Raw genomic sequence first — 72089 nt, 5'->3', positions numbered from 1 at the left:
TTACTAATGATGTTTGCAAAAGAAACGTAAATGCTTGAAGCGATCGTTTCTTGTGGAGGAGAGAATAATCTTTTCTTCTTAGAAAATATTCCTCATTAAGATCCTTTTTCGATTGCATCATGATCTGCATTGATTTGCAATCAATCTTTCCTCGTAGAAAATTTTGTAATAAACTCGTTTCCCTTTTGGTATCCAAAAATATGGATCCTTTCCTTTATGTTAGCGTCAAATAAGGAAACTTCTTCAAAGTCCAATTGTTGTATCTAGCAATATCACCTAGAGGGGGATGAATAGGTGATTTTAATAATTTTTACTGGAAAATGTGAAATTAAAATAATCGAGTCCAAATGTACATAGAATTCGAATATGAATACGAGCGGTTTTGATTCCGAACACGAGTATGCAATTTCTAGATATGCAAATTTAGAATATGAACACCAATATGCAATATTCTATCAAACACAATGATAAGAGTTTAGATAGAGAAGCACACGACGATTATAGTGGTTCGGCTTAGATCAAGCCTACGTCCACTCTTCCATACTGACTGTCGATTGGCTGGATTCTACTAGATAAATCAATGGAGGTTTACAACGAGTGATGATAGTCTCTTTGATAGATCACACTATTCTTTCTCAATCACTCGTATAAAGCCTCTTACTGATTGTCGTATAAAGCTCATGAAGATAAGTGTGAATATGAATAACTCTAACACCTTGAAATTTATGATTCTAATCCTACACCGTAGTAGCGCCATGGATCTCCTTTTATACTCATTCACCCCCAAACTAGCTGTTGGACATGTCTTCAAAGGATCACCTTTCAATCGTTGATTGGACGCTATCAATCTTGATTGAACGAGATTGTATCTAGGGAGATTTGGTGACCGTTGGTGTTGAATTTGAACCCCTCGGATTCGATCGCCCATACAATTGAATCTTCAATTTCCATAAGTGGAGTTCTTCAAGTATAAAAGTTTTCTTGTCAAATGGAAGGTAATTTCCAATCAAGGATATTCTATCAATTATGCTATAGAATAATCCTATCAATCAAAGATTACAAACTTTCATAAATACCTTAGCAGCAATGGACTTATGTCGGACGTGGGTCTTCAGATCTGGATTCAATATATTTCGCAGCTTCTGAACAATCTTTAAAAACATACTTCAAAAGTAGAAACAGTCTTCTATATCTAAATACTTTCTTGTGTCAGAATAGTCTTCATAAACAAATCAGTCTTCTAAATGCATAATTTAGATGCAATATCTTGAGCTCCATCTTTTGGTCCTTTTATTGGCAATTGCGGCTCTACCTGGTTGTTCATCTATCCAAGGTCCTTCCAAGCTTTACCGAACTTCCCTTTCTAGGCTTGTTCATCTTCTACTTAGGCACCCGAAACTTGTAGACATCTTTATGCTTAATGCCTTGTTCACCATTGATAGATAACTCATAACCTTGGGGCGTTACATTAATACCCCCATCTGCATAGCGGCTTGTACTTCTTTCACCTGGTTCTACTCAACCAATAAACACATTAGTAGCCTTTGATTATTTTGTTATCTTCAAAACATCGTAAGAGATTTTCTCTAACGGTGTCTTGACATCTAACTTGGACCTCCGATCCTTGGGAATATGAACGAAAGCTTTGCAGCTAAATACCTTTAGATGGTCAAATGAAATATCCTTTCCAAACCAAACTCGTCCTGGAACGTCACCATCCAAAGCAATAGTGGGACATATGTTGATGACATGTATCATTGTACTCAAAGCCTCACCCCAAAAGGAATTTGGTAATTTTACATCTCAAACATCTGATTCTCGCAATCAATGTTCTATTCATTCTTTCGGCTATGCCATTTAACTAAGGTATTTTAGGAGGTGTCTTTTGATGTCGAATCCCCTATTGCCTACAATATTCATTAAATGATCCAATATACTCACCATCGTTATCCGAATGAATGCTAGTCTATCTTTCAACTGAAACTTGAAACTACGTGAATGCACCTAACACTTGATCTTTTGTTTTCAAAGAATAAACCCATAATTTTCTCGAATGGTCATAATGAAAGTTACAAAGTAGGTTGCACCACCAAGTGATAGTGCTTTTATTGGACCACAAACATCTAAATGCGCCAATTCTGGATTCTTTGATTTTCTCGAAGGCGGATGAAACTCTTCATTGTTTTCCTGCTAAACAAAGTGCATGCTTCTTAAGGCTTGCACTCTTCACTCTAGAGAGTAAGCCCTTTTGAGCCAACAAACCAATACCTTTCTCACTTATATGACTAAGCCTCTTGTGCCATAATGCAGTTGTATTCTCATCTTCCATGACATTACACGTGTCCTTGGAAATCTTGGCTTGTAACAAATGTTAGGAAATTATGTTTGATTTTAAAGGAAACAAAACTATCATACTTTATTGAAAGACTTTGATTTATACTTTGAGGATTCACCATAAATATATTTCTATGCCTTTTGTTCTTAACGTCTTTATTCTGATAGAAGCAAGATTCGTGGCAAAGGTAGATTGATACGAGAATCATGACAAGATATATTTTGATCTTTGATTTATCCTCATTATTTAATCAATCTCATTCTTGCTTATCCTAGCAGATTAAATTTTCCTCACTAATGGTCAAATATCTGATTAGGATTTCTTTCCTAAATTAAATTGATTGACTAATCAATCTCGAAGATATTCTTAGGACTTTCCATTCAAAGAGTCTTGATTGATTGGCAATCACCCCTTAGACAATTATCTTTGTTAGATGCTTAGTTAAGGGGTTTTATGATTTGTTTGTATGGGCGAATAAATCTTCTCAAAATTCTGATTGATCTCACCTTAATGGCTTGTGATCTTTATTTTTCAATCAACAAACGGCTAGTTTTTGGAGATTGATCCTCGGAGTGGTTATGTCCAGAGAGAAGAGTGGAAGACGAGGAGTATAAAGAGTACCAAGTTCGAAGACTAGTGAGAGAGATCAAGAATTCATCATCCTTATTCCAAGAGAGCTTTATTTGATAAAATGGTTTACTTGAAGTCTTGTGAGAGGTGTATCACAAAGTGAAGAGTGTAGAGTGAGATAGCCTTAGTAGAGGCGGATCTCGCTACTGTTGGAAGTGCCCGTGTTCAAGCAATCACATCTATCTATAATCTCTCATTTGATTATTTAGTGAAATCCAGCAAGTAGATTGTTACTGTGGGAGAGTGGATGTAGGCTTACCAAAAGCCGAACCACTATAATATCTAGTGCATTGTCTTTTACTATCTACTTGACTATATTTACTATTTAGTAGAAGCATTGCATGATTCTGCTAATTACATTTGCTCCCATTAAACTCGATTATTTTAATTTCACATTATTTATTTGAGTTAATTTAAAAATACTTATTCACCCCTTCTAGGTGTTAGGCTTAGCCAAACAACAATTAGTATCAGAATCTAATGCTTGTTATTCGAAGTGTGTACTTCTAAGGTAACGATCTTCAATGGCTAGCATTCTTAGGGCAGGTATTATGAAAGGTCAATGCAACACCCGACCTTCATACTTTGATGGAAAAGATTACAACATTTGAAAGAACTAGATGAAAGCATTAATCAAGTCTATAGATCTACTAATGTGGGATGTTGTGCAAAATGAAGCAAACCCTACAACTTCTTTATCAAAAGAAAAAGCCTCGGAGGAACAAAAGCTCTGCTCCATCGAAATATCCAAAAGAGAAGCTTTGGATTCTAAAGCACTTTACTCATTTTACTATGCTCTATATACGGCTCAATATGACCCTGTTTGTTCTCGTGAAACACCAAAGGAAATTTGGGATAACCTTTTAGTTACTCATGAAGGAACCGATATAGTCAAGGAGATGAAAACAAATATTCTTCTTGGAAGATACGAATCTTTCAAAATAAAACCTGACGAATCCTATTTCTAACATGATAAACAGGTTCTCAAATATTGTGAATGGCTTAACCTACAATGGTAAGCAGATTTCACAAATTGAAAGTGTCAACAATATTATGAGGGGATTAACAAAGGAGTGGGGTAACAAAAATACTACAATTCGAGAAACTTCAAGAATATCACCTCTATTTGTCGATGAGCTCGTAGGAACCTTGACATCCTATGAATCCGAAAGATTGAATGATGAGGATGATTCCAAAGGCAAAAAGTAAATTGCTTTGAAAACAAAGATAAATGATTTGAACGATGTAGACTCGGAGGAGGACGAAGATGATGAAGAATTAGCCTTGATGGTCAGAAAATTCAAGAAAATGGCTAGAAGAGGAAGAAATTTCAAAAGAAGACGACAATTCGGACAACCTGAAAACTCTTGGACTCAATTATTTCTAGTTTAATACAACCCTTAAACAGTCTCAACCTCACAAAAGAAGACCTCACACAATGCACAGCCGAACGTTTTCTCATAATGGAATCGGTTATGTCTTTCAACCCTTCTCTCATAATCAAGCTCAATAAATGAGCACAACACCTTATGTAGAGTAGCTCACCTCTCAATACTAGAGGGTTTCAAAAGTCAAATCTCTTTTTCAAATACCAAATTCCTAAGTCATTTGAACTCGCATTATCTACAGTGATAGAAAAACTCTTTGAATCCCCCAATCTGTCAAGCATTTCTCAATTGTTTTTCCTATCATCTCGCTAGAATGACCCGGAATTTGACAAAATTTATAATTTTCTTATGCAACTTCCAATCGTCATTCACAAAATGAACAGTGAGACACAAATAACTCATATTTTGACAAGAAGTCCATGTGTTGGTTGTTAGACATACTCTATGAGATGTCTTGGAGAAATACCTCTACAATGTACTTCTTTTCTCCATGTATAAATCATAACATTCACGCCTCAATGTGTTGCATGTCGGGATTAAGAAGTTTGGTTGAATTTTATTCACAAATCATCGAAATCCCTCATGCTCTACAAATTTGAAAGGCAATTCACCAAGAATAAACATGGTTGCTAATTCTTTGCTACCAGCATCTTGGTCAAATTTCCATGAACTAGATGAAGTACCAACCCAATAGGTTGACCTGAGACACTTCTTTGCTTTTTCTCCATGTTTCCATATGGATATTTCTTACGTCTAGCTAGATGATGATGCATTGCATTAGTCCCATGACCACTAACACAACCAATACGAGTCCCTCAACATATACATTTAGCCTTTGGTTCATTAGGATTAAGAAGTCGTCTAAAATGTTCCCACACTACATATCTCATCATAGGAGTAGGAGTCATTTCAGACATACTTCTACCCGTGACACTTAGAACCTGCAATTTTTTATTACAATATGTTACTTTTCTATGTTAATTAAAAGATAGAAAAACCCATCGGCTCGAACAAGGTGTATGTGTTATGCTATAATTGCAAGAAACAATAGGTAAACAAGCCAGGTCGGATATAGTTCTACACTCTTTAAAGCTTTATTTCCAAGCAAAGCTTAATTGCATGCATGATCTGCACTAATTGGAAAATCATTAGGGTTTCAAAGACATGTTTAAATGGCATTCTGACAATGAAAATTCCGGCTCGATAATTTACCTTGTCTTCCTAGAAAAGAATGAGCAAAAAACCAAGCATTTCTAACTACTGAATGAGAGATATCTTAATATCCATGTTTCTATCATCAATCGGTAAGTACCCATGAAAGAATTTGTCTATGCTTGACATTTGACAACCCTCAAGGCTAATGTTTGCTGTGTGGTTTTACGACATGCCGAAGAGAAACCCTTTCATTGCCCAATCCAGAACACCAAACTATCGCGACCTAAAAATGTGGTTTTTCAATCTTAAGTTAATGGATTACTAAATTAATTAATTAGATTAATTAACTTAGCTCGAACTCTCTCAAGTTCTACCAAATTATAACTTAAGGTTCAAATGATCATTAGCCAAAAGATTTTAATTTTCGGAGCCACCACTAATCGTTTCTTGGTAGGTCGATTAGGAACCTAAGTAAATTAGTGGGAAAAACTAAATTACTTCTACGATTTTAAGTTCCGGACTTGGTTACATTAATTTTTTAAATTAATGCTCTTTCGGTACTAATTTCATAAAAAAAAATGCTCAATTTGGCAATTTTGATGAATTTTGACTGGAAGTTCAAAGGTGCTTTTGAAGAGTGTAATTTTTGGGTTTTCCTTTTGTGAATATTTTTGTATTTTTTATTATGTATTTTTGAAATTAAAAATTAAATGAAAATGAGAGAGAATTGGCTCAAGATTATCTTAAAGTTTTTGGATTTAATTTTCATTAATTCTCAAAATTTTAAGAAAATCTGTTTGACCTATGTCTATGTCTTTTAAAAAAATAGAATGGATTCAAAAGATTTTATTTATTGAACATAATCCATAAGAAAATCCTATCTTTCTAAAAAGCGATAAGACGTGGTTTTCAAGAAACCATGTCTTTCTAATCTTTTTTATTTTTATTTTTAGATTTTGTGAGATGAATTAAAGATATAAGACATGAATGATTTTTTTTATTTTCTTTATTTTGAATTTTCTGATTTTTTGTGGTTTTCAATTTTTATGGGTGGATTTAAATTCAAATTGCAAATCTTTTAATGAAGAGATAATTACTGCTAAATCTTTTGAATTAAGTTTCGCTTTAAAGCTTGATGGATCGATTCTAAAATTTGAAATACCCGCTATGAAAATAATTCTATCTAAAGCCCGATAGCTAGACTTATTTCCATATATGCGATTGCGGATTAGGAAATTTTCCTAATTGATTACGGGCCTGTTTGATTCAACTTTGGGGAAATATCTTTGAGAAAATGCAAATATCTTCGGGCTAAAGAGGATTTTCAAAATGCAAGTAATGTTTGGTAATGTGTATTTTAAAAATATATTGGAAAGGAACTTTGACGTAGATGTTGTTTAATAAAAATACACTTTGTAAAGTATTTTTACTATTAAAAAAAATTTAAACTACTTGCGTCGGCCAATGCCTGACGGCCGATGGGTGGCAGTAGGCAGCGGCAGTGGGTGGCGAAGGTGAGCGGCGGTTGGCGATGACGGGTAGCGGTCAATGGGCGACGGGCGGCGGTGGTGAGGGGCAGGTGGCGGTTGACGAGCGATGGTGGTGAGCGGCGGGTGGAGGTGGTGAACGGTGGAGGAGGTCGACCGGCCACGGTGGGCGCCGCCTACCGTGGCTAGTCGACGGGTAGTGGTGGTAAGCGGCAGGTAGCGGCCGACAGGTGACAATGAGCGGTGGTAAGCGAGAGGTACGATCGATGAGCGGCGGTTAACGGGTCATAGCGGGCAACGACGGGAGGTGGTGAGCGATGGGTGGCGGACAACGCTGGTGAGCGATGGGTAGCTAGCGACGGGTAGCGATCGAAGGTCGGAGGTAGTGAGCGGCGAGTGGCAAGCGGCGGTTGATGGGCGACGGTGGTGAGTGGCGAGGGCGGTGGATGGCGGTGGCGGGCAGCAGATGGTGGCGACAGATGGAGGTGACAAAGTTAAAAGAAAAAAATTATTTGCATTCCGAAAATGCAACTTTCCAAAGTACCTCAAGTGCTACTTTGAGCTAAAGGCCATTAGGAGCCTTTGGAAATGCAGTTACATTTTCTCATAATTGTGCAAAAAAGAACCAAATGTTATTTGCATTTGGCTAAGAGACTTTAGAGCCCCAAATGCTAAACCAAATAGTCCTTACATTTTAAATATTTTTGATATCTTGAGTATGTTTGAAAGATTTTCAAACTTGCTCCAATTAGGCTAGTGATAGATGCCTAAAATACACAAGATCTGATACCGCAATATTCCCAATACTAAATTAGGAGGGGAAGTTGTTGGCAACCACTGATGCTTTATTTAGATGGAGCAAGAAAGCTTTTAGAAATGGGCAAGAAAGAATAAACTGGCTGAAACAGGAACTCCAACACCATATGAATAGAAGTCACAGGCCTTTTGAGAGAGAGAAAGTGAAGTAGCTGCAAGGGGAAATTGATTTTTTGTGGAGGGAAGAAGATATGTATTGGGGGGTAAGATCGTGGATGCATTGGCTACGGTGGGGGGGATAAAAATACTAAATTCCTCCATGCTACCACAATCCAGCGAAGGCAAAGAAACAGAATATCAATGATTAAAGACTCATCCAACGAATGGATATCTAAACCACAACAGATTAAACAAGCTGCGGTGCAGTATTTTAAGTAACTTTACCAATTTGAGGGATGTCGTCATTTCTCCCCTATTCTGGAGCAATACCCCAAGGTCGTTACTGAGGAAATTGCTAGCTGAGGTGAATATTGAAGAAGTTCAACAGGCTATTTTTCAACTTAGGGCCACTAAAGCACCGAGACTAGATGGACTAAATGGCCTCTTCTACTAACAGAATTGGGATGTATTAAAGCCGCATATTTTCAATAAGATCAAGGAATTTTTCAGATGCTTGGACTGAACAGAACCCAGATTTTCCTGATACTAAAGCTCCCACACCCTAAGACGCTTGATCAATATCGCCCTATTAGTTTATGAAACTTTAGCTATAGAATCATTGCTAAAGTGCTAGCAAATAGACTCAACCAATTGTTGCCACATACCATAGCTGAGGAATAAAGTGCTTTTGTTGGGGGAAGACAAATTCAAGACAACATTTTTGTGGTACAGGAAGTATTACACCAAATCAGAGTTCGAAAAAGAAGGAAAAAGTTTCGGGCAGTCTTGAAGCTTGATATGAAAAGCTTATGATCGTGAGGAATGGGAGTTCTTAGAGGCATGCTTAAGTAAAGTTGGCTTTGACAAGAAATGGATCGGTTGGATAATGCATAGCGTTTAGTACAGTATCATTTAGCCTTAAAATAAATGGTGAGCCTCTTGAATATTTTGTGCCTTCTCAAGGAATTAGGCTAGGGGACCCTTTATCCCCATATCTTTTTATCTTGGTGGCTATTGTATTGACTTCACTCATGAGGAAGGAATGGAAGATGGTAGCACAAAGGATATTAAACTCAATAGGTGGTGCACTATTTCCCATCTGTTGTTTGCAGATGACTCGGTATTTTTTCTGGATGGGAAGGTGTTGGAATGCTAAAACTTAGCATCAATTCTGCATCAATGTTGCATGGCTTCAGGACAGCAGATTAATTTAAACAAATCAGGGATTTTCTTTAGTAGAGACTGCCCTCAAAACCTTAAAGAAAATATGGCCGAGGAGTTGAGAGTGCCAATTTTGGAGAAAACTGGAAAATACCTCGGGATACCTTCGGATTGGGGCGTTACAAAAAAGTAAATGTTCTCCTGGATTCTGGGATGAATTAGCAAAAAGCTGGAAGGTTGGAAGGAGAAATTAATATCAAAAGCAGGCAAAGAAATCTTGATTAAAACGGTGGTGCAAGCTCTTCGACAACATGCCATGTCAGTTTTCAAAATCCCCGTATTAGTTTGCAAGGCGATTGAGTAGAAAATAGAACAATTATGGTGGAAAATGAATGAGACAAAAGCTGGCGTTCACTGGAAAAAGTGGGAACTGCTGAAAACAAGAAAGGACGCAGGTGGCTTCGGATTTCAAGATTTGCTGGACTTCAACAAAGCAATGTTAGCAAAACTAGCTTGGCGCTTAGGCCATAACTCCAACTCCCCTTGGGGTCAATTGCTCAAAGGTCTCTACTTTCCAAATAGAGACTTTTGGCACGCGGATAGGGGGCAACGCACATCTTGGGGTTGGCAAAGTATAGAGATTCTATTTTGTCATGACTTGAACCCCACGAGCCCACTAACATCCCCTCTGGCCACGACTGTGTACAGTTCTCCAGGATCCAAAGGCCAACGAAAACAACACGTGCGGAAGCAGAAACAAATCCCCGTACAGATACCAATAGCAATACGATGACTTGGGACGGTAAAAGAAAGACTTATATACATAACTACGTATCCTTTACAAAAGTCGAACCTAAGGCTTTGGCTTTCATTATAAACAGAGATGACTTAGGATGAAGGATGGTACCACTCTTAGTATTCACCAAACTGGCTACATAGTCAAAGCAGACAATACAAAATTATCAATTTCTTAATGCTACAAAAGGTCACATCCGAATAGAGCTTAATATCTAATTCCTCTCAAAGATGGCTTCCGATGTCACTCCATGGCGATCACATGATCCATCACTTGAGACCTGAAAATGTTAATCCCACAACGGGGTGAGAATAAATCTCAATAAGAAAATCCCTAATCCTAGGTTAGGGCGCTAGTGCCTCCAGACACGTCCTAGGTGAGCAATTCCCAACAATTCCTTCTTCAATAAAAAATTTCACAAATAAATTCCAGAATATTCCATTCTTTCTCCAAAAATTACCACACATTTTCCAAAAGTTCCACGTTACTCTCATATCAGCGTTCCACGCCTTGGAATGTCATAAAAATATTCCACGTTGCTCCACAGCCCGCGTTTAACGCCTCAGGCTAACATATAAAATTCCACGTGGATCCAAAGCCCACATTTAACGCATTAGGCTAACATATAAATATTCCACGTTACTCAAATGCCTGCGTTTAACGCCTTAGGCCATTATAAATATTCTACGTGGATCCAAAGCCCGTGTTTAACGCATTAGGCTATATTATAACCGGACAGACCCGCGTAATAACACCTCAAGCTAACATATAAATATTCCACGTTACTCAAATGCCTGCGTTTAACACCTCATGCTAACATATAAATATTCCACATTACTCAAATGCCTGCGTTTAACGCCTCAAGCCATTATAAATATTCTACGTGGATCCAAAGCCCGCGTTTCACGCATCAGGCTATATTATAACCGGACGGACCCGCGTAATAACGCCTCAGGCCACTATCCTGTGTTTAACGCCTCAGGATAAAATAATAAACACAACCCCGCGTTTAACGCCTCAGGGTAAAATAATAATAACAAAGCCTACGTCATAACGCCTCGGGCAACATATGGTCTTATAAAATACGAACCCCGCGTCATCACGCCTCGGGGTAAAAATTCCACATTTCCTTTCAAATAATCCTCGTAAAGACCATATACCATAACAATTTCTCGATCGTTCGTCCGATACCACACGATCTCTTAATTTCTTCTGATCGAACAATCTTCGCTGCCCGATCCTCGCTAAATTTCTTGATTAGCGATCGGAACCATCCGGTCTCACCAATTTTTCTCCAACAAAAGATCGGGACCAAGCGATCTCTCCAATTTTCCTCAATTGCCCAATCGAGACCACTCGATTTAAATATGCTATATCAATACTCGATCGGGACCACATGATTCACTCACGTTAGAGAATTAATAAATCGGGACCACCCGATTAGGTCACACAAGACCAATGGCCAATCGGGCCACACGATTAATTCCGGCTACCACAACAATTAATCTACACCACACGATCGGAATTATACTAACATAGCAATTATTAGCCACCGTCCGATCGAAATTCCACTAACGTACAATTAATATGCACCAATTAATCAAACTATACTAACGTGGCAATTAATCTGGGTCGTTCGATCAAAATATCCCCACATGCAATAAATCTCCACCACTCAATTAATCTATACTAAGCAGGAATAAATCTTGGCCATTAGATTATTCTTCCTAAAGAAGATTCGATATGGGTTGTCGGATTAAAGCATGAAAGTCAAGATCAAATCCTAGCCCTCCATTAACAATCATGTAAAATCACTATTCATGCAAGAACACCATTTTTTCTTTCTCCTCTCCCTCTCATTCTCGGCCAAGGCATGAAAATGAGCAAAACCAACCAATTTCTCACCCAAATCTACTCAATCTCAAGTCTATTAGCATCCTAGATACCTAATCTAAGGTTAGGGACCAACTTACCACAAATTTAGCAAGTTTTCCGATGAGAAAACGAGAGAAGTTTTTATCTCAATCCGGCGGCTCCGGCAACTCCCTTTGCTCGGCTAAAAACCCACAAGATCCGGCGGTTCCCGGTAGTTCACGGCGGTAGTCGAGCTCCGGCGATCCAAGGCGAATCCGCCGAGGGCTTGGAAAATTTTTGGCAATGGAGGTGGGGGAGAGAGGGAATCTCGGCCAAGGGGAGAGAGTGAGCTAGAGAGAGAGTATTTTCTTCAATTTTTGGAGAAGAAGACCAAAATTTATTAGTATAAGGTTAGGATAATAATTGAGCTAGATATTTTTGGGGTTTCCAAGGTCAAGAAGGGAAAAAAAGTAATTTCCTGAACCCTTCGGGGCGAACCGCGAAGAAATTGTACACTGGATGAGGAAACATCCAAAAATTTAATTATTGAAACTTCTGAAGGTCCGACGTCAAATTCTGAAGCTCGATTCGCGATCAATCTCGATCAATTGAAATTTCAGCGTATCTCAAACTAACAGGCGGCTTTTAGGAGTTACGCGTATCGACCCGTGATTAATATCACGTTTAAGAATTTCTCGAGCCATGGAGACTTTGATTGTCATTCAATTGCAAGGGTCAATCATTAGTCCCGATGGACACGATTATTAGAAAATAATTTAGGGACGTTCGGAACCCATACGAGGTCAAACAGAATCACCCATGATCCGAGCGTAGGGTATTATCCAAATTGTTCCTTAATCATTCTAGGATCGGCCTATATTGGTTCGGAATATTCCCTCTACAATTTTCATGGTCAAAGAGTCAGTCCAGGATCAAGTTCTTAAGTCCACGTACTTGATTTTCCTAGGCGATCATTCCCATTTGGTTAGTCTGCTCAAGAGGAATCAATTCCGAGTGAGATTCGACTGAAATACATCAATGAGACATTTCATTCATCTAAAGCTTCAAAAGTGAGTCGGAATACAGGATGTCACATATTTCTCCTTCAGTAATGTGGGCTGTAGGGAATGGAACTGGAATTAAAGTTAGAGAAGACAAGTGATTGAAGAAAGGGGTACTAGTTAGCCCTGCGAAGAGGAATGAACCTAAATTAGTGTCGAAGAGGAATGAACCTCAATTAGTGTCGGGACTAATATCTATGGACCCAGAATATTGGAATGGAGACATGTTACAAGAACACTTTGATGAAGGCAGAAGGATACCTCAAGTGCCAATATTTGTGTACGATACTCATTTTGGTGCATTATTATTATTATTTTTTTTTATCACTTAAGTGCCATTTTTTTAAAACCATTATTTAATTGCCAACTCCGGTGAAGTTGCCGGAATTTCTCGCCGTTGGCACTAAAGTAATCGTTTTTTCTCTAATTTGGCACTAAAGTGATCGTTTTTTGATCATTTAAGCACCATTTTTTTTAAAAATAATTATTTAAGTGCCAATTCTGGTGAGATTGCCGGAATTTCTCACCGCCGACACTAAAATTATTGTTTTTTCTCCGATTTGGCATTTAAGTGATCCAAAAAAAAAAATATATTGGCACCAAAGTGAGCGCTGTACACAAATATTAGCACTTGAGATGTCCTTTTGCCCTTTGATGAACAAACGGTGCAAGAAATCCTTATAATGCCAACCGAACCCCAAATAGAGAGTGATCAGATTGTGTAGCTAAGCATACAATCGGGAAAGTACAATGTTAAAAGCGGATATTATTACATTTGTGAATCTACAACAACTCAGATAAAGAATCAAGCATCAAGTTCCTACCTTCCCCCTCGCACCCTCTGGAAAGATCATTGGAAACTAAGGGTTCCCCTAAAAATCAGATTCTTCATGTGGCGCTTGTGCCAGAATGCACTCCCCACCAAGGACAATCTCTACGGAAGGAAAATAGTACCTGACCCCGTTTGCCCCTTGTGCAAATAGAGTGCTGAAACAACCGAGCATTTATGTCTCCTTTGCCTATAGACTAAAGAGATTTGGGCAAATCCAAAGTTGAACCTGCGAATCTCAAGCAAAGGGTTATCTTGAATTGAAGAATATGTATGCAATTTTGTGAAAACTCGGAACTAATCACCAGATCTAGCCACAATTTTTGTGGTCCTTTGGAGAATTTGGAAAGCAAGGAATGAAAACATCTTCAAGAAGAAGAAGCCCGATCCCGATGCCATCGTGGAGACAGCGTTAATTACCCTACATTGCTTTTAAAAATGGAACTTTTCGGCTTGCAAATCGAAATCAAGAAGCCCCCTAAAAACCAAACTTTTAAGGTCAACATTGACGGAGCTTTCTTACCTGGTTTGAGGGAAGGTTTTGTCTCATGGCTATGTCGCGATTCAACCGGCCGACTGATAAATGGAGAGTCGAAGACGGTGGCTACATCGTTAGCTATCGTGGTCGAAGCCCACACCTTAGTTGAAGCTCTGAGGTGCAATCTTTCTCTCCAATCTGAAGAAGATGAAACCCTAGATTTTGGAGGACTGTCTTAGTTTGATGAAGTACAGATAGAGACATATTGTATGCCCCTTGGGGAAGCTCTCTCATGCCCACTCACAACCACGTGGGAAATTCACGTGCCAATTAGAAGATACAAGGATATTTTAGTCCATTTTCTCAAATGTCGGGTATCCTATGTGTCGAGAGAAGCCAACCAGATTGCGGATTGGGTAGGAAAAAATCATAGCAAAAATGTATTACCTCGGGATTGGGTTTCCTCTCCCCCTTTTGCTCTTTGGGATTTACTTTGTACTGAAGCCCACCTCTCGGTCTCTTTTGCTTTGAGTTAGGTTTTAATGAAAAGTTTATTATGACAAAAAAAATCACAAGGTTTCGAAAAAATATTCAATGATCCATTTTGAACATGCAAAACTTTGGAATCAAATATTGCAAAATCTTCCTAGATATTTAATTTTGACGAGCAAATTTTCTGTTTAGGCAACGATATATTTGCAAAATTCCAAATCAAGAAACAATATACTCAAGATATGCCAAATGTTTAACGAATTATGCAAAAACAAACAACAACTCCATCAATTGAATATCTAGTTTCGGAAATAAGGATTATACCTCAAAAAATTGCATTTCCAAAGCGAGATTGAGCAGAAAAACTTGGCGACGTAGCTTGCTAATTCGAACCAATTGACTAGCAAATCCTCTCGGCAGGGCTAAGTACGGGACCTTCGGGAAGGACCACCGCAGCTACAACGACTCAGCGGGGGCAACACAAAGCTTTGGGATCGGGCGACTTTGGTGGGATTCGGCTTGCAAACGCCTCAACCGAGCGACCAGTTGATTTCTCGGCTAAATAAGGATGACTGGCTGTGTTGTTTTCGGTTTGGATCAGCAACAGAACTTCTTTACTCTCGACCACAAAGCAGGAAATGGACAATAGCCAAAAAATAAAAAATAAAAAGACAAAAGCCAATCCACTGCAGCATAACCTTTTCTTCTATTTTGGACATGGTGGAGTGGATGGCACAGGGAACGCTAACCTTTCGCGGCTGATTGTGAACCTCCTGGAAATAGCGAGGCCGGGGCGTCTTTCTACTGGGCACCAAAGGACTATTTTATTGAGAAAGCACAGCTAGTGGGCCAGGGAAATTGGTGACAATGTTGGGATGCAAAGTTAATACAGATAACAACAAGATCAAAAATCACCAGAGGAGCTTTTTTGGCCAGAGCTTTTGCTCTACCTCCTCTCACGCATATTGCTCTCAAGAAACTCATGGTTATATTTCCGATTTTCTGAATGAGAGTTGATCCCCCTTCAACCCTAGATATAAGTATAAATTTATAGACTAAAGTGTTGTAAGCTTGGGGCTTAAAATTTTTAATTTTTCGCAAAACAAACTCTGGGCTCAAAATATGATGTCAATTAAGTCTCAAAGGGCCTAATTGCTTAAAATTACTTCAAACTTTAGGCAATTAGGGGAATAAAGGGCTGGCCGTATATGCCATGACATGTAGGCTTATTGCGCATTTTTGGGCTTAAAAAAGTTTTTTTTTTCCGATTATCAAACAATTAATTAAAAGCCTTTTCCAATTATTCAAACATGAATGGGCTAAATTAAGCTCAAGAAAGGCCTCGAAGGCCTTTGAAATCTCGGCAATTATTCACCTGCTATGGCCGAATTCTTTCATTCAATTTTGGGATCACCGCACACTTTTCAGGCTTAAACCAGGCTTTATTCACATAAATCAGCATTTTAATTAAAGCCTTTTTCTAAATTAAGAGCTCCAAAATTAGTTCAAATTTTTGGAACATATGTCCATGAATTTTACTTGCCCATCTAGGTCCGAATCCCCCGGCAAATTAAGTTCTGATGCCCCGCCGTCGGTCCAAATGAATATGTATGTGATACATGAATAAGAAAAATTAAGTATGCTATGCATGAAAACTAATTGATTATTTTTTTACGAGAACTAAAACTAATTCTCATTTTTATGCAAAATAAATTATTAAAAGAAAAATCAAAATTTAGGTGTCAACACACACTCCCTAAAATCACATATGAAATTGGAATAAAAAAAAAAGAGAAATAGAAACCAAGAAAGAAGGAGACAAATATCGAGTCAATGGCGGACCGTCAAATCAGACGAATGCCATAGGATGAAACGAAGTAGAACGAGAGCGTGATTTGTGTCGCGACATAAAAATCGGGTTTTCCAATTTTAGGTTAATGGATTCCCAAATTAATTAATTAGATTAATTAATTTAGCTTAAACTCTCCCAAGTTTTACCAAATCGTGACTTGTTGTTCAAATGATTATCTTTCAAAAGATTTTTAATTTTTTCGGAGTCGCCACTAATCATTTTTGGTAGGTCGATTAGAAACCTAAATAAAATAGTGGGAGAAAACTATTTTATTCCTACGAACCAGAAATCTTGAGTTCGGGACTTGGTTACATTAATTTATAAAATTAATGCCATTTCGGTACCAATTTCATGAAAAAAGTTCGATTTGGTGATTTTGATGAATTCCGACTTGAAACTTAAAGGTGCAAATTTTTTGGGTTTTCTTTTTATGATTCTTTTTTTTTATACTAATTTTCGAAATTAAAAATTAATGAAAAATGAGGGTGAATTGGTTCAAGATTAACTTATAATTCTTGGATTTAACTTTCATTAATTCCCAAAATTTTAAAGAAAATTTCTTAACCCCGAGCCTACATCTTTTAAAAGTTGAAATGGATTCAAAAAGATTTTATTTGCTGAATGTAATCCATAAGATAGGATTTCTAGAAAATCCTATCTTTCTAAAAATGACAAGACTTAAGTGAGATAAATTAAAGATACGAGATATGAATTTTATTTTTTGAGATTTCTGATTTTTTTGTGATTTTCTGTTTTTATGGTTGAGTTTAAATTCAAATTGCAAATCTTTTAGTAAAAAGATAATTGCCATTGAAGCTTTCAAATTAAGTTTCGATCTAAAGCCCGATAGATCGACTCTAATATTCGAAATGTCCGCTATAGAAATAATTCTATCTAAAGCCCGATAGATGGACTTATTCCCATATGTGCGGTTGTGGATTAGGAGATTTTCCTAATCGATCACATTTTAAAATATTTTGAGTATCTTGAGTATCTTCAGCAAATATTTAAATTATCACAAGAGCCCACAAAATTCTCAAAAAATATTCACATTGAATTGCAATCTTTTTGATTTGCGAACATATCAAATTTGATCGAGATCACTCCAAATAGGCAACTCACTCATGGATTTTGAAGAAATATACATACGTAGCATCTCACCGATTTTCTTGCCTGAATATACAATTATCTAGTCAATTTTGTCAAAGCAACATAAAAAAAAAAAAAAAGATCAACTAGTATAAGCAAGTTCATGATAATCTGAGCACCAGTTCTAAGACCCACAAAAATTCACATAAACACCAATGAATATGCATGTTTATCTCAAAAATTACAAAGGAAACATGAAAAAAATTTAAACATGATTGGTTTCTAACGGGGAATCGGACAAAAGCTAAATTTCTCAGCAAAAGGATTTCTTTTAGCATCAAAACGATCACCAAGCTGAGCCAACATCATTAATAACGATAACATGAGAATATCCACAGCTAGAACCATCGGTACCTGATTCGTTAAATTATGCGTCGCCGAAGTAAAGATCAAACCACGGATAGGGAGTTGATGATGAACAGGAGGCCGAACTCGTAACTAATGAGCCCCGAGCCGTGAATGTTTTGCACGAAAAAAGTGTAGTCGATGGCTCCAAAGGTTAAGCCAAAAACCTCTGGACAGCGGCTGTTGAGCAGTGAATAGTAGCTAAAGTACCCCCTGGACAGCAGCCGATTCACCCTTGAGCAATGGTTGAAACTTGGACCATGCAGCAACGACTATCGCCCCCAGCGAGGATCTCGCGGACTGCTCGTGCTAGAGGGACTATGCTATGGACCACGTCGGTGCAGTGACCTTGTCTTGGACTAGCAGAAATGGTGTCAACACTCGATCAACTGATTCATTCAATAATTGTCCACACGGGGATTGTAGGTGTGGCAAACGTCGGCACGGGGATTGAACGTTGGATGAGCCACGAGCGTGGAGCTCTTAACCCCTTTTTTTTGGCTCTGAAAATTCTCAACATCAATTCCCCAGACCTCTTCTTTTCTCTGAGTTTCTCACGTGTGTTTCTTCCGAAAGCTCTCAAGTGTTCTCAACCTTTTTTTTTCCCGGCTCCCCCTTCTTTACAGTTGCCAATGAGACCTATTTATAGACTGGTTCGTGTGCCTTCCAAGTGATGAGCTGATTGCTTTTCTCGAAAGGAAATCGTCTATAAATCATGCAAAAATCTCCTTTTTCTTTATTTCTTTCTCTTACTTGTCTTTCAATCCTTGATTGAGAAAGATACACGACACATGCTCACCAAATATGCCGAGTATAATTTGCTTGGTGTCTCGTATTTTCCTTTTCGTAAATATTGCCTGAAAATCATGCGTCAATTCTTTCCTCTTAATGTTGATGGAATTTCGCTCAATTTTTTGGCTTGATGCATTGCTTTTGTCTTTTAACGAATAAGGAAAAACACTCTCAGAATGATGGATGATCTTCTTTTTCATGTAGGAGGAGATTGGGCTTTTAAGAATTAAATTTTTGCACAATTCCCTTTATTTCCACTTTTGAGCATGAAAATATTCTCCCCACGCACAACCCAGTCATGTCCTTTTCTTGGCCTTGATAATAAAATATGGACTATGGTTAATACGAGCAAAAGCTCGATGCGATTCTCCACTATCTGCAGATATCAATTCTCAATTTACTAAGTCTAACTAACTCTATTAAACTTAGAAATCACGCGTTTAAGTCAGTCCACCATTGGTCCAACAAATAAAAAAAAAATGCAATGCATGACTTGACGAAAAATAAAATATGAATGTCAAGTTTATTTTTTGTTTAGAACTAAAATTAGTTCTAATTTTTATGCAGAACATGACTAAAGAGAAAAATCAAAATTTAGGTGTCAACACTTGCCCCTCTTTGAGTGGAGGCTTGTAGAGTTTTTGCTCAAAGACAAAAATTGAAACCTAAATTTTGACAATGCAAAAGATTTTTTTGATTTCTTTTTTATGTAATAAGAATGATGCATGATATGCAAAATGTAGACAATAAAATTAACATGTGTAGTGACTTTCCACTTCCATTCCGGCGAAGCAATGAGATACTTACACATGGATCGCATACGGAATACTAGGTTTTTATCCTAAATACTCTGTAATGCTAAGGAGCCTCTTTTATTCCCCATTCTTCATTTTGGTGAAAAATTGGGTTTTGAAGAGTTGAGTGTTTATCTCCCGGTAAGTCACCATGTGAACTATAAACCGTGAGTCGGTAGGGATGTGAAAAGTGGTGTGACATCCAAGCTAATCGGTACGAACACTATGTCTCTCGGCAAGTCACCATGTGGACTATAAACCGAGAGTGGTAAAGATGAATGTGAAACCCGAGCTAATCGGTGTAAACACAAAAGGGAAGTGACACCCGAGTTGATCAGAACGAACACAAAGGGGTGTAACGCCCGAGTTAATCAGAAGGAACACAAAGGGGTATAACACCCGAGCTAATCAGAACGAACACAAAGAGGACAACTTGAGCTAATCAAGTGTCAATGTGAGGTAAGATTTTTTGAAAGGGAATCAGGGAGCATACCTAAGCTCTTCTCTTCCGGTCAAGAAACCTTGCTAACCGCATTGTATCCGACTTTCATTTCATATACAAGGCAAGTTCATGCAATATGTTTTCTTGACAAAATTAGCTCATGTTATCAAGCTTTATTGAGACAGAATATCAATCAAGGAAACCCGTATTGTCTTTTTCACAATCTAATGATATTGAATGAGAAATCTTCAGTCAAAAAGGACTTTAACTCATTCTCTCATTAAAAAGGCTATTTTACCCAACCATTGATACGGGTTCGAGAATCGCTCAAACTCATTTCATCGTGCTTGACAAGGGTTCGGGTATTCTCGAAATTAGTATAACCTGACCAATTTGAGAGATCTTTATGAGGGTTATAATGTAGGCTTGGTCAAAGGTTTAGCAATGGGGACTCTTGAGAGTCGTTTTGGCTTTGAAAGAATTGATATGATTTGCTGCTTCGAGTTTACAAGTCGGGAACCCTAGAAAATGAGATAGAAAAATCTTGCTTGCTCTTCTTTGAGCAACATTTATGAGCACTTAAAATCCTACGTTAACTCAAGTGCCCTTATCTGAAGAGACTTCTGTAAGGATTGTAACGTAGGTTCGGGTAGGCTTGAAATGAATGGCCTATTTTCACCAAAAGGGAAGCATTATCCGAGAAAATCGAGAATTGGTGTCATCCAATCATGCTTCCACCACGGATTCTTGCTCTGATTATTTTCATTGACGATCTAATGATTGTTCGAGTCTTCTGCTCCATGGCTTTTCCTTTGCAAAATTTCAAGTGATCCTTCTTTTCATGAGGGAGCGTCTTGTAGATTTTTGCTTAGGTCCTTCTCTCTTCTTCAAAATTTTTTTTGAGAGAGTTTTTTTTTTTTTAGAGATTGAGAGAGGGGACATCATTCATTGAATCTTCTATGCCCCTTCTTTGATTTTTCTAGGTTTCCACTTGCCCCAAGTCGTTTTGAACTTGCTTTGAGATGATTTCATTTGTTCACCATGGGAATGATCACCAATCGGGTTGAAATGAATTCACCCCTCAAATTGGGTATGCAAAGGGTATAGTGTGCAAGGAGATAGAAAGAAATGCTCTTCGTCATATCTAAGGCACTCAATTTAACACAAAATTTGCATGCAATAAATATGCTTGAAGATTGATGCAAGTGAAAGCAAGACAATTCTAACCATATCTGAACTTTTTTAGATGTTGCCCCAGTGTAGGGTTGTTCTCGACGGGGGTGAGAAACGAAACTTTGCTCAAAGGGGGTAAGCGAAGGATAACCTGTAGTGTTTAGATAGAGAAAATGAATGTCTTTCATCATTTTGGTCGTCATACTTTTCTCGAGATAACCCTTTACTTTGCCAACACGAAATATTTTCACCCAACTTGCACCGGGGATTATCGTTTTGGATGTATATAGAAATGGTTTGCCTTTCGTCGTCCTAATGTTTCTCATTCAGTATGATCATTTATCAAGAACTAAACAGACTTCCCGATCAAATCCTCCTCTCAATAAAGATTAGCAAGATGACAAAATCATGTACCGAATTTTTTCAATATGTGAGTGCCTTTTAAGTATGCAAAATGCAGCAATGACTTGTGCTATGAAAAGCTCATGTTAACAATACTAGTATATTCGGATCATATAAAGCCTTCAAGAGTGGGGGCTGTAGATTGCCCCAAGATATGCATGAGGCAAGTCATATGAGGGATTATGATGCTCTGATTGTTTACTGGGGACGATTGTCATGTCGGTTGCATGCCCCCGCAAGAAAAAGTGTCACCCTTAGAACCGAATAAGTTGAAAAAGAAATACTCCCTTTTATAGGCTAGGGGTTCACTTTGGGTTTGCCCCATTTTCAGTCGGGATGGATCTTACTTGAGTGGGTGACCTCTAGAATTGCCCCCCAGATTTGGCCTAGGTTGGAAGCTGGATGTCCGGTGAATTATTTCTGTGTTTGATCCCGCACAAGAAGAATGTGCATGAGTGGAGACTTGGAGAATAAAATGAAATATCCCCAATTGTTAGTCCGCTTCTGTAGTAGCAATCAAAGTCACGCTTCCTAACTTGGCATTTGCAAAGGAGAAAATAGAGGGTCATTTCTAAAAAGAATGATCAAACTCGGTAAGAGATACTTCCTTTAAGATAGGGCTGTCGTGGCTTTGCCTCGCTTTCGATTGGGCGACGCGGGACGATTGAGGGTGAAGCATGGATCGGCTTTGATTGCCCGATAAACCGAGATTAGCTAGGGATCTCTAGCTTGCTTTAAAGCTCGACATTCATGTGTGGGGCTACCCTAGGATCCATTGGGCTGATGCATAGTCAAAGTTAAGAATCTACCTCTTTACCCCTGGATTAATTCTGATATATATAGTAACTAGATTAGTAAGACAAACAGGGTTAAACTACATGCCGATCATTTATTAAAAAAAATTCTCAATTTTTTTTTTCTTTTGAAAACCTCGGGACGAGAATTCTTCGAAGCCCAACCCTCGATTACTTACCATAAATGATAAATTTTCAATCGTTGGTTATCGTCATCGAGTTGGTTTGGTATACTTCAACGAGATTCCAAAATTTATGAAGAACATTTGTAATTTTATTGATAATAAATAAATCGAATTACATCTTATTGAAATAGAGATCCTAAAGTGTAGTATGGAATAGAAAGGGAAATTCTAGAAAGCAGCAAAGGTTCCCGCACGGGGGAAAGACTCAAGAATGGTTGCTCTTGACCAGTGGCCATTTCCATTGATGACTCTTCAAATATCGCCCGAATAATCCGGTAGCGGGTTGCTCCGTACATTGGGCTTACTAGTTGGTTGAAATGCAAATGCCCTAGTCTCAAGTAGATCTTCGATGCGGTGCTTGAGCACGAGACAATCATCGACCGAATGGCCCCGTTCGTTAGAATGATAGTCACACTTCTTTGTAAGATCATACCTAGAATACTTCGCGGGATTGGGACGTTAGGGCTCAGAGGACAACAGACCCTTCTTGTGTAGGACAGCCAAGACTTGGGAAAGTGTACCGGGAAGTGGAGTAAATGTTCGGTTCTTGCGCCGATTCGTCCTCTAATTCTATTGACTATAGCCGGATGTACGTTGAGGAGCAAATTGCATCTTCTGGACCTCAGCTGGTACCTTCTAGACATAAGTCATATTGACTTCGGGGGCGTGATTCTTATCCTTCTTACCGATAAATCGCTTCCCAAAAGAAGTGGCTTCGCCGTACCATCCCTTCTTCAATCTAGACTCAATTTCCTCTCCCATAGAAATGAGCTCACCAAATGTTCGGACCGCCGTAACTAGCATGCATGAACGGATTGCTTGCGGGAGAGTAGATACAAATATCTTTATCAAGTCTCGCTCCGGTGGCTTAGGCATAATGTGCCCCGCCATATTTCTCCATCGAGTTGCATACTCCTTCAAGGTTTCCCCCTTTTTCAGCTCAGTCCGCTCAAGGTCTTCACGAGAGATGATGACATCTAAATTGAATTTAAAATGCTTAATGAAAGCATTTGTTGCATCCTCCCATGAATCCATGCGGTTGATTTTGTGGTTGGTATACCACTGCATGGCAGCACCCTTCAGACTAGCCCGAAACGTTTGAACCATAAGCGGACCGTTGGAGACATACTTATTCATCAAACCCCGGTACATCTCAACGTGCTAGATCGGATTAGAGGTTCCCTCATACTTTTCAAAGGTCATCATTTTAAACTTGTTTGGCACTTGGACCCTAGTAAATACCGATAAGTCGATTGGGGCGATGCTCTGAGTCCCCTCGACTTCTCGCAGCCTTTAGTCCATCTTGGCCAAAAGCTTGGCACTTTTGTCGGTCATTATCCCGACAGTAGCTCTAGGTTGAGGGATGGTCATCAAGGGTGGTGTGACGATCCGAGCTGTGGGTAAACCGGTATACCTAAAAGGTCGAGTTGTGCCCCGAACTCCGTGTGGGATAATATTCACGGGAGGTGGGACGGCGTTTGTAACTCTAGGCAAAACAACATTTTCAAGGGGAGGCATGCCATCATAGGTCCCATCGCCCGGAGCGATTATCTAGGGATCCAAGCTCATCTACGCTTGAAACGTAAGTGCTTTTGGGGTAGCCGGCGATTGTCACCGATCGGTTATGAGTTCAGCCATCATTAATCTCATTTGGGCCATCTGGTCGTTGACCACCTTCATTTGCTCCTCCATTTGTTGCTTTATTCTTTGCTCCATCCGGGCCAACAGTTCAGCTTGCTCGACCATTTGTATTGTCCTAGAGCGAGTGTTGTAAGGGTGTGGAGGATCCGTGTTATGTTACCCAAAAAAGTAACCATCAAAATGAGCATAATGTATGAGAAAAACGAGTCGATCCATGACACCTATCTAGACCTCAAAACACGAAGTAGTGATTACTAAGACCGAATCAGGCAAAATTCCAATTTCGTCCCCTTTTAAGGAAACATTCGTGTTAATTTACAAATTGATCGAAACATTACCAAAATTTATGGACACATAGTTGAATTTTTGAGGTGATGGATTAGGATCTTGGAAATGTTTTTTTTTTTTGTTATGCAGACTTTGTAGGCCAATTGTAATCACAGAATTTAGTAAATATTGAGGGAGACCAAAAGATCAATTTGAACAACATCAAGAATACTCCAATAATCAATAAATAAATCAACCTAGATCATGGACCGACCCAAAAGAAGATAAGGAAAAAAATGGGAGATAAGGTTCAAGAAATTACCAGCTTTAAGGAGAAAATGCCAATCACAAAGAAATGCACATAAGTCATGGATTCAATTTTAGTTCATTTAGCAAAGTGAAATGAAGGATGGAACGACATGTCCCGGTCTTGCGCACGTTCATCATGACTAGTTGCCGCCTCGCATATATAGTCATGACTAGTCATGTCCAACCATTTCGGCTTGGTTCGGTCAACAAGGGCAACCCTCATGCATCATAGCCTTACGTGCATGAGAACGATCCTTGAGCCATTTTTTGGAAGATTTTGGGATCCAAGTGGGATAACCTTTAACGAAGCCTTACCGCCAAGGTTAAAGAACCACTTAAATACCATCCTAAAACTATCGGGTGATCCGGGTTCGGTCACAAATTGATGTGGTCTAGTGCAATTACATTAAGGCATGCATGACATTTAAAAGCAATTAGCGCTCCGATAGTTCAAATTAATAACAAAATTCTCCATTTCACCAAACCGGCAAAACAAAGGGTTTGCCACAGACTCCACCCCTTATAACTCTCATTCCGTAAAACTATTTAACACCTAAAGAATAGAATTCAATCAAGATCACCAAACCAAGTGCATTTTTCCACAAAAAATCTTGGCCTAAGTCCTCCTTAAATTTTTTCAAAAAATTCAAATGTTCCCCAGTGGAATCGCCAGGCTGTCGCGACCTAAAAGTTGGGTTTTCCAATTTTAGGTTAATGGATTGCCAAATTAATTAATTAGATTAATTAATTTAACTAGAACTCTCCCAAGATCTACCAAATCGTGACTTGTAGTTCAAATGATTATCTTTCAAAAAAATTTTAATTTTTTCGGACCCGCCACTAATCATTTTTTGTAGGTCGATTAGAAACCTAAATAAAATAGTGGGAGAAAACTATTTTATTCCTACGAACCGTAAATCTTGAGTTTGGGACTTGGTTATATTAATTTATAAAATTAATACCCTTTCGGTACCAATTTCATGAAAAAGTTCGATTTGGCGATTTTGATGAATTCCAACTTGAAACATAAAGGTGCAAATTTTTTGGGTTTTCTTTTTATGATTTTTTTTTTTGTATTTTCGATTAATTTTCGAAATTAAAAATTAATGAAAAATGAGGGTGAATTGGTTTAAGATTAACTTATAATTCTCGGATTTAACTTTCATTAATTCCCAAAATTTTAAAGAAAATCTTTTAACCCTAAGTCTACTTCTTTTAAAAGTTGAAATGGATTCAAAAAGATTTTATTTGCTGAATGTAATCCATAAGATAGGATTTCTAGAAAATCCTATCTTTCTAAAAATGACAAGACGTGGTTTTTAAGAAACCATATCTTCCTAATTTTTATTTTCAAAGACTTAGTGAGATAAATTAAAGATATGAGATATGAATTTTATTTTTTGAGATTTCTGATTTTTTTGTGATTTTCTGCTTTTATGGTTGAGTTTAAATTCAAATTGCAAATCTTTTAGTTAAAAGATAATTACCGTTGAATCTTTCGAATTAAGTTTCGATCTAAAGCCCGATAGATCGACTCTAAAGTTCGAAATGCCTGCTATAGAAATAATTCTATCTAAAGCCTAATAGATAGACTTATTCCCATATGTGCGGTTGCGGATTAGGAGATTTTCCTAATCGATCACATTTTAAAATATTTTGACTATCTTTATTATCTTCAGCAAATATTGAAATTATCATAAGATTCCACAAAATTCTCAAAAAAGATTCACATTGAATTGCAATCTTTTTTATTTTCGAACATATCAAATTTGATCGAGATCACTCCAAATAGGCAACTCACTCATGGATTTCAAAGAAATATACATACGTAGCATCTCACCGATTATCTTGCCCAAATATACAATTATCTAGTCAATTTTGTCAACAAAAAAAAAAAGATCAACTAGTATAAGCAAGTTCATGATAATCTGAGCACCAGTTCTACGACCCACGAAAATTCACATGACCACCAACGAATATGCATGTTTATCTCAAAAATTACAAAGGAAACATGAGGAAAATTTAAACATGATTGGTTTCTAATGGGGAATTGGACAAAAGCTAAATTTCTCAGCAAAAAGATTTCTTTTAGCATCAAAACCGATCACCAAGCTGAGCCAACATCATTAATAACGATAACATGAGAATATCCACAGCTAGAACCATCGTTACCTGATTCGTCAAATTATGCGTCTCCGAAGTAAAGATCAAACCACGGATAGGGAGTTGATGATGATTAGGAGGCCGAACTCGTAACTAATCAGCCCCGAGCAGTGAATGTTTTGCACAAAAAAAGTGTAGTTGATGGCTCCAAACGTCAAGCCAAAAACCTCTGGACAGCGGCTGTTTGAGCAGCGAATAGTAGCTAAAGTACCCCCTGGACAGCAGCCGATTCACCCTTGAACAATGGCTGAAACTTGGACCAGTCAGCAACGACTATCGCCCCCAGCGAGGATCTCACGGACTGCTCGTGCTAGAGGGACTATGCTATGGACCACGTCGATGTAGTGACCTTGTCTTGGACTAGCAGAAACGATGTCGGTATTGGGAGCTCGTAGGTGTGGCAAACGTCGGCACGGGGATTGAACGTTGGATGAGCCACGAGCGTGGAGCTCTTAACCCCTTTTTTTTTGGCTCTGAAAATTCTCAACATCAATTCCCCAGACCTCTTCTTTTCTCTAAGTTTCTCACGTGTGTTTCTTCTGAAAGCTCTCAAGTGTTCTCAACCTTTTTTTTTTCCCTGCCCCCCCTTCTTTACAGTTGCCAATGAGACCTATTTATAAATTGGTTCGTGTGCCTTCCAAGTGATGAGCTGATTGCTTTTCTCAGAAGGAAATCGTCTATAAATCATGCAAAAATCTCCTTTTTCTTTATTTCGTTCTCTTACTTGTCTTTCAATCCTTGATTGAGAAAGATACACGACATATGCTCACCAAATATGCCGAGTATAATTTGCTTGGTGTCTCGTATTTTCCTTTTCATAAATATTGCCCAAAAATCATGCGTCAATTCTTTCCTCTTAATGTTGATGGAATTTCGCTCAATTTTTTGGCTCGATGCATTGCTTTTGTCTTTTAACGAATAAGGAAAAACACTCTCAGTATGATGGCTGATCTTCTTCGTTTTCATGTAGGAGGAGATTAGGCTTTAAGAATTAAATTTTTGCACAATTCCCTTTGTTTCCACTTTTGAGCATGAAAATATTCTCCCCACGCACAACCCAGTCATGTCCTTTTCTTGGCCTTGATAATAAAATATGGACTATGGTTAATACGAGCAAAAGCTCGATGCGATTCTCCACTATCTGCGGATATCAATTCTCAATTTACTAAGTCTAACTCTATCAAACTTAGAAATCGCGCGTTTAAGTTAGTCCACCATTGGTCCAATAAATAAAGAAAATGCAATGCATGACTTGACGAAAAATAAAATATGAATGTTAAGTTTATTTTTTGTTTAGAACTAAAATTAGTTCTAATTTTTATGCAGAATATGACTAAAGAGAAAAATTAAAATTTAGGTGTCAACAATTCGACATGGAAATCAATTTGGCAGCTTGGAAAGAGAGCGCAACACAAGCCTCGGAGAAACATGAATCATCACCTTTTTAGAGTTTGTGCTGTATGTGGGGCAAATGGAGAAGACTCGCCACTGATACAACCCTCCTAATTGAAGATGGAGACTGTTTACCACATAAACCTGGCGTCGACTCCACCCCAGTGTACGAGAGCATAGCAGGCATGAAAATCTAGCCACGAACTCACCAGCCAATGCCGATCCGATGCCGGAATCCGATAGAAGGACGATCAGGTCGATAATCTAGCAAGCAATCGGCTCGTCGTAGGAGGTTGAGAGCACATGTACTAGAGGGGAGACAAGGAGGTGGGTGTGAAAGGCGAGGAGAGATCGTAGAAATGGAGGGTCCGAGAGGGGCTTAAAGAAATCGTTAGGACTATTGGGTAGGGTTGATAGGGTATCGGCCCATCGGTTGGGGTAATGGGCTAGGGCCAGGGCCAGGATTATAAGCCTACCCTACCCTACCCAAAATCACTAAAATGCCTTTTGTAACCCAAACATGTTCTTTACCTTACCTTGAAATACCCAAAAATAAAGTCGGGTAGGGTAGGGCAAGGTAGGGTGGGGCATAATAGATATGCAATCACACAAAATCAAGTAACGAATTTGAAAAGTATGATGAGGATGAGAATCGTTACTTAATTTGGCTGATCACCAAATTCGAATCTTGGACTAGCTTGTGGATCAAACTTGCGGATGGACTGGCTTGGCAAGGACGGTGATGACGTTGGCAACTTCGCGGTTGAGTACGATCAATGAGCTTGTTTAACGGGTGTAGCTCGGTGGGCTTATTTCATTGAGCTAATTTCACTGAAACTTAGCAAACTTGGTGTCATGTGAGAAAGTTGAAGGCAAGAACTCTTTCTAGTGCCTGCAATTCAATTAAAGGGCATGCAAGTATGTGCAAAAAGCAAATAAAAAAAATAAAAAATAAAAACAACCCCAGGGAGATCATGGTGCGCTCGAAATCTTCCTCCACGAAATTACCAACTCTTCTAGTACGTCCTTGGACTTTTCGAAAGAAGACTTTGATCAAAGAATAAGACTTTGACCAGAACCTGCACTTTATCAAACACGTTAATTGACCCCTAAACATGCATGAACTTCACCGGATTTTGTGGGAACTCATGAGGATTCGTTGTCTTCATGGGGCAACTGGTCTGAGATCACGTCTATTCGAAGAGCAACACGCTGCTAATGATGGAGCAACCAGCTTCATCGTCGTCGGGGTAAGTGTTGGAATTTAACATCAAGAAATTCTACTAACCTCTATCGATGTTTCGTTGCGGAATTGTCCAAGAACGTTGTTGAATCACCGACGCGATCCCACTGAATCTTCAAACTCACGACGATCCGAATACAATCACATGCGGAAAGTATTCTTGTTTCACGACGTAAGTGCCGATCGATTCACAAAGTAACGAAGCTTTGCCCTTTAGTGTTTGTTTTATTATTCTTGAGAGAAGGAGAGAGGGAAGAAGAGAAAGAACGTACGTTCGTTTTGTACCTTTCTATTCATTATCTCTCGTGCCCTTTCAAAGTTATCTATCCCTATTATAGATAAGAATGTTGCCATTCGAAAAGCACCTCTTCGTGGGGTCCTCTCAAACACACCTCTTCATGTACATATCAAACACACCTCTTCAAGGACGTATTATTACATCTCCCACTTGGACATGAGGGGCTTGATAATACTCTATCAAGAATATAAGGCAATTAACATCGTCTACTTTAGAATCAATTCATACTTGCAAATACGTTGTGCGACCAGTGAGTACACCCGCACTTGGGAGCTTAGTTATGCACCCGTTAGGAATACATAACAGCTACAACCCTAAAAAAAAATATAACGTCTCACAGTACCCCATACATAGTTTGTTACATCAGTCCAAGTATACCTATCCCTTAAAAAAGGCTATACTTGACTATTCTTAATCCACCATGTATTTACAATCATATTCGCACACACAATTGGCGATATAATTGGTCGACCTGTAAATACATGTGATAGATGAAAAACAACAATAGTTTTCCTTCGTACTCATGTCTCTCTCCATTTCGAACAACTCGCTTTCCTAAACACGTCTCATAAAGCCATATTAATTTTCATGATTGCCGATAACATACTAAAGCAGTATCATTGATCCGTTACTTTGAGAACATAGTCAGAAGTAACATAGGGTACAAATTAAGGTAATCAATTAATAAATTACCTAAAGGACTCACACGATGAGTAAGTAGGGATAATTATACTCACCTTCCTTATTGATCAAATAAAGCACATATAGTATGACTTACATGCTATAGTGGATTTCGCTTTTCACAAGAGCATATGTCATTTATCAAATATATCCACTACACGGATCTTAGCCTAAACATAGTCACATGCTTTTCATCTACGTATGTTTAGCTCGAATGCTATATAAGTTTGCTCTCTACAGCGCCCAATTAATTACTCGCATCCGGCTTCCATCAAGCATACATGATTGTGGGAGTATCATGTTCGGTCTCATCATATATAAATCATAGACCTCATCTTGATTCCAATCAAGGCGACATAATTATATTATGTACTGAATTTGCTCTTCCAGCATCTTTCGTACATACCGTCTCATCTCAACTCGCTTACTACAGCGCTTGAGGTGATTGCTCGTGTGAGTGAGCCAATCATTGCTTGGTGACATACCTTTCAACAATATATGTGTGCTTGTGCTAGTCTTATAATGAATTGTACTTGAGAATGAAACATCAATTCATTTAATAATAAGTACAGTACATAAATAGTAGATATACATAATGTAACAATCCTCAATAATATTACATATTATATTCTACGCAACCCTAGAGACATCATGTGCGTCAAGAACACGTCTCTAGGAATAGCCTTAGTGAATGAATCGGCAGCCATCTTGTTCCTAGAAATATATTGTAGGACTACTACCTTATGCGCTATTACATCTCCGATGAAGTTATTCTTTATGTCAATATGCTTTGTCCTACCATGATACTTGGGATCTTTCACATAAGTAATGATTGCTTGACTATCACAATAAACCGTCACCGGTTTTTGAACATCAGTAACTATAACTAAATTTTCAAATAACAATTTTATCCATACTGCTTCTTGCACTGAAAGAGAACATGCAATAAATTCAGCATCCATTGTAGATACAGCTGTGCATGTTTTTTTCTTGCTACTCCAAGAAACCACACCTTCATTAAGCAAGAACACATATCCATATGTCAACTTGCGCTCATCAAAGTCTCCTCCCCAATCAGCATCGGAGTAACCCATTAAGCATAAATCATCCCCTTGATAACAAAGTCAATAGTACATTATGCCTTTTAAGTATCTTAGGATCCTCTTGATCGCTTTGCGGTGTTCTTGGCCAGGATTTGACCGGTAGCGACTCACTATCCCCACGGCATGACATATGTCGGGTCGAGTACACATCATAGTATACATTAAACTCCCGATAGCACTAGAGTAAAGAACAATTTCCATTTCTTTCTTTTCTTTTGGAGTCTTAGGACACATCTTAGAACTCGGGCATTCGCCTTGCATGATGAGGGTATCAATGGAATTACAATGCTGAATATTGAATCGTTCAAGAATCTTTTTAAAATAAGACTCTTGAGATAGAGCAAGAACGTGTCCCGAACGATCTCTTTCTATCTTAACTTCCAAAATATAAGCAGCTTCTCCCATGTCCTTCATTTCAAAAATGGAGGACAACCATTCTTTTATGGTGATAACTAGACCCTTATCATTCACAACTAACAGAATATCATACACATAGAGTGATAAAATCACAAATTTATCCTCAAATCGTTTGGCATACACACAGTGATCTTTTTCGATCATCATAAAACCAAAACAAGTTATAACTTGATGAAAACATAGGTACCACTGTCTAGATGATTGCTTAAGGCCATATATCGAACGATGAAGCTTGCAAACTTTTCGCTCTTGGCCTTTAGCTATGAAACCTATCGGTTCCTTCATATAGATTTCTTCATCTAGTTCTCCATTGAGAAATGATGTCTTTACATCCATTTGATGTAATTCTAAGTGTTGCAACTATAGCTAGGATAAGGCGTATAGAGGCAAACCTTACAACCGGTGAAAAGTTTCCTCATAGTCTATACCTTCTTGTTGAGTATAGCCTTTCGCCACAAAGTGAGCCTTATACTTTTCAATGGATCCATTCGCCCTATGCTTGATCTAGAAAATCCATTTATTTCCAATTGCTTTGCGTGTGAGTGGTAGATCAACCAAGTCCCAGACATGGTTTGCTCTCATAGACTCCATTTCATCTTTCAAAGCATTTTTCCATTCTTCCTTGTCAAGAGATGACAAAGCCTCTTCAACTGTCTTATGCTCTGCATCGTCTTGTGAAGCAACCACAAATACTTCCCCTTCAATCTCAAAATGATGACGAGGAATGCTTGTACGATTACTTTTACATAATTGAAGTCCTTGTGAGTTCAATTCACTAGACGATGCAACAATCCCACTAGGTCCAATATATTGAGGTAAATTATTATTTTCTTCATCAACATTAATGGGTGTGTTATCGGGATTTTCCATCTCATATAATCGTAAATCCGTATCGATTTCACATCTACAACGAAAATCGTTCTCTAAGAATGTGACATCTCGTGATTCCATTGTAGTTACACTTCCATCAGCATGTTCACCTATGAACACATACCTTTTGGAGTGCTCGGAGTATCTAATAAAGATACATTTCTTCCCTCTAGGACCTAATTTTTCATATTTATGGGAAGAGTCATGAACATATCTTGCGCACCCCCAAGATCGCAGTCCGGCTAAATTTGGTTTTCTACTAGTCCATAATTCATAAGGAGTGGAAGTGATCGACTTAGAAGGCACACGGTTAAGTATATATGTGGCGCTTAAGCAACCCCATTTTGTTGTGGGGTATAAGGAATAGTCAATTGCCTTTTGATACCCTTTTCATCATAAAGAGCCTTGAATTGCTCAGATAGATACTCACGTCCGCGATCAATTCTTATTGTTTTTATTGTTTTGTTTAACTGATTCTCTACTAAACTCATATATCGTCTAAAGCAATATAATGCTTCTGACTTATGGGAGATCATAAAAACATAACTGAAGATCGTGAAGTCATCTATAAATGTGATGAAATATGAGGCTCTATGCCTCGCCCTCACAATCAATGGACCAGAAATATCATAATGTACTAATTGCAATGGAAATTCAACCCTAGTTCCTTTACCGAATGGTTTTCTAGTTGTTTTTCTTGCTAAATAGTATTCACATGTGGGTAAGTCGATATTAGCGAGTGACCCTAAAAGGATTTCTTTAACTAATCTTTTCATTCTATCTAACCCAATGTGACCCAGTCTAGCATGCCAAACATTTGCATCAATATTCACATTTTAAAAAGATGCAATTAAAGAAAAACAATCATTTACATTAACATTGTACATATTATTGTTAATGTCTAAAACCATAAAATCATTTAGTACATAACTAGAACCATAATAAGCTATTCCAAACTTAATGTCAACGCAATCACCATGAAAATTTAAAACATAACCTAAGCCTAGAAGAACAACTACAAAGATCAAATTTCACTGAATCTCGGGAGCATAAAGGACATCATGTAGGAACAGAGTTCGACCACCACGTAAATTTAATTTACATGTGCTAACACCCTTCACTCCAATTTTGAAGTTATTTCCAACATATATCCACTTGTTTCTGGCGGTATCCGACGATACTCCACAAATGCTCCTCGGTCTCTAGCTACATGGTCTGTGACTCTTGAGTCTATAGTCCACATAGGATGTGATTTAGCAAGCATTACAGTGCTAGAAACAAAAGCATTACTTAAAGTAATGGAGTAATCTATTACCTTCTTTGGCTCAATGCATTCACGAGTGAAATGACCCATCTTGCCACAATTGTAACATATCATTTTGGCCTTATCCTTCTTCCCACAACGCTTCTTGCCTCGGAGGGTTTTGGCTCTTTTGGATGCCCGATCAATCTATTTCCCTTTGTTGTTGAACGTATAATTCCTTTTCCGCTTAAAACCCGAAGATTTGTGTAAACTAGTTTCAGCAACATAAGCATGCGTAGAAGATTTAGCAGCCTCTAGGCGCTCATCCTCTAACTCCAAATGATGCGCTATATCATCAAAAGTTGTGATATTCTCATTATGCGTCATGTTGATTTTCATATGCTCCCAACTTTCAAGAAGAGACCTAATAATAGCTTGAACTTGCTATTCATCGGTTAGGGTATGACCTACTGTCTTAAACTCTAGTATCATGTTTGACATTTCCCAAAGGTGTTGCCTCATAGTTTGATTTTGGCGCTTTCGAAAAGTGTCAATCTTGATAGTGAGCCTCCTCAATTTAGTAGTAGACATACCCCTGAAATTTTCTTTCAGAGCAGTCCAAATTTCTTGAGCATTCTCAAGTCCTTCAAACTTACACATGAGATCATCCCGCATACAGCTTAGCAATGTAATGCAAGCAATGCTATTTTTCTTTTTCCAAGCTTGATAAGCTTCTAGATCTCTTTTATGTTGAGCAGAATTTCCTTGCTCAAGTTGATCCATGATGTGGTTGAGGGTTTCCAAAACCTCTTGCTCTTCAAGGATGTACTGAACCTTTCGGTGCCAAATGTCATAATTATCACCGTTCATTTTTTCACCCTTATTGAGGTCAGCTGCAATGGTTTTAGATGCAAAAGTCATAGTCAATGACAATTCTATATTGACAGAATAAGTGCAGAATTAATACTAGTTCATCTTTCACATTAACACATATAATTAATTTTGCAGCAAAGAGCAACTTAAATAAATGATAATTCGACAAAAGACACTGAAACGAAAGTTCACTATGTTCCCAATTAGCTTCTCTATTACGATTGTCTCACTATCATGCATTTAGTTCAATTTGCACAAAATTTAAGTTCTAGGTGAGAATTCTATCGAATTCTACCAACCTACGAACTCCCACTAGAAAAAATAATCAAGACCCATGATCCATTGATCATTTATCTCTTAATCATATAGGCACAGCATGATACATGCAATTCATGCATCTATCATAATCAAACACAGAATATAAGATAACGTAATCTCCTACCATTATTCGAGTTTGCTTTGAATTCTAATTGCAAGCACGTAAACCCTTATACATACTCTCTATGTACCATGCAATAATTTATCATAAAGTGGTCATTTACATGTAAGCAATATTCTGTATTTTCAAAACTACATGAAAATATAAATAAGACATGCAAAAATACCCAAAAGCTACGCGCGTTTAGGGTTTTATATAACTTTAAAAGTATTAAATATGTAAAATAAATATATCACAATGTAGATTTTTTCAATACGAACACGCAGGTACCAAGAACGCCCCAATCGGAGCTCATATACGCTCACACCCGCGTTTTAAAAAATTGGTGCACACGCGGTGGTCAACGGTCAACCGGGTCAAAACGGGTCGGTTCAAATAGTTTGGGTCGGAATCGGGCCAAGTCAACAGTTCGGTTCGGATCTGGGCCGGTCAAAGGAAAAATGGGTCGGGTCAGAACAATATGGGTCAACGGGTCTAGTCGGAACCGAGTCAGGCCAGAACCGAGTCGGGTCAAAATCGGGTTTGTCGTGCCATGTTGGCGCCGAGCGCGTGAATCTCATGCGTAGACGCTATCACTGCGTGTGGAGGCGCGTGCCACCACTTCCGGCAGCCGTTCAAGGCGTGCGACCACTCTTTTTCTCGTATCGATGAGATGAATCCGGTGGTATGTACAAAATTGACTTTCGTTGCTTAGAACAATCACGAAAAACTATGAACAGTGCGCTCGTGTTCAACTTTGAGACTCAATTTTATTCATCTGGTTGATATTCATCCATTGCAATTCAGCGTATCAGCCAAGCCATAACTCAAAGGAAAACAAGATAGGGATTCTAAAACCAAGGCTCTGATACCAATGTTGGAATTCAACATCGAGAAATTCTACTAACCTCTATTGATGTTCCATTGTGGAATTGTCCAAAAACGTTGTTGAATCACCGACGCGTCCCCATTAAATCTTCAAACTCATGACGATCTGAATACAATCACATGCGGAAAGTATTCTTGTTTCACGACGTAAGTGCCGATTGATTCACAAAGTAACGAAGCTTTGCCCTTTAGTGTTTGTTTTATTATTCTTGAGAGGAGGAGAGAGGGAAGAAGAGAAAGAATGTACGTTCGTTTTGTACCTTTCTATTCATTATCTCTCGTGCCCTTTCAAAGTTATCTATTCCCATTATAGATAAGAAGGTTGCCATTCGAAAAGCACCTCTTCGTGGGGTCCTCTCAAACATACCTCTTCAAGTACATGTCAAACACACCTCTTCATATACGTATCAAACACACCTCTTCATGGACGTATTATTACGGTAAGGATTCGTCGGCTCAGTGGTCTTGGTTTGCGGCTGTTGCGAGTTCGATCAGCGACAAAGGAGTTACGGCTGCATCATGAGCAGTGGACAGTATGACGGTTACGTGCGTGTCATGACCAGATCTTATTGGCACACCTGCCCAAAAATAAAAATTGCGAACAATTGTGATGTCCAGCAACGTGTTTTGTCAATCTTTACAATGCAAGCAGGGCTTGGAAAACCAATGAGAAAAAAGAAAAAAAAAAATTGCTGGTCTTATTGGTATTGCTAGTTGTTCACATCAGGTGTTCATTAGCAGAGTGGAGTCAAGCCTGATCTGGAATGGTAGAACTTCGTGTTGTCGCGTAACAGAAACATCAAGTCACGGGAATCGGGACTGGCCATCGCGATGGCAAAGAGATAACTTGGCTTCGAAGATCATGAGCATAGATTTTCTGTCATCGGTATTGTGAGATCTGCACATATACGTGTCGAACACATCAAAGTGTAAAGAAAATTCAACCAGTGATATCCCTATTTAATGAGAATCCATGAGTGAATGCGAGGAATAAAGAAAATAAGAAAAGTATGTTGAAATCTTGATTTTATCAGAGAAAGAAGTCATCTCAGAATCTTGAAGTGGAATTCCTCCATGAACAATCCCACCGACCACCTATATCTCTCCTCCTCTTAGCCATATTTTCTTTGACTGTTTTTTTTTTTTTTTTTTTTTTTTTTTGTGGCTGTGCATTCCGTTGTCAATGACCCTCGAATCTCCCCCTGACTTGTCCTCCACGTGAAAGAGCCCTCAACCTCTCTCAAAATCTGCCGTGTCTTTCAATTGTGTGGCCTGGATTATGGCCGTGTATTGCAATCTGTGGCCTTCCCGAACGTGAACCTACATATGTATTTATAATGATGAGCTAGGATTTATGCTTTTCGTTTACTTACGAAATAGTCCCAATTCTAAAACCCTTTTCAATTGAATCCTTAAATGGCTGGATTATATTCAATTAAATCCTAATTTGGCCTTATAACTTGGAATTTTCGGCCACCATGCTCTCTAATGATTTAGCATAATTTTATTTTTTCGCTCGTCGAATCCGCATGATTAATTCCGATTGCTTCACCCTGGTCCATTAAATGCATATGCAATGCATGAATGACAAAATAAAGACGAAACATGATTTAATTATTCTTGTTTAGAACTAAAAGATTAGCCCTAATTTTTTTATGAAAAAATTACTGAAAAGGGTAGTTAAAATTTAGGTGTCAATAGCACCAACTATCCAGTGTGCAATGTCGAATGGCCAGTAATAACTAGAACACGCATGGTATTCTGTGCATGCAAGCTGTTTGTTGTTGTGGTTGTTTGCCTTGGATGTTGTGGTTGTTGAGTCGTGTCAAGCATTGCATTACATGAGAACCAAGGTGAGGTATGCTTGCATGTGATTGATGATGTACTACTGGATTATGCTGCTTGTATAGGTCACCCCGAGCGAATCAACGCCCTGATCGGGCTTAGGCGTTGACTCACTAAGATTAATTTATCACTTCGTTATTATTGACCTTTTTCAAGACCAAGGTAATAGAGGTTTATCCAGTTCGATTCGGAGTCCCCTTCGACCGGTCATTCTATATCGAGTACCACCCAGTCTTGGGGATGGATCGGGTCCGGGAGCATCATGCGACGGCCATATGGGTAGATGAGGGGTTGGAGCACTTAGTGCCCCACCACTTCAAAGTCCGGTTTGTGCGCCATGGTGATGCTCTCTATGGGCCGATCCATGGATTCGAGAGGCCACCTACCGCGACCCCTAGGATCAAAACATGGGACCCGATGAACATTGATACTCCCGACGGAGAGGTAGTGGACCCCGAGTACGACCCGATCTACGACGATCCGAATTACGAGCCTTCACCTCGAGTATTTCGGTTGAGCTACCGTAGTCGTGGAGACCTTTTTGAGTGACCCGTTGTTGAGGATGACGAGGGTGACATGACCCTTCTTTTGAAGTAGATATGACTTTAACCCCGCTCCGACCCGCCTATCTTTTTGCTGGTCTTAGGGAGCCGCCCCGAAGTATGGGGCCGTATATGTATAGCTCTGTAGGGTTAAATATTATCCGTTAATGGAAATAAAATAGTCTTTTGTTGAGTTGACTATTGTTGTTGGGTGTCCTACTTTCCTATCCATGTTGTTTGAATTATCATATGGGAGTTGTACATTCCGCATGCGCTTATTAACAAGATAAAATGTATGGATCGATGACGTGCTTGAGATGTCGTCCTTAATGACCCGAGGCATATTGATAGGGATATTGTGTACCCCAGGATCGGAGCGTGACAACATCTTTGCGTGAAAATTAGCTTACAAATGGCTGAAAGCCCAAGGCTGCCTTGGCTTTCTAGCATCCTCGGTATGTTGTCGAGAATGAACAATATTTTTATTTTATTTTATTTTGCCTTTAATGTCCTCACATATTTGTTATAATTCCAAGTTTAACCTTAGATAGGAAAAAAAAAACCACAAAGCTTTAGATCATTTCACGATCTCTTCCTAGAGAACCCATCATAGAGACAGAGCAATAGAAACCCTAGATCTAGATTCCCATTTCTTTCCTATCATACCATCACCTTCGACGACGGTGGCTTTGCAAACGTCGGTCTCCATCCATTCCTTCTCTTGATCCACTACTTTAACCCTCATGACATCGCTTCGAGGCAACCACACGGCGAGTTCATTTTCTTTCATGTCTTCACCGCTTTCTTCCAACATTCGATGTAGATTCCTTCAATTTCCCGTCGCAATTGGTGAAATGCTTCCCTTTAAGGTCTTTATTAATTCTGTCTTTGCATGGAGTTGGCTAATTTTTTCGTTGTGTGTAGATAAAATTGGTCCCCATCTATGAGCTCTCCTCCTTGATCCTTTGCATGACATGTGAAACTATCTAGTTTTGTGGCATGATTATGTTCTATGGTAAACACCTCTGAAATATGTAATTGCACCAATTAACCTAGAAAAGTGATTTTTTGCGGTTTTATGGAATGGTTCGAACAAAGCTTTTGCTTTGGAGAAAAAAAAAAGTCGAAAAAAAAAGAGTCCGACTTTATTGGGTTGAATTGCAAGTTTGTGGCCATCTGGGTCTCTGGAATCCCAAAGCTCGCCTCTTGCATGCTCGCTTCTAGATCTTGAATCTTGCGTGCTCATGTCTTCTTTGCTCGTCTGCGAGTGACAATGCGGATCAAGAGAGTTTGCACTAACCTTATATCAGAAAATTAGGTTAGAAATTGAAGGAAGTGCCTTTTTTCTTCTATTGAGATCAAAACATGAAGTGTTCATTAATCAATTCTGGCATTATTCGAAGTCTTTTTCCCCTTCGTGAATGCCCATACAACTAGGGTGTTATGTGAGTTTTATTGGAGGCTTCAGATAGATTTGTGCATCGGCCTTAACATGGATGTATACTATGAAGGACTCAATCAAACTATTTACCAATTGAGATAACCTACCGAGTATTTAACCCTCTCAAAATCCAAACCAATCTATCTATAGTTCGATAGTGCAAGAAGAATAGGGGAGATGGCACTTGTGATGTCTGTTAATTGAATGCCTTTAAATCTATGAAATAGATATAGACGATCAGGTTTTGGGAACCGACAATCGTCATCTTTCTTTCTATTCTTTCTAATAGTAGTTCTTTATTCTATTTTTCACCAATCTACTGTGTTGGGTAAATCTGTTTGTACTCTTATATGCACTCTTTCCCGTTATAAGGTTACTGGTCATATATCTTAACTAGTCCATCACTTGAAGCTAGTTTTGGATGGGTTAGTTCATTCCTAAGTTTTGATATTATCTCTAAAAGAAGTAGAACAATATCTTTTTGCTTCGTGCCCGAATGTTGTATTTGATTACGAAGCACATATTTTTTTCATAATATCTTTTTCTTTTTCTTTTTGTATTCCCGTCTTTCATTTTTCAATTCCTTTTGTTTGGGTTCAAGTTGAAAGTTAAATCTTTTTTGTTGACCACCTTCTAATTTAAAAAGAAAATAGAAAATGAAGTACGCCCGTGTGTTTCTCTTTGTTGGTTTTTTGAAACTGCCTTTATCTATATAAGTTCAACTTGCAGAAAAATTGATGAGCTCGGGAAGGATGCTATGGATGCACTTTGTTTATTAAGGTAATGGTTTTGAGATTTTTTTTATCAAGGAAAATGATTGTGGACATGTTTATTGTTATTAACTCATAATCTTTTGCTTGAATGCGCACTTGGTCTAAGGAACTCCCTTCCACCTACTTTTGTTCCACTCTTTTCTTAGTAGGAGCTTGTTCCTCATTTCACCGGAGAGGTCTGTGTTTATTTCTTTTTTTCCTCTATTTCACGAAGTCCACGTTCTCGAATACCCCTGCCTAATGCACATTTAAATCGTTGCATTTGAGTGTTGGTTTTTGTGCTCATTTTTCAAAGAACAATACTAGAAATGTTGATTATGTTCTCATTCCAATTAGATGTCTATGCAAACATAAGTGATTGCCTGAGGACTTGAAGCATTGAACCCTGTGTTCCCTACTAGAAATGTTGATTATGCTCTCATTTCAATTAAAATGTTTGTATTCATTTTACTAGAAGATGGCAAGTTCATGAAAGGAAAAGGCATATTGGCGCCCATAAGATGTAGAAACTTTTTGTAAGTTGTGCATTGAACAAATTGAAATAGGCAATCGTCCCGCAAGCAACAAAAGAGATGGATTGACAGTTATAATTAACAAGTTTGGGAACCGAGGGGCAAAATGTATGATAAAAATCAAATGAATAGTAAGTGGGATAATCTTAAGGAAGAATACAAAAAATTGAGGAAATTGCTTCTAAATGAAATAGGACTGGGATGGGATGCATAGAAGAAGACCATCGGTGCAAGTGATGAATTGTGGGAGAGGAAAATTAAGGCATTTATCTCTTATTTTGCTACTTTTTTCCAAGTTCATCTTTTATGATACAACTCACAAAAATGTTCCATTATAACAGGTGGATCATAAGTTTAAGGCTTTTCGAACGAAAGGCATACATCCGAATCTTGAAGTTTTATTGGATAGAATGTTTAGGGGTACAGTTGCTACCGAAAGTGTCACATGAAATCCCGCATAAGGTTTAGTCAATAATGAGAAAATTAAGGCCCCATAAGCTGATATGGGTGATGTGTAGGATCTACTAATGATAATTTAGAGGGTAATGCATGTGAAGATGTTGTTCAACCAAGTCCAAGTAAGAGCCATAAAAGAGCAACGCAAAGGCAAGTTGGAGGAAAGAAAGGAAAAAAGTTGATGGGACTCGTTAAATTAGCATCGCAAATTGACAGACTTTGTTCAGCTATTGAAAGTAGGAGCAGTGTATCATCTCTTGCAAGAGAGTTTGATCCTTACAAGGAAATTATGCAAACATTGAAAGACATACCCGAGATTAAGCAAGACTAAAAGTTATACTTTTTTGCACTCTCACACTTTGCTGAAAAGAAAGATAATCAGTAGACCTTCATGAACTTGGATTGAGATGAAGAAAAAGTCGAGTGGCTCAAGTTTAAGGTGGAAGAGCACAATAGTCGTCACTAGGATGTTAGCTACTTGTTTGAACCCTTTCATATTCTATATTGTTGTAATATGAGACCTATTTTCAATTGGTACGATTTGCACTCTATTTGCACTATTTATGAATTCTCTTCTTTTTTATGTTCTAATGTGAGACCTGTTTTCATTTGGTATTCTTTTGATTGGGGGGAGCTTGCATATATATGATGGATGATTTTTATTTATGGATGATTTAGATTATTCATCCATTTTCCGACTGTAACTCTATATTTTGTTACTTTAACTAGTTATGGATGATTCTCCTGAAGGGGAAAATCATGACAAGGAGGAAGAAGAATATTGGCAAATTGTGGGAGTCGCTCAAGCCACGGTGGCTTATCGGGCAATATACGGTTACAAAGAACCCCGTATGACATCTTCATATAAAGGAAATGAATGGTTGGAAGAGTTGATGGGCGAAGATGATAATCCGATAAGGTGCTATCAAATGTTTAGAATGGATAGGATCATATTTAATAGTTTAATGCACGATTTAATAATAGGCTATGGTCTTCAAGGAACTAGGAATATTGATGTAACATAAATGCTTGGAATATTTCTTCTTATTTTAGGACACGGCTTGGGCAATAAGTTAGTATAAGAACGCTTTCGGTGCTCCGAGGAAACCATAAGCATGTACTTTAGCTTAGTTTTAGATAAAGTATGTGCAATGGGAAAAGATTTGATCAAACTATCTAATCGGCAATTTACGGAAGTTTTAGAGAAGATCGGGAATAATCGAAGATTTTATTTTTATTTTAAGGTACTTTTCGCTTATACAATATAAATGTAGTCCTAAACTTATATTTTGATTATACAATAATATTTTCATTTTCGTGTTAGGATTGCATTAGGGCTATTGATGGCACACATATTCCAGCAGTGGTTGTACGCATGATCAGATTCGTTTTATTGGTCAAAAAGGAACACCGACTCAAAATGTATTAGCAGTGTTTAATTTAACGTGGAATTTGGTTGGAAAGGACAAGCTCATGATACTCGTATCTTCTATGAAGTCATTGGGAAACATGATGTACAATTTCCTTATCCTCCTCTAGGTTCGTGAATTAATGATTTTGGTAGAGTAATACGTATACATGTGTCTATGTTTATTGAATTTACATTATATTTGTGTAGGTAAATATTATTCAGTAGATGTCGGATATCCAAATCGAACGGGTTATTTGGGGCCATACAAAGAAGTTAGATATCATTTGTCAGAATTTCGACAAGGTTCTATACCTACAGGTTATCGGGAGGTATTCAACCGTGATCATTCCTCTCTGCGATTAGAAATTGAGCGAGCCTTTGGTGTGTTAAAAAAGAAATGGAAGATTCCAAAGCAAATGCCAAGTTACCTGTTTGAAAAACAAGTGAAAATTATGATAGTAGCAATGACTTTGCACAATTTTATACTGACAAACGTTGTTAATGATACACATTTTGTAAGAGCTAATTTGGATCGTGATTATGGACATGCAATTAACATTAACGATGTAAATGATGGGACTAGTGTTTCAAATGATAATTTATCTTCTAACATGAAACGTTTACGTGATCAAATAACCATGAGTTTAGTAAATAGTTAAGGGTGCTTGTAATTTTCAATGATAACGTAAATCTTGTATTAGTGCATATGTGATTATGTTTCTCTTTTTAATTGCGAAAGAAGTCCACTTTGATATAGTTTTTTTATTTATAAATTTGTTAATGCATTTCTTTTATATCATTCTCAATGTAAACATATAAACATGCAGTCATTTGCTTTTTTCAATTTTAAACAAATTAAAATAAAATAAAAATCTAAATAGGTCACATTAAATGACTTTCCAAACATATATTTACTGAACAGCATTTTCTCAAACTGTTTTCCTAAGGTACTTTTTAATTACAATTTATCAAATAGTTTTTACATTCCATCAAATCTCTTCAGATAAGAGGAATTTGCATTTTCTCAAAACCTTTCCAAACGCAACCTTAACAGTTCGTAACATACTCTATTGGATGGATTATAGCCATATACATCTCGGCCCCTCTTTCTTCCCTGGACTCACGTGAAGACTCTGAATCTGAGTGATCTGATTGAGCTCGCCGAACTTCATCGAGGGACGTTCGCATCCCCATCACAGGACAAAAAGAAAAACAGAATGTCTACCGACTTCAAAACAATCCCTCTAATCGGTACTTTCTCCTTAGTTTCGATTGATCGGATGCGAACCCTGATCGACCCACTGTTCAATTCAATGCGTTTTGATCTTGTTGTTCAGATATCGGTCCCCTTTTGGCCAAGTGCGATGATCCGAAAATGGGTGAAGATCCGGGCGTGGCTGAAGTCGTCAGGCAGTTGGATCAGGCTTGCAGAGAGGCTGGTTTCTTCTACGTGGTTCGTAACTTTCTCCTCACTCTCTCCTTCGGTGGTTCAATTTCGACCCACTTGCTGAAAGTGCGAACGCGAGCTTACTGAGCTGTTTTCAAATTAATCTGAGTTCTTTGTACTGTGATTTCTGTGTTCAATGGCAGAAATTTATGCTGTCGCTGTCCATAGCAATGAGGTCCACGAATGTGTGCTAGTTATCTTGTTTTGCTGAACATGTGAACACCTGTTTGCATCTATACTTCTTCTGGCATTCAGATGTTAATTTTCCCATTATAAGCTGTACTGAATCTCTTGCCTCTGGTGGTTCTTAAGAAGTGTGTTTGATATATATTGTGAGTTAGTCTCCCAATAGACTAGCTCTTGCCACGTTAAGTTTTTTCAGTGAAAGGTCGCCTAATTAGGCCTTTTCACTGCCAATAGTACAATATCATTGCGAGAGCTTGTTTTGTTTTCTGTGAGTTTATTTGGGTTCGTAGAGTGAGGAATGGGATCTCAAAACTAAAATGGAGTTTTTGGCATGGCACTCGCAGTAATTACATAAAAAAACATGTGACTGTTAGAATATATCTTCTTTCTAGCTCAGAGGGGGAAAAAAAAAGGAACAAAGAGCACGAATGTTGTGTGCTTACTTTCATTTCTCACTGATGTGGAAGTTTGGAAACTTTGTTATTGACCAGAAGGGCCATGGTATTCCCGACTCCCTCATTAAAAAGGTTAGAACCTCGACGCATGAATTTTTCAAACTTCCTTGTGAAGAGAAGTTGAAGATCAAGATGACTCCAGCGGCAGGATACAGGTTATACTCTCCTAGCATTCTTGAAGTGTCTTCTTGACAATTGTCAATTTAAGATCGACCACTAGATGTGTTCTCTTTTCTGAAATTTGTTATGCAGTTAAATGCACATGAATTATTAATAATTTTTATTTTATGATAGAACATGGGACAGAAGCATCAAATTGAATCGTAAGCTGTGTTCTCTTCTCTAAACCTTCTGTGCAGCAAAATGTACATGAAGTGTTAGTAATTTTTAGCTTATTGTAGAACATGAACAGATATATCAAATTAAAAGGAAAACACTGACACATATAAATCAGAAAGAATATCATGTCCTATAGTGAAGCTTTAGAGAAATAAGCTCCCCACATGTTTGCCTCCCACATGTGAGTGGTGAGGAATACACAGCCTTCTTAATTTGTGAAACAAATAAGCTTCCGAAAAGGGTGCTTCGAGGAATTTAACGACCTGCCAATTGTCATTCCCAGATGATATTGCTTTCTGATGGTAAAGTAGCTTGGCCAGTATACAGAAAAGAAATGGTTATGCAAAACCTCTCTTCAGGACCATGATCTGATTCTGCTCACTAGACATCCCTATACCTGTATTTCTAGGATTTTGCCACTATTTCATTCCCATGAAAGATATAATGTTGTATTATTGCAAGTTTATATTGGTTTATAGGTGAATTGCTAATTAGCCTAAAAGTGACTTTTAACATTTCCTGCAGGGGATACCAGCGCGTTGGTGAAAACATCACCAAAGGTGTACCTGACATGCATGAGGCCATTGATGTAGGTTGGGTTCACCAATGTCCGGGTTGTTGTTTAGATATACTTGCCTTAAGTACGAGTTTAATAAATCATGCTGATCGAATGTTAGCAGTTCCCTGGTATTATATAACTTGTCCCTGTATTTTAGGGGTCTCAAATCATTATAAGCATCCATGATTTGTGAGATACCTTTTTTCTTGGATAAATTGTTAAGCTGTGTTGAAGTTGAGTGAAACTGTGATTAGCATATCTGCGGAAATTTTAGGCTATCTTTGCTTCAGCAAACAGAGTTTCTCTGCATGAAACTTGTACAAATGATGTCAATGTTATTTCACTACGGATTGCGCAGTTATATAGTCCTTTAGGTGGGGGTCTATATCACTGACTATGGAGCCTGCACAAGTATTGGCATAGATGGTACTGAGATGTTATCATAGTATTCTGCTGCGGTCCCCTGCATTAATATCTCCCTCCCACTGCAATGACTCTAAATGTGATGTATTTGGAGCAGTGTTACAGAGAAGTGAGACAAGGGATGTATGGAGATCTTGGCAAGGTCATGGAAGGATGTAACCAGTGGTATGTTGAATCAAGAACTCTAACCTAATGTATTGGCCTGTGTCTCTTGTTTTCTAGCCCCTTAAGCCGTGTCACCAGACATGTGGTCTAGTGGCCTTGTTGGCGAGGGATCAGGGGCGCGATCAGGGTTGTACCCCGACAAGAGCACCATTCCTATTAACCATTTTTCACCAGCAGCAAGTATTGACTATAAGAAACTTTAGTACTCGTCATACTTGTTTTCCTTAGCACCGAGTAGTTCATTATGTCAATGTCATCGAACTGAATTGAGCAAATGGACAGTGGCAATTGGGCAGTGGCGTTGTTTATAAACCTATAGGTCCAATGTTGATTTCTCCCTTTGCCGTTCCATGTTTCCTTATTCCAAGAGTTGGTTTAATGATGATTGTTCCAGGAAACACACATATGAGTAGTAACTATGCCTGGATTATAGTGTTTAGCATGTGAGAGTAAGTCCAAAGATGAAAATTATAGATATTATTTTTTCTATAAGCTCAGCCTTTTCATTTAAATAATTGCACATATCTTAGCACTTCTAACATTCAGTTATATGATTGCTTGTTTTGGATAGAGTTACATGTTGCTGATATACTGGATTACGTTCACGCATTTTGATTTTGTCCCCAATGCAGGCCAGTTGATCCTCCACATTTAAAACCAATCATGGAGGAATACATTAGCCTTTGCACTGGTATCAACTCTTCATTGGTGGTTCTCTGTCAATAATTTTGGTTGTTCTCTGTCAATACTTTACTTATCTGTCATCTTTGCACGTTCTTCTGATTGTTCGTAGAACTTTCAAGAAAGATCATGAGAGGTATTGCGTTAGCGTTAGGCGGATCCCCAAGTGAATTTGAAGGTCAAAGAGCTGGAGACCCATTTTGGGTATTGCGTATAATTGGTTATCCAGGTGCATCAAAAGCAAATGGCCTTGGAAGTCCTGAAAATGACATTGGATGGTGACATATTTGTCCTCTCATAGCGAGTTAATTCATTGTCAATCCTTGTACTCTACATTTCTTCGTTACCGTAGCCTTTTGATAACTCGTGCTTTTTTTTCTTTCTTTTCTTCCTTTGCATGAAACATTCAGCGGAGCGCACACTGATTATGGTAATTTTCTGAGTCTTTAGAGGATTTGATACTTGAAAGGACAGTGGGTTTATATTTTGGTCATGATGCTACATTATAGGTTTGTTGACTCTGGTGAATCAGGATGACGGCATCACTGCTCTTCAGGTACAATTGTGATTTGTTTATTTTTTTAGTTTTGATATTTTAAATCAGTTCTTAATCATGAAAGAGTAGTGACAGAACAAGTGAGACCGAGTCAAGTATTAAATTGACTTAAACTGTCCTGCTAATTCCTTAGAGAAGTCCGTTCCTGGAATTTAGACATGACATGTGAGTACATTTCTGGTTCAGGCTGTTAGTCATTCCAAATGGTGGTGTATGTTTGGTGTGTATTTGCTTTTAACTTTTGTATTTTGTCCTTTTACTTTTAGAATTTGAAATGAGCTTTTCAGTAAGGAGCACTTCACTCTTAAGAACATATAAGTAACATCTCAAGTCACCATAATGTTTTTCACTACATATTTTATTTATCCAATTTGGCAGTAAATGCAAAAGTTAGTTGTTTGGTTTGGCTTAAAGGAAATCTTGTAATGACCCCAAAACCCTCAGTCAACTTACACCATAATGTCCTAGATATGTGCAATAATTGAGTAATGACATTAGAGATTGGTGACGAGATGATAAGGCAACACATTATATCTAAGCTTGGTCTTGATTAGCCAAGTACATCAGAAATTGGGACCGGACGAGGACAATGGAAGCACGTGGACAAGCTTGGGGCCACGTGTCAACACGTGACCTAGTGTCAAGCGAGGAGACACATGGCAAGCCACGTGTCACCACGGCATGACACATGGCAAACGTAGGCCATGGGCACGTGACACGTGTAATAGCATGGTTGGACACTTGTAACAGTGTGGCAAAATGAATGCTGACTCGCCACGCCGTCTGTTTCCTATATAAACCTCCGATATCAAATCTGTTTCCTCATCGGATCGTCAGATCAAGACATCTCTTGAATCCCTACCCTCACTCTACTCTCGTCCACACTGTCGTTGTTACACCCTTGTCCTATCGCCAAATGTCCCGAGCCAATCTGTCTCATCGTTCCGTTCGTCTTAAGATCAGAGATAATAGAAATGCCACCTGTTAATGCTGCAACTCCTATTGCATGTTATAGAGTCCGTAGAGAATGTATTAGCTCGTGGGAGGATCACGTAGATCCCAACCATCCGAAGGTTAAGTTTAAAAAGTTAGTTAATACTTTGGCGGTAGAGGTAGGTCTAGCTTCTCTCCGGTCATGTATCATTTTGTAGCTTTATATATAGCCGAAGAGGACGACGAACTCCTTGGTCCTCTCCCGATGGGCCTAGATGCGGACGTCGACAATACCGGATGCGGATAGGCTTAAAAGGAAGTGATGCAATGGGAATCGGGAAGGGTATTTTTGTTTTATAGCGAAGTTGTAGTTGATTGACCGTCAACAAATTTTGGTGTAAGATTACGGTGTGATGGGTGGTTGTCGTGGTGGTCTTTTGAATCTCGCTTCCCGGTTGTTAAGCCCGTGGTAATGTGACAATAGTATGGAACTCGTGCTCATGTATGAAATGCAATAATGGGTTGAAATCTTATTGTTTTCATGCTTTTGTTAATGACATATCAATTGAACCCATAAAAGGCCATGCCCTATTAGTTCTCTATTTTAATCTTTCATTATACATTGGCGCATGCGAAAGACTAAGTAAAACAATACGGACGGCCACCCGGCTCACAAGTGCATCACAAAACATGATATGCCATTAACAAAAGCATGAATGACAGTCAGATTTCAACCCGTTATTTCATTTCATACATGAGCACGAGTTCCATACCGCTGTTACAACCGGGATGCGGGATTCAAAAGACCACCACCACGACCACCCAACACACCGTTATCTTACACCAAAATTTGTCGACGGTCAACCTACTGCAACTTCATTATAAAATGAAAACACCCATCCCGATTCCCATCCGGGACCATCGGGAGAGGACCGATGAGTTCATCGTCATCTTCGGCTATATATAAAGCTACAAAACGATACAAGATTGGGGTGGAAGCTAGACCTACCTCCATTGCCAAAGTGCTAACTAACTTTTTAAACTTGACCTCCGGATGATTGGGATCTACGTGATCATCCCACGAACTTATACATTCTCTAGGGACTCCATAACATGCAATAGGAGTTGTAGCATTAACAGGTCGCATTTCTATTATCTCCGATCTTAAGACGGACGGAACGATGATGACAGATTGGCTCGAGACCTCTAGCTGCAGGAAAAGGGCGTAACGACGGTAGAGAATGTGGACGGTGGCGTAACGAGGGTAGGGAATCAAGAGGTGTTTTGATATGATGAAACGGACTGATGCCAGAAGTTTATATAGGAAACGGACGGCACGGCGAGTTAGCGTCCATTTTGCCACATTGTGACACGTGTCATGCACCGGTGGCCTACATTTGCCACGTGTCACGCCATGGTGATACGTGGCACCAATTATGTCACGTGGTGACACGTGCTGCCAAATGTCCCCTTGCTTGACACGTGTCATTCTAGTGGTGACAGCCCTCACTAGGCCACGTGTTGACACATGGCTCACTACATGTCCACGTGTCTCCATTGTCCTCGTCCGGTCCCAATTTCTCTTGTACTTGGCTAAATCAAGACCAAGTTTAGACATAATATGTTACCCCTGTCATCTCGTCATCAATCTCTAATGTCATTATTCAATTATTGCACATATCTAGGACATTATGGCTTAAGTTGACTGAGGGTTTTGGGGTCATTACAAATCTAATGCCATGTTAATTGTTATTTGGAAAGAGGGTGGCTCATTATCGTTACTAAATCTAGCTGTCTTGTTAACCACCCACCAAGACAAAGATTACAGTCAAAAACTACGATTTTGTTAATAACAGCTGAGTGAAATTTGGAATATCCTCTTTGGACAAAAACCAGGAGGCCCTTAATAGATGATTGATGCAAAATGGATTTAGTTTTGATCATCAAAATCCATTTGGGTCTATCTATCCTGATTGCTTAAATAGTTTTTTTAATGTTCAGAGCAGCTGCACAAACGTGTTCATATATACAGCTAGTGACTCTTGTTTTGAGCCTTGTCATCATCCATAGGTTGCCACTGCAATATAAATATCTCATGTTACTCAATTTGATTGATACTCTGCTTAGTTGTTCGTTGTTGTTGATGTCGTCTGATTCCACTTGGTGTTAGATCATGCAGAATGAGTGAAAAGGTTTAAATCTTGAATGGTGTCAGATCACATTCTGTAATCTATTACGATCACTGTTATACCTTATTCAGTGAAGACCTGCTATGTGTTCGGCAAAACTTTATAGTTCCTGTATTAGGTTCAATTTGATCTTGGTGAGTTTTTGAAGGTCAAAAACCTCTCTGGTGAGTGGATCTCTGCTGTTCCTGTTCCCGGAACATTTGTTTGCAACATAGGCGACATGCTCAAGGTATAAACATGGGGAAGAAGATCCCTTGATGTTCATTTCTGACTTTGTGCTGGTATCGCACATCAACTTTTGGTCTGTACAATTGCAGATTTGGTCCAATGGCTTATATGACTCAACATTGCATCGCGTAATTAATGGTTGCCCAAGATATCGAGTCTGTGTAGCATACTTTTATGAGGTTACTTTCTTGACTGGAATCTCCTTTATGCATTTCTTTTTGTTGAACCCAGTTCTTCTCTGAACACTAAGTAATGTTTTACAAGCAGCCCAATTTCGATGTCCCAGTGGAGCCTTTAGATGTCTGTGTGAGGAGAACTGGCGGAACCAAGAAGTTCGGAAGAGCATGCTATGGAGAGCATTTAGTTAGCAAAGTCCAAACAAATTTTGTGGTGTAAAATACAAAGCCCTATCTCTTCCCTTGTCAGTTTGAACTCGACATAAATGAGTATTTGTAGTTGATTGCTCAATGTTGTACTCTGCGCTGTGGATAATGGATTTGTAACGTCATGGAATAATGGTTGTGTGTTTTCTTCCTGAAGTCATTAATAACAGGTTTGACTGTGGGTGCTACATTTATCCTGTTTTTAGTTTTTGGGCTATTGGATTTTCACTTGCAGGGTCTTGAATTTGTATAAGTGTATCATGCTTTACTTAACCATGCGGCCACTGTACTACTAGACAAAGGTCCTCCCCATTTCTATTAACTCTTCTGTTGATGACAGAGAGGTTGTGTTTTTCTTTTGTTTGACTATATCATCTTTTCATGTCTCTTGATAGTCGAGTTGATAGATCTACGAAAGTTTACTCAACTGTATGCAAATTGACAAGTTAAGCAACATTAATTAATCATACGCAAATGACACTGATTCTTGAAAACTAACATGCTTGCAGTCATAATAGATGATGCAAATACTAAAAATTAAGTACAGAAAGCTGTTGTGCCCCATTATTTTTCTGGCGGAAGCCACATTACAATTGCTTTAGCCCTATCTGATAATTTCACTTGCTATTGGTGCCTATTCAGTGCCGCATAAGCAGGTGATGGTGCTGGAGCAATCTCAGGTGTCAATGACCCTTTGGAGGTGTCTTCAGCAACTGACTGACTAATCTTGCAGGGTACATAACTCAATGACCTCTCATTCGGGCACTTTATCTGCTTGGCGAAGAAGGCAGCACATTCCGCTGGAGATCTCTGTGACGGAAGATCTGAAATGCAGTTCATCCTTACATCGAGCTTTTTCTTCTTGATCAACTTCCTGCATTTCGGCCCAACCTGTGTGAAGTAATTGTTGTTCAGTGTTAGAGCTTTCAGCTTCGGCAGCGAGCACACCGTCTCAGGTACTGGCCCATATAAATGGTTACTTGACAAGTTTAGCTGATACATCTGCTGCAGACAGCCGAAGGAAAGTGGTATTGGACCAGTCAACTGATTGATACTGGCGTCGAAAGTAGTTGTTTTCTTCAAGAGTCCTATTTCATATGGAAGGCAACCCGATAATTGGTTATTCAGGAACAGCACCTCTAGCAAGGTCTTTGAAGTTTGCCCGATGCTCCGAGGAATTGGGCCTGTGAACTTGTTGTTGGCTAGGGTGAGATAACTTACGGGTGTTTGGCCAAGATTTTTCGGAATCGTTCCTGTGAAGAAGTTGTTGTTGAGGAAGAGAACTTCGAGGTCCAAAGTGAATACTTGCGGTGGTATCGGTCCAGTCAGGGAGTTGAACCTGAGATCTAAGAAAGTGAGATTGATAGCGCCTAGAACTTGCAATGGGAATGCTCCTTTTAGCTTGTTGTTGCTCAAGTCGAGCTCGTAGAAATACTTGATCGTGGAAATGTTGAGGGGGATGCCACCGGTGACGTTATTGGAGTTTGCATGAAAGAATACCAGATCTGGTAGTTCCTCAATGAAGTTGTCGATTCTGAGCCGTCCCTTGTCATTGCAGAAACCGAAGCGATTGAAGTCGGCACCAGCGAGACCCAACTCATTGTAGCCAGGTACAATTGCACAGGCAAAGCCTGTGTACTTGCAGACGTTATCGCCTTTCCAGGTCGCAGTGACTTTCTTAGGGTCGCACCTGCCTTTGCTTATCCGCCTCTTGAACCTCTGTATTGGCTTCTTCACTAGTAGCAGCCTCGGGCTTATTGGGGGTGGAGGAGAAGGTGGTCTTGGTGGTGTTGGCTTTGGCTTTGGCTTTGGCTTTGGCGGCTGCGGCGGCGGCGGCGGCGGCGGCGGCGGTGGGGGTGGCGGTGGCGGTGGCAGTGGCGGTGGCGGTGGGGGCGGAGGCGGAGGCGGAGGTGGTGGGCATTCAGGCTCTAGAGGGGGAGGGGGAGGAGGGCAATACCCATTCTCTGGGGCAGGAGCCGGTGGGTAGCCGCCGCCGCCGCCAATTACTATTTCAAGTGCCTCTCGGCCTGTTTCTGCGGTCGAAATGCCGCCAGAAGCTTGGACAAGGCAAGAATAGAAGATGACCAAGAGCAAAAGCAGCAATGCGGAGGAGTTGGGACATGGTTTTTGGGCCATAACTACTCCGCGATTGAACCAAGGGGGGACCTGAAGCAGATGATAATGCAGACTCTACTTATGAACTACTAGAGATGGATAGTCCTCCCTCTGAAGAGGAGTACAGCTGATTGTACCGGGTTTTTAAGAGCTATATAAATAGAGAGGCTTCACAGATATGGACAAAGTGTCGGCTAAGTGCAGCTGGCGAGAGATTATCCTATTACTGATCCAAGCATCAAATCGAATTCCGACTTCATTAGCAACTTGGAAGGATTAAGGACAAGGGTGGTGCCAACTTTTACGTTGGTTCAATCATTCTAGGAATAAAAAAATTAGAAAATGTGGGTGTCTGTTACAGCTCCGTAGATGAGAGTGGGGCTGTCCTGGTGGCATCCCGTGAATGGAGAGCTAGACGTCAAAAGGAAAGCAGTGAACTTGGTGGGTCTGGCTTTTGCATGGAATTGGAATAACAGAGGACTCAATAAGTGAACGTAGTTGACTTGGGTCGTTGAAAGTCTTCGGAGTCTTACATCTGCTGGGTCTCCGTACACGAAAACCCTTTTGATCTCGGGAGAGGAGGAGAGCTATAATCCAAATAGATAGATATGACAAATTGCCAAATAAGATTTCCACAATGTATGTTCTTATAATTCGGCTCAAAAGGGTACACTATCGGTCGAGTATTGATCCTCGCGCTTCTTATGGCCAAAGATTTGTATTGTCTAACCTAGATTGTTGTTGATCAACATTCGCTAGATTTCAAAATTATGTGGAGAGGAACAATGACATAGATGACGAGTTGGGTCAATAGGTAGATCGAACTTAAATGGATATCAATTTACTTGGTTTAGTCGGTGTAATTTATTTCATGAGGAGAGCAGCACAAGATTTCATTATAAATTAAGTAATGCGACGAAGATTACAAGCCCACTTAAATTAATCAAACACTCTTAGGTTTTCCGAACCCATTCATACCTAACAACTTGAGCTGTTTTGCTCTCAAATGCCTCACGAAATAATCTTTCCAATTTTAGAAAAGAATACCGTAAGTTTATCTTTTAGATTTAATGGGCTTTAAACACTAATCAAGTCTTTTTAGGATGTAATTACATAAAGAAGCTCTGCCTAAGCTCCAAACAAACTTGCTGATGGCCACACCAATCCAAAACGACATAAAAAGTATTCCCTACAAATGCTAAGCTCATTTCACGAAAAACAACCTTCAGAAAAATGTTCTATAAATTTTCCGGCATTCGGTTCACAAAAAATAAATAAATTAAGAAAAACATTTTCTATCAATGGAAAGAAAACGCCATCAAAAGTAGAGAAAATGATTTCCTCTTTTTGAACAGAGGAAATCATTTTCCCTTATCCTTTCTCTCTACTTCTTCACATGCATTTCTTTTTAATTATTAAAAACATATATTTTTTTAAATTTTTAATGTTTTTATTTTTATTTTATTTATTTCTTTATTTATTTTTTTAGTTTTTCCTTCTTCCTCAATCGGGTGCCGGCCACGGCGACAGCCGGCGCCCGAGGTGGGCGAGCCTCGAGCTCTCCCCGCATTCATTGAGCTCGAGCTCACCACAAGCAAGCAAGCTCAAGGCTCACCCGATCCCGGCGAGCTCAAGCTTGCCTATGGCTGTCGAGGACCGATGGCAGTGGAGAAAGAAGGAAAAATAAAAAGAAAGAAAAGAAAAATAAAATAAAATAAATTATTAAAAAGATTTGATTTTTTTTTTTTTGAAAATTTATAAAAGTTGTCCATGGTAGCATTGGCCAAACCATGTAAGAAAGATAGCATCCATGTCAGCAATTTCCGACCAAAGAACGACGTGAAGAATTAAAATTGATTTTCCATACCAAACAATGGAAAATTTTTTTTAGTTCATCTATAGATCTCAACTGAACACTAAAAAAGTTGTTGTAATTTTGCTAGAAAATGACTTCTTGAAATATAATTTTTAGAAACATCATATTTTTTGCCAAACAAATGGAGCCAAAGTCTTTGTTGCACTTCCTATTCTCGGTTGTGATTCCAACAAAGAAAAAAATTCCATATTATACAGCATTCAATTTTGGACTTTCATGTGATCGGGCTTCCACACAATTCAATTCGGATCGAGTTATGTTCACGTCCTTAAACTCAAGACATATTTTTGACAAATTTCCACCTTAACATGACGTTTGAATAGTTTGGCAAGAACCTGAACTTTGCTATGATTGTCCCACGGTTTCTCTAATTTCAATTGCCACAGACATCTTCCCGAATCGGCAATTGAACTTCGCTACGATTGTGGACATTATCATAAAGCTAACTCCACTTGCTTCTTTAGCCACTCAACAAAGGTTCTCAGACACAGCCTCCTTTATTCCAGATAAAGCAAAATCAATGTTGCATCCATACTTGTAAAGAGATCGAACTCGTATATTATCAAACTCGGTAATTACAGCAACTATTGACTCTACGGGTTCCACTACGCTACACAAACACCATCCGTGTCGATTACCGCTCAAGTACCCACTACCTTAAGAGTTTCTAGTTGCATCTACACCTTGAGCTGAAGCACTTATTTCTTTTTCTTTTTCTTTTTTTTTTTCAGAATGCAAAACACTTATTTCATTACCAATTTGGATCTAGATAGTTGGGAAAACAAAAAGGAAAACTAATTAGTTACTCGTGGAATAAATGTTTTGAGCATTCTTGCACTAACACTAGCGATTGAAGATTGTGTGATTTTTTTTTTCAAGGTAATATTACATTCATATCCACAAAAAAAAAAAAAAAAGAGTAAAATATGACAGTCTAACTGGGCTTTTCTTGTATGGACACTTGATTTACCTTCTATGCAATATGTTTTCGACCAAAAACAAAACTGTTACCATTTCAAAATAAATCAAGTTTTAGATAACAAGATGAATCATCAGAACAAAGATAGGGGTCACACACTCAAAAAAATCAAATCCATGACTTCTTCAAACCAAAATCGGTGGCCAATTACCGAATCTGCCTTCGATAATGAGTACATATCGAGATCTTCATCTGTTGAAGATTTGTGTAATCGACGATGATGGTCCCGAAAATGTGGAGTGAGACCATTTGCATAATAGTATCGTTAGTTGTTAGTTATTTGTACTCACCAAGTTCCAATAGTCCTGTCAAATTATGCTTAGAAAATGGAGAAAGAAAAAGGTAAATTTTGTAAGTCTACGACTTTCCTCATAATGTATGCTTTAATTGCGTAGACTAAGTCGTTTATACGGGTTCGTGATTTCAGAGAAAAAACATCCATAAATCATCCACAAGCTACAAAAATGAAAAAGTTTCAATGAAAAGGGAAGGTTAAAGGACTGTGAAAATAAAGGTGCATAAATCCGATTGACATGCCCGATGCATCCCGGGCAAATCAGGGCCCCCATTTGATAGGAACGTTAGTGATTGTGTCGTCCCTAATCCCAAAAGTACCATCTTCCATTGCCGCTCTTATTGGGGGGTAAATCCAGATTTCTTTTCCATAATTTAATAAGAGCAATCATTATAGATTCGCCCAAAGGAGATGCCAAAGATTGACCGTCCTAACGCTCTGAGTCGTCATCTTGGAATCCTATGTCGGGTCTTGGAGAGACTGACGGGAGCAATTCCCCATCCTAAAACCGTTATATTTTGGATGTATTACCACATCTCGAAAGGTTAGGATTACTTTCTATGGGTGTCCAAATGGATTTTATCGCATTTGTTAAATATAACGTTAAAATCATCGCAATTGTTTATAAGTTTTTAATAGATGAGTGAGATTTTTTGTTCTCTTTTATGATTTGATGGTCATTGATGTTCGAGAATTTTAGGAAACTATCAAATTAGAGCCTTTTTTTTTCATTATTACAATTTCTTGCGTATATAAGTGGGAATTGGTTGTGTAAAAAATTTGGATAATGTGTTATTCGCAAGAGCTACGATCGCTGGCAGGAGAGTGTTCATTAAGGTGATTGCTATGAAGCTTCCATCATCAATATGGAATAATGGGATGACTTATTCGATTGCACATGATGATGTTTACTACCAGAAGACTAAGCTTATGGGAATTCATTGCCATTAATTTGCATAAGACTAGCTGTAGTAAAATCATTTTTGTTTCAAAACTCAAATTGTTAAGAGAGAATTAGAACACAGACGAAAATGTGGAAAAGTGAAATGGATAACTTTTTTGTATAATTCAATCTATCATAATGAAGGTTACATTGTCTATTTACTGGTTTTATGAGACAAACTGTCTAAATTAACATATATCATCGAGATACGAACAATAGATGGGAGGTGTTCGCACAAATCTTGAGAGATACAGAATCGAAGCCAACAAAAAAAATCATAATTACCACAAATGTCTTCCTTCACGCCGCATTGATGTGACTCTCTACGTCATAATCGCAAGAGACGTATTCTTATTTTGTTACATTTTGTTGTCTCCAATCTCAATTGTTTTATGTATAGATTATGCTTAGTCTAAGTTTCTTACATAAAAAGCGTCTACAAGTCAGACAATTACCCGTACATTCTTTCGATGCGTTTTTATTTTCAGTAACTTTTTTTTAACTAAGTAACGAAAGAGAAGCAAAATACCTAATGCTGGTGTTGTTTTGATACGCTTAAATCACATATTTTGCTTCCAACAATAATAAAAAGTAAGTTCTTCTTGTCTAGACAGATTACACCCTATCTTAGAATATCTAATGCAACGGGGAACATAGGGGCAAACCTCGCACTTGATATCTTTTACGAGCAACGTGCACATGGAACTGGGTCCAAGGAGGGAGTAGCAAACAAAAGATACGTCTCATTGGAAAGATGGAGATTGTGTTCTAAGACAAATTGCTCGGGACAAGAAATAATTTAGTTGCTTTTTCCAATGAGAACACATGTACTCCAATTATTTCCAAAGTATATATGCCAAAAGGTTTCATTGCTAGAGGTACCACTATTGAATAAGGTTGATTATTCAAGGGCATTGATGGGTCCATGCACGTGTTCCATGGGACGGCGGAGACAAAAGTAGGGAACCGCACGATAGTATGTATCATCCGTACTTGATGCGCATGTAGATCCGAAACATCCTGACCAACAGGATAGCTCTGAGAAAATTAACTGAAACATCCTAAACATATTATAAGGTGGCCAATTTAGTTTTAAATTTTTCAAATTTGTCGATTTAGTCTTAAACATTTTCACGACTTGTCAATGTAGTCCTTCCGGCCAATCAGCCAATTTTAGTTGAAAGTCGTTGACATAAACACCGGCCGTCCTATCTAACACAACCTCCGCATCAACGATTTCCTGTGAAAATTAGTCGAAAGAACTACATTGAAAAATCATTAAAAAATTTAGGACTAAATTGGCAATCGTATTCGACCAAAAAATTTGGCCACTGTACAATAAATTTATGACTTTTCGGATAATTGCTTCAGATAAACCATGTTGTAAAAAATAATTGCATGCATGGATTAGGCGCACAACATTTTAAATTTTTCTCAAGTCCAAAGAATCTTATATCCGAAGGAGGATCGATCTTTCATACTAGTCGCTAGTTACAAATGGCTTAAAATTTTAGGGAAAATTACCAAAAAATTCCTAAACTTATTGCAATTGTGCGAATTCAGTTCTAAACCTTTTAATTTGATCAATTTTGATCATAAACCTTTTAAAAATTTGTAAATGTAGTTTGTTTGGTCAATTTTTGCCGAAAATAGCTAACGTGGATATCGGTCGTCGTATGTGACACGACTAGAGCTAACATGGACAAATAATTTTCTTTTATGTTTTTCTAAATTATTTTGGATAAAAAAAAAGTCAAATTAAAATGTTAATGATTGAATTGGCATAATGCAGTAGGATTAGAACTTTTTTGATAATTTACCCTATAATTTCAACAAAATGTTGGTAGTATTCAATTTCACTCTGCACTTTTTGCTTATTATTGCGACAAATTAGGTTTTAAAACTACATTGCGTAGTGGAACAGTCCTAGATAGTAATTAATAGTGTACATTATTTCGGAAGCTTGACTCTCTTGGATCAGATCACATTGTTATTAACTCTAGGCTCAAAATATCATTCTTTTCACCAAACATAATAAGGTGACGCAACATGTTGACTTCCAATTCTTTGTCAGCCTTTTCTTATTTTGCAATTGATGAGAACACGTCGATGAGAATTCAAAACAGATCTTTATAACTCTAGGCTCAAATCATACATATATTTTCTCTTTGTTTGCATATGGTACACGCTGATACCACTTGTTGATATCTGGTAATTAGTCAGCATTTTTTGTATGCATTTGGATGGAATTGCGAATCTCGTCATGACAAAATTATAGTTTGGTTTGTGGACCCGATTCGTCATAAAGCAAAACAGAAGGACCAAATTGAACGCAGACAATAGTACAAGGGCTGTTCGTTTAAGTTCCCCTTAAAAAAAAAAAATTTGTTCAAAAGTCCCACTCAATTTTCTTACTTGTTTATTTTATGCAAAAACCACATATTAATATCTGGCATTTATTATGTTTTTTTTTTTTTTTGGTGTGCCTATATATCACTGTAAGTATGAAAATTCATATTGAAATCGTTATCGAAGATTAGTTTTGGGGACCAAGTCGTTCTCAAAGTAAAATACTAGGATCACAATCGGACATAAAGAAATCAATTTTTCACTTCTCCTCATTAATATTGATTTGAAGGTTATGAAAAAGGTCTAATTTTAGTGGGCGTACCGCTAGTTTCACGTGCGGGGCACTCACATGTATCCGCGTGTCATCGCAACGTGGTCCACAGGATTGGCGACAAGGAAGCACCGACGAAAAATTAAATCAACTCTTGGAAGATTGTGGGGCATTTGATTGGCAAGAGAAAATAGAAGAGGAGAAAAGTAAACTAGAAATATCATAATTTTTGTACAGTGTTCGTTTGAGTCACATAACTTTCAAAATGTTCACTTAAGTGTCATAACTTTCAAAAATCATTCACTAGAGTGTCATATTGACGTGGACGTCGGAAAAGTTGATATAGCACTTAAGTAAACAATTTTACTCCGACGTGGTATTTAAGTGAACGATTTTTGAAAATTATGGCACTTAAGTGAACGTTTTGAAAGTTTTGACACTCAAGTAAACGTTATACATAAGTTATGACACTCACGGTATACTTATTCCAGAAAATAGGGGCGGGGAGGGGAGACGAAGGCGGTTGATGGGCTCTAAGGCGGTTGAGGAGAGCGGCGGCACGATGGCTACGGCGGCGGAGCTGGGTTTTGTGTACATAGTCGGGGGAGAGATACGAGAGAGAAATATTACGTTTTCTCCCACGTAGGGCATGGGATAATCAGATATTAGAAGAAGGATGCTTCAACCAGGTTGAGGAAAACACGATTCTTAATTCTAGTTAATTTTGCATGGGAGTAATGCCCGTAATTTATTTTTTATTATAAAATAACTTTTTCTATCCAGGGATGAAGAAAAATATTGCCCCCTCTTTATATACTTATCAAATTTTCTTTTGGCAGTAACTTTGCAATATTTTGCTACGAATTTATTTATATTTCGATACAGATTTGCCGCTTAAATCTTTTAATATAAGAAGCTGGGCTCAGCTACTGCAATTGGTGTTTTTCCCTTTGTTGACAAGCCTCAACATCATAACTATAACAAGTAACCAGGCATAATAATCCCATACTGGCCAAAATCGGTTTGTTGACGAACTTCTCTCTCTATGACAATCCCCAATGGCAACCAGTCTATTAGAATACACGTGTGAGCTGTGTTAAAGAAATCGCACATCAAAAAATTGATGTGATCTAGAGGCGGGCTTGCATGAAATCCGCTGCGAGCTTCGTGTTTGTGCCCCTGCCAACAGATATTGTGCAGAGAGTTTGAGGCGGCATTGATGACCGTCTATGGCAAGGAACCATGCCACTGTCAAGCTCGAATACAGCCAACTTCCATGGCCGGAGGTCATCTAGGTAGAGAGAGATACAGAGAGGGGGGTTGGGGGTGTGTGGGGTTGGGGGAGAGATAGAGGGAGAGGTGTTATAGGGTTATATGGCGACTTCGTAATTATCCACTCAATGCGGACGCATGACAAGCATCGAACGGTGAGCCTAAAGAGCAACAGAGATGGCCATGGTAAATTGAAAGGAAGCTACTAGCCTGAGAGTCTAATAAGACTGTCGGTTATTTTTTAGTACACGACTCCCAATCAATAAACGTTTTATACAAAACATGCGTAATAGTGCATAGATATGTAGTTGAGATTGTACCATTCCCGACAGTATATCGGGACAACATTTCCCAAATAAAAATGGTATCCCTTCTTTCGGTTCCTTAATATTGGAAGAGACTAAGGATTCGACACCCCCATGGTCCATCTTTTCCTTGATAGAGAGCGGTGGTGTACAGAGATTTGCCAATGGAAGTTCCTCAACACAATCTCATATTATTATGTGATAGTCTAATTTGCGAAATTTTGTGCTAAGTTTACTTGATATGTCCGCTTTGCTATGTTCGATTTTTTGGATTATTATTTCCTAGAATGTCCAATCAAAATGTGAAACTTGACGGACGGAGCCGCACACCTAAAATAAGCTGAGATCAGATCGACTCCGATATCATGTTAACACATGTAATCCAAAATTTTAAGCTAATACGTGTAGAGAGAGTAGATGCATACAGAGATAATGTGAATTCTGTAATCAAACGGCATTGGATATTTTTGACGATTATAATGCGTACAACACTAAAAACAAAGCATAATTTTTTAAGGTCTAGGTTACATGGACAAGAAGGCATCGAGTTCTAGGCATCGAGTTCTAGCTATGTCAATAGTAAGATGTGATCCATGACCCACTGTAGCGCACTCAAAACCTTAAATGTGAACCGAAAAGCTTACGCTTTTTTCTTTATTTCCTTTGTGCTTTTGCTTTTCCTTTGTTTCCGCTTTTCACGTGACCGTTGTCTGCCAACCCGTACTTTTGACATCGATGGTTATCCGCCCTTCAAACACCCCTGTGAGTCCTTGGTTCCCACTGACATCCATCATTACCATTGGAGTTTTTCTTTTCAGGAGAGACTTACATAAGTTGAGTCGACTTAGACATGGACACATGAAATGTTTGGAAGGAGCTTCGGATATCAGAGTCTGCCGATAACCTCGCTCAGCATTGACAAGTAGATGCGGCTTTACTGTTAAAAGGATTAGGGGGTAGGGACGCTAATATCATAAGTGCGAGGTTCGACTTATACATTCTGTAAAGAAGCAGAATAGAAGAAAAGAGAGAAGAGTTCGAGTTATGGCATGTCACATTCGTTTCTCTTTTTAATTTTCCTTCTCATAGCGTCTTGCTCTTTACGTTCCCTTTTGACTTAAGCATCGGAACGTCCCACCTAAGATAAAACTCAAGCATCACTTCCAAAATCAACCCATAGTCTCCCCATGAGATGCGGTGGTTTCCAAGTGCATATAATTGCATGAGCATAACAAGGGGTTAATTAAAAGCCTTTTCCCTTAGTCGGGCTCCGTCAAGAGATGTGCACTTTGGCTTAAGTGGAGATTTCGGTGCTATTGTTTTAGTGAGCTGCCGGTTGATACGATGTTATCCCGATAGGGGTTTGATAAAGCCGCGCTGTGATGTGCCGTGATGATTAACACCAGCAATGGTATGTGAAATGCAAAAGCTTTTCTTGCATAGGTTTGTTATCTAATTATGATAATTGAAATGCATGTGCATTTATTTCGTGAAAATAAATTATTTGAAAAACATTTCCAGGAAATATCGCTTGTATTGCTTAAAAAAATGTTCATCATTCAAGAAAATAATTAGACATCAATTGTTGTCAACAACAAGTATAATTTTTATTGACTAATTATTTCATGCGGTGCAAAGTGCAAACGATTATTTTTAGGCAAATGTGGTGATTAGACCTCGGATTTGGGCAAGACATCCAATAATGTATCTTCAAAGATAAATTTTCTGACGCTTTTCAGCATAATGTAGAATTTTTCACTTATACTTGCATGAGGTTATTTTTATTTCATTTCTTTCTCCATATTTATTTGCCATTTTTTCTTTATTTTGGACAGAAGGATCCAGCAATATATTGTCAATGTGGCCCGCCCATGCTTTCTTAATGCATCTTGGGCGCTTAACTAGGCTCGCATACTGAGTCCAAAGGCCCGTTTGATAAGACTGAAAAGTAAGTGCTGAAAATTTAAGTACATAATTTTAAGTGTTAACAAATTTAAATACTGAATTGAAAGTCGTTTGATAATAACTGAAGATTGATAAGTGCATATTATTAATTCTTACTCTATATGGAATTGCGGTAATTACCTGTATGATTTAGCAAAATAATTGGAGAGATTATAATTGTCATCAATTACAACCTGATACCCAAAAAAACCTCCAACTTTAGTATTTGTGATAATTATGTCCAAAATTTTTTCTCATAAAAAAAACCAAACTTTTACTTTTATCCTAATTCTACCGGTATAATACCCAAAAAAAACTCTCAACTTTAGCATATGCCCCAATTATATCAAAAAAAAATTTATCTCATAAAAAATCGCCAACTTTTACTTTTATTCTAATTCTACTACCATAAGCCTTTCATTCATAATCACTGTTTATTAATCCTACGTAACTTGAATTTTCTCATCGAACTTACCAATGAATCTTTGAAATTTAAAAATAGTAGGTTTTAGCCATTCTTTGGGCTATTGAGTGCCGAGAGAACTTGAAACGTGCCGTCTTGAGTGATTATGTATCTCCCGACAATATGTGGGAGAAGTAAATAACAAAAGAGAAGTTCGGGATTTTTTCATGCCAGCTTTCTTGATGTGTAATTCATTAATGACGTGAAAATGCCACATAAGATTAACTAATGCTGATTATAGACAGAAGGCTAATAACGATAGAATTTGGCCAAAAGTAAAAGTTGAAGGTCTTTTATGAGACAAAAAAATTTATTTTGGATATAATATGTGATATATGCTAAAGTTGGTGGGTTTTTTGGTATTAGGCTGGTAGAATTTTGACAAAAGTAAAAGTTTGGGATAAAATTGGGACAAAAGTAAAAGTTTGAGATTTTTTATGAGACAAAAAAAAAAGTTTTGAATATAATTATCACAAATGCTAAAGTTGAAGGTTTTTTTTTTTTTTTTTTGGGTATTGAGCCTATCAATTACATTTTCTTCGTGATGAATTAAATAACCCCTTCCTTACTTATCCATTGAAGTAATTGTTTCACTTAATTTGATCTTTCAAATCCTTGTTTAGTTGTGATTGTCGAAAAGCTTTTTCCATTAAGTATCAACTAATTGAATTATTAAACCGGCCTTAAGCAAAAGCCCATGCAATGTTGGGGTTCAAGTGGGCCTTGTCGGAGCCCGCCTTGGCTCGCTTAGTGACCAAGTCTTTGCCATCAGCTTCGATCCTTTCGCAAAGATTTACTCGGAAATAAGAAACAATGGAAGTGTTTTAGTTAAGAGAGCGCCCACGAAAGTAGATTAACCCTGAAATCCATTTGACTAATCTCACAAAATGGAGTATCTTTCAACGTGTCATCACTCCATGATCCGTCCAGAGCAATTTTAATTCGCTTTCTTTACTAGGAGAATGTATGTATCATAAAAGTGAAAAGGACAAAATGGAAAAAAGGAAACAATGCAAGCGATGGAAGATATCAAAATACAAAGGTTCTTCAAGTGAAAATTTGGACATCAATTGCAAAATGCTACAATGGATGGCAAATCAACGTAAGGAAAATGGATCAAGTACACTTTTGATCCTCTTATGCGAATTGTGCAATTAGGCCCTCAAAGTTTTCAATGCAATCAAGTCCTCTAACTTATTTGATTCCTACGAGCAAGTCTCATAAGTTGCTTTATTGTGCAGTCGTGTCCCTTCACAAGCTCATGTCACCAATTATAGGGGAAATTATCAAAAAAGTCTTAAATCTATTGCGATTGTGCCAATTTAGTGATAAACCTTTTTGTTTTTGTCAATTGAGTTCTAAACCTTTTGCATTTGTATCAATTAAACACATTCGGCCAAGTTGGCCGACTAGCGCTAGCATGTTAATTTTTAATGAAGTCTTAATTTTTTTAATTTTTCATTTTTTTTCCTTTTCTTTTCTTTTTTTTTCTTTCGGCAACCGGCTGGAGGAAGAAAAAGAAAATAAAAATATTTAAATATTATTAAAATGGAAACGTCAAAGCTGGCTAGCCAAAGTTAGCCAAATATATTGAATTAGCACAACTAACTCAATTGACAAAAAAAAAAAGTTTAGGGCTGAATTAACACAATTGTAATAGGTTTAGGACTTTTTCGATAATTTTCCCACCAATTATGTTACTCTCATCAACTGAGCATGACATGAGAATAAGATATGAAATGAAAACCACGCTCACGACCATCAAGCGAGGATGAAGGCATTTTTACCACACAGTACTAACATAAACAAAACATTGGCGTAGTAGTAGAAGGACCTAATATAAGTCAAGCAAGATTTTCAACTTGATTGTGAAATAGAAAAGTCGACAACTCAATTGCACACTTTGCTTTTAAGTTAGGGGGCAAAAGTTGGAAGAAGAGTGCAGTAATAGCAATGCCACATGCCCTGCTACAAACAATTAGTCACGTGTTTTCTTTTTCATGTGGTCCTAGCTTGCAAAAGTTGAAAGAAACTCATATAACCAATGGAAAAAGAATAATTTAAAAAATAATTTTCTGAAATTGATTGCTTGTATTGCTTAAAATAATTAACTAATGAAAAATATTTTCATTGTCGACAATAATTTATGTCCAAATATTTTCGTGAATTATAAAAATATTTTGAGTTCATTCGCTTTTATAAGCGATAAAGTGATCATTTCTTAGAATAATCTTTTTCAAATCATTCATTTCCTACAAAATAAATAGTCTTAGTTGAGGCTATCTATCCAATAAACAAGAGGTCCGGTCCCACAAGTCCCAGCAAGGTCCAAGAGAAACAGTAGTTCTTACAACGACTGTCCGAATAAGAAGGATCAGATGTAGGATGATACTAAAACAAGTTAAGATGGAAGATTAAATAGAGCCCTTGTAACTAGCTGCATCACACAAATTTTCATAGCATTTTCCAAAGTTTGTAAGTTCTATTGCATATGGTTTAATTTTTTTTTATCGAATTGAATAAGAATGGTATGACCTTGTACAAGCTCATGAAACCACTTATTAACCAACATAAAAAAGAAAAAACCAACATATTCTTTTTCTGTACTCGTGTAATTTTCTTTTTTCCTTGGAAAACAACTTCATCTTATATCCTTCTTTGAAAATTTGAACTTCCGCATTGTCAATTCTATGCAAGTGCCTATTCATAGGGTCAAATCAGGTATGAGACCATTTGTACATGATTTTTAGGCATTTTCTTGCATATTTAATATTGAGGCTAATAATACAACCTAGAAGGGGGATTGAATAGGTTGAGTGATGATACTTTAAAAACTTTTGCAAAACATAAAATTATTTGCACTCAAGATGTTGTTGCAAGCTGAACAATGTGTGTGATGTTGATAAGTAAATCAGAGTGAAGTAATATAGATCACACAATAATATATAGTTGTTCAGCTTGAGAACAAGCCTATATCCACTCTCGGACTAACAACCTTTATTGCGATTGGATTCCACAAACAATTTGTAGAGCAAATTACAACTGGCTAATGTTGTTCCACTCAAATAATAGATCACACTATCGGGATACAAACACTGCTCTTACACTTGTATACTTTGCTACTTGCTATGGAAGTGCTAAACCAAAACAGAAAGCAACATAACAAATAATCAGTACAACTTGAACTAATTGAGAAAATGTTCACAAAATGTTCAAAGCCGAACTTCTGCTTAGCAGTTTCACTGCCCCTTATGTAATGGTCTCTTAAAGATAGCCGTTGGAGAGCTTCTTCTCCTCAAGGTATCCATTGGAGATCTTCAGGGTAGATTAACCAGTTGTTTGGAGTCGTTGGAGACCGACTGAGTGAAATCAAGATTGTTGCTGCGGTCTACTTCTTTTTCAGCATGGGTTTCCCAATATAGCGTATGCTGCACCTGTCCAAGGCAGAAGTCTGGCAGTTGCTTTTGTGATTATTTTTCGGTTTTTCTGTTGCTGAACCCAGACCTGTAACGGCCATATTCCGGGCCGTCAATGGTCATCTTCAACGCATATCTCACCATCGTCAGACCCAATAAATCACTTCCTCAATATAATACACACTATCACTAGTGCATATTGTTCATGACTAGGTTGACCATCTTCAACGATGATACCAACTGTTTGACACATGATGTTAAGATCAATGATCATTCCATCTTCATCAGTACCAAGGACTTCCAAGCATCTTGACTGGCCCTTCCAAGCTACCATGATATACCCTCATTGGTACTTGTTCTCCTAAACATCAAGGCCTAGTTTCTTGTTGTTGTTGATATGTAAGATCATTGATGATGGTAACCAATTTCACCATCTACGCTTGTCATGGTAAACATTAAACTAGAGATAGCTTGGTAATCATCAAAATATCAAAAGGACGTGTTCCAAGAATCTCCTCCTTTTTTATGATAACAAAACTATCATGTAGATGTGAAACAATAAAGCATATATAGAGAGATTTGCATTTAATGTAAATAAGAACTGCTTGACAATAGGTTTGACATTTCAATAGATAATCAATAATTTCTTATAATCTTCAATGAGCATAGTGAGATCATATAAGCAAATGTAATAAAGCGCAGTAGAGATGACAACACATATTCATGTACGCATTCGGCAAGAATCTCAGCATCACTTAGGATATCGATCTAAACGTGTAAACATAAGCGTATAAGCACATAATCATTACATATGCATACCTCTCTTCCCCTTTTTGTCATAATCAAAAAGGTGCTAAAAATGTATATGCAATTCAGCACATCAAACATTGACATGATCAAGCGAACAGAAGATAATGTGCAATGAAGATTATGTTCAGTTGATCAAACGTCATATGCATCAAGAAATAAATATCAAGAAACATAGATGCATCCTCTTTCCCTTTTTGTTATAATGAAAGACATGATATTACAAAGGGAATGTAAGAATCTGCTCAGATAATTATAACAATTCGGACAAGCATATATCACTATCTCTAGTAATGATGGTTATCAAGGAATGGCTAAAATAGTATCTCAAAACATGAAAATTATTAAGGAATAACTGAGACCATTGGCAATCACGATAATGTAGAAGAGATGACGGATAAAAGCATTATATCATTGAGTTCTGTTCAAAGACTAGCATTTCGATAAATGATATGAACATTTGATAAAATCAGTGTTCCTCCCCCTGTCTAAATGCCATCGTCACAGTAGATGCCATTATCAGCATATAATCACCATCATCAGCACAGATCATGTACACTCATCTCAATTTCATTACTCCATGATAATCAATATCAATAAGAGATTTCACAAAAGATAAAGAGTATGGCAAAGAAGATGGACTAATCGTACAATGTAGAATTTAGCAAGTTCTACCTATACATTCACCTTTTCTTCCATCCTCAAAATGATAATCAAGATCCGAGCTATAATTAGATCAAATATATCAAGATTTGCTCATACTTGATCGTTCATCTCTTTATCTTAAAAAATGACGTTCACTTGCATTGATACCAATTGTTGATGAACTCTTAGATTTCCTTGATTGAAATGTCATTCGCAGCATCATTTTCTTGTTAATCTTGTTTGCAGATTTCAAGCTTGATCATCCTATCGTTCTTGAAATTGTCAGCGATGTCGATGCCTGTTCTTCACCAGTGGTAGTGAAGGTTCCCTCGTTGTTGCCTCTAAAGTTTACGTACGGATTTTCTCCTATAATAATCAGCGTAGCAACTGCTTTGGCTTATAGGTGAGTAGGAACACTGCTCTTTCTTATCATGATCCTAACGACTTCTCTTTAGTACTAAGGCTTTTTTTTTTTTTTTTGGTAAAGGTACTAAGGCTTTTGTTGGTCGAATATGTCAATATATACCATTTGCAAGGCCTGGCTAGTAGTCAAAAGTTTAAGCTAAACAAAATAATTGACTAGACATAGATTTTCTCTCTAGTTGTGAAGTTGGCTACTATTAGGCTAGTTTTAATTATTGCTACTTTTGAGAATTTACATCTAGAGTAGTCAAATGCAAAAATACCATTCTTCGGTGGTCGATCAAAGGAGGATATCTACATGGCATAAATGGAAAAATGACACTTTTGATACGGAGATCACTTTGGTGCCAAAAATTTCAATTGAATCACTCAAGTGCCAAGTTCTTTGAAAAATGATCATTTCGGTGCCAAATCATATTTGCTCCGCCGTAAATCTGATGTGACATTATTTTACTATTATTTGAAACCGACATGACTCCGGCGAGGTCTAGTCAGCAATTAAAAAAGGTAAAATTGAAAAAAAAACTAAAAATAAAAATACAAACTTAATTAGTTTACAATAGCAAAAAATTAAAAAATAATTTTTTTTCAAAATAAATTGAAAAATTAGGTTAAAAATTAATTTAAAAAAAAAGTGAAAGTTTGCAGCCGAAGAGGGCTTGCACAGCCCTTGCCGTCACCGCCCCACCATCGTCGACGGTGGTTGATGATGGTGGGGCATGGTCAACAGCGTCGCCAAGCCCCGGCCAATGAAATTAATTGCAAAAGACGGGCAATCAGCCACATTAAAATTACCTTCTAGGCTTGCCAATGGAAGCCCTCGACCGGACCCGGGCGAGGGCCGATGACCTTCGCCCGATCCGGGGGAGGGTTGAGACCCTCGCCTAGGGCCGCCGAGGGTCCCCGGCCCTTGGGCAAGGCTCGAAGACCCCCGCCAGCCATGCCCCACCATTGCGCCCGCACCACTTGGTTCTCTAACCATGATTTTTTTTTTAAAGTTTAAGGTTTTTTATTAAATTTTTTAGCTTATTTTTAATTTTATTTTAAATAAAGTTTGTATTTTAAATGAATTTAATTTTTAGCTAATTTTTAAATTTGAATTTGATTTATTTTAATTTATTTTAAAGTGCGAAAGTACACGTGGCAGCCCACATGGATTTATTTTTTTAAATGTCATTTTTCATTAAAAAAATTATTAATGACACGTGGCAATTTTGGTCAGAAATTCTCGCCGGAGGCACCAAAGTGATTATTTTATCTCCAACTTGGCACTAAAGTGATCCGATTTAATTTTTTGGCACCAAAGCGATCTCTGTACACAACTTTTAGCACTAAAAGTGTCCTTTTGCCGGCATAAGTAGAAGGTTTTCAATTTCCGGAGTGAAATAAATCATTGCTATTATTTTAAGAAAGTCGATAACTGTTATATAATTTTTCTGTTGTATGTGCATGATATGCTCATTGCAAGATGTAGCATAAGGAAGATCAATATACTGAAGCAGCAATAGTCAAAAGAGTTTGAGATGAAGGACTTGGAAGGTGCGAATCAAATCTTGGATGAAGATCATGCGAGATAGATCCGAAAGAATTCTAAAGTTGTATCAAGAAAAGCGCATTGAGAAGGTGTTAGACAGATTCAGAGCTAAAACCCAAAAGTACTAATTAAGGAGTTACTTCAAGCCCTCGTAGGAACACTCGCCAAAGATAGAGGAAGCACGGGAGTACATGGCTAAGGTATCTTATATGTCAGCTATTGCCGGTTTGATGTACGCAATGGTATGTACCAGACCAAACATAACTCAACTAGTGGGATTTGTGAGAAAATACATGGCTAATCTAGGAATAAAGTATTGGAAAGTTGTTGGCTATTAAGATACCTAAGGAATGTTACTATGTTTTATGAAAAATAGTGTATCTTTACAGGACTTTGTCAATGCAGATCTTGGTGGTGTCTTGGACAATAGGAAAAGCACCTTGGGTTATGTTTTTTTCTTAGGTAGCACTTCAATCATTTGGATGTCTAGACTTCATAAGCGTGTGTCCTTCTCAACCAATGAAGCAGAGCATGCTGCTATATCTGAAGCTAGCAATGAGATGATTGGGTTGGAGAATTATCCAAAGGAAATAGGCAAGGAGCATGGTAGCAG

At 38.1% G+C, this 72089-nt stretch overlaps 2 protein-coding genes, 1 long non-coding RNA gene and 1 pseudogene across 6 annotated transcripts; 2 read left to right on the top strand and 2 right to left on the bottom strand.

The window, feature by feature from the left end:
• The first annotated feature begins 41373 nt into the window (after positions 1–41373).
• LOC125312789 lies at positions 41374–42446 on the top strand (annotated as a pseudogene).
• Positions 42447–44393: 1947 nt separating this feature from the next.
• LOC115742084 (probable 2-oxoglutarate-dependent dioxygenase At3g50210) lies at positions 44394–52067 on the top strand. The gene is made up of 12 exons (XM_030676193.1): positions 44394–44546; positions 44633–44748; positions 45420–45538; positions 46248–46311; positions 46802–46869; positions 47502–47560; positions 47663–47828; positions 47961–47980; positions 48060–48106; positions 51377–51457; positions 51546–51635; positions 51724–52067. Exons 1-12 carry the CDS (start codon positions 44513–44515, stop codon positions 51850–51852), a joined length of 993 nt encoding a protein of 330 aa, XP_030532053.1. The 5' UTR covers positions 44394–44512; the 3' UTR covers positions 51853–52067.
• Positions 48353–50903, bottom strand: LOC125312790. Its single transcript, XR_007196850.1, has 2 exons — positions 50767–50903; positions 48353–48525 (listed from the first exon to the last, which is right to left on the bottom strand). It is a non-coding gene; the product is annotated as an uncharacterized LOC125312790 (long non-coding RNA).
• Positions 52068–52323: 256 nt separating the features above from the next.
• LOC115742083 (uncharacterized protein At4g06744-like) lies at positions 52324–54109 on the bottom strand. Of its 4 annotated transcripts, none has more exons than XM_030676186.2 (3): positions 53733–54109; positions 53667–53693; positions 52324–53603 (listed from the first exon to the last, which is right to left on the bottom strand). In XM_030676186.2, the coding sequence occupies exons 1-3, from the start codon at positions 53973–53975 to the stop codon at positions 52464–52466; spliced, it is 1410 nt and encodes a 469-aa protein (XP_030532046.1). In that variant the 5' UTR covers positions 53976–54109; the 3' UTR covers positions 52324–52463. The 4 variants fall into 4 exon arrangements, with proteins under 4 accessions (XP_030532046.1, XP_030532048.1, XP_030532049.1 ...); XM_030676188.2 differs by having other exon boundaries at positions 53670–53693; XM_030676189.2 differs by having other exon boundaries at positions 52324–53602; positions 53663–53689; positions 53738–54109.
• Positions 54110–72089: the final 17980 nt, after the last annotated feature.

This window comes from Rhodamnia argentea, chromosome 11, assembly GCF_020921035.1.
Source record: "Rhodamnia argentea isolate NSW1041297 chromosome 11, ASM2092103v1, whole genome shotgun sequence".
NCBI classification, from domain to species: Eukaryota; Viridiplantae; Streptophyta; class Magnoliopsida; order Myrtales; family Myrtaceae; genus Rhodamnia; species Rhodamnia argentea.
The sequence above is the reverse complement of the archived record's forward strand: the minus strand, read 5'-3'. Positions and strand labels throughout refer to the sequence as shown.

Coding starts and splice junctions, on each gene's coding strand:
- LOC115742084 (XM_030676193.1), top strand. CDS start 44,513: ATGTCTACCGACTTCAAAACAATCCCTCTAATCG. Junction 47,561..47,662: donor ATACATTAGCCTTTGCACTG/GTATCAACTCTT, acceptor GATTGTTCGTAG/AACTTTCAAGAAAGATCATG. Junction 48,107..51,376: donor ACGGCATCACTGCTCTTCAG/GTACAATTGTGA, acceptor GAGTTTTTGAAG/GTCAAAAACCTCTCTGGTGA.
- LOC115742083 (XM_030676186.2), bottom strand. CDS start 53,975: ATGGCCCAAAAACCATGTCCCAACTCCTCCGCATTGCTGCTTTTGCTC. Junction 53,694..53,732: donor CACCTCCGCCTCCGCCTCCG/CCCCCACCGCCA, acceptor CCACCGCCACCC/CCACCGCCGCCGCCGCCGCC. Junction 53,604..53,666: donor CGCCGCCGCCGCCGCCGCCG/CCGCAGCCGCCA, acceptor CCTTCTCCTCCA/CCCCCAATAAGCCCGAGGCT.